This window comes from Mustela nivalis (assembly GCF_964662115.1).
Source record: "Mustela nivalis genome assembly, chromosome: 5".
Lineage (NCBI taxonomy): Eukaryota > Metazoa > Chordata > Mammalia > Carnivora > Mustelidae > Mustela > Mustela nivalis.
Genome location: NC_139024.1, coordinates 19,089,456 through 19,161,544, shown reverse-complemented (window position 1 = coordinate 19,161,544; position 72,089 = coordinate 19,089,456). Strand labels below are relative to the sequence as shown.

The 72,089-nt window shown below is 37.5% G+C and overlaps 1 long non-coding RNA gene across 2 annotated transcripts; it reads right to left on the bottom strand.

Annotated features, from left to right (window-relative positions):
* Positions 1–15,899: 15,899 nt before the first annotated feature.
* Positions 15,900–54,180, bottom strand: LOC309864072. 2 transcript variants are annotated; one of them, XR_014311370.1, is made up of 5 exons: positions 53,984–54,180; positions 52,042–52,089; positions 20,837–20,913; positions 18,660–18,812; positions 15,900–16,134 (listed from the first exon to the last, which is right to left on the bottom strand). It is a non-coding gene; the product is annotated as an uncharacterized lncRNA (long non-coding RNA). The 2 variants fall into 2 exon arrangements; XR_014311371.1 differs by lacking the exons at positions 20,837–20,913; positions 52,042–52,089 and having other exon boundaries at positions 53,984–54,166.
* Positions 54,181–72,089: the final 17,909 nt, after the last annotated feature.

The window sequence follows — 72,089 nt, the reverse complement described above, 5'->3', positions numbered from 1 at the left end:
TGTATAATTTTTCTTGGTTTATTTTCCTCCAGTGTTTAATTCTGTGAAGCTTTTATTGCCCCTCACTTAGGATGTCTCTTAACATATGATTATGAAAACAACAGGACAATATGGTTTACTTTGGACATTTGGATAACCTTATATGTAACTGATTTATGGAATAATGGAAGCACACTAGACTCTGATGGAAACATTACTCCTGAAAAATTCATTTGGTTTAAACCCAAAATCATAAATTTTCAGATGCGGAACAGAAGAGGAATTCGTACTTATGCTCTATTTATTACGAATCCAACCCTCTAGGACTTGGACTTTATTTGCCCTTTGTCTAAAATATGGGTTCTAAGCACATAATTAATAAATAAGAGATGTTTTTAAAACAGGTATTTTAAGCCATCTCATCAGAATTAGCTCTGTTCTTGTTAAGCTACGAGACTGTGCATTCCACCAGAAAGGATACTCAATTTAAACAATTAAAAGTTTTCCAAATGAGTGTTATTAATTGAGCCATAGCATTACAACAAAGTCCCTTTGCACTTCCTCTTGTCAAACGTATTGAGGATGCAATGCAGAGCTATTTGGCAGGTGGCCACACTGTAAAGCAGCAGGACATACTTGGCAGATTTATAAGTCGCCAGACTTTTGTCATTTGGCTTGCTATCGTGCTTTCTATTTTTTTTCCTCTTTCCTTTTTTTTGTCCTTCCCATAAAAATATGGTGTTTTTTTTTCTCAGCAGAATTATAGTTCATAGATATAATTAGCATCATGTTAATTATCAATAATTAAATCAAAACATGATTTTGCAAAGTTTTTGCAAAGCACACAATTCTTTCAGGAAAATTTTTCTCAAGATCCCATAGGTAAACTTCAACAGGAATATGTGTAGTATTGATCTACAAATATTAATTGTAGATGTCCGTGTTTAGGCACACACCCCATTTACCTCTAAAACATGTCCATTTTACTTTACATAAATGAAAATCATATAACAATATCTATGAAGGAAACCCAAATTCCTTTTTTTTTCCCTAAAGGAAATCTGAATTTCAGTGAGTTTGACCTTTTCCATCATTAATATATGTTTTGACTGAATGTGGCTGTATGTTGGCTTCCCAAACTGATTTCTTAAGCCTTCTGCATCATATTTGATAACAAACAAAAGAATAACAAAACTCTGGCCTGAAACCCTCAAGAAGGGTCCCTGCCTTGAGCCCTGTATTTTAAAGGACTCTGCATATTACAAACGGAAAACAAAAGTGCGTAAAGGAAACATTGTCTCTGTCAATCAGGGTGCAGAGCTCAGTTCCAGAACCTGAGCTACGCCTGAAGCCTAAACACCTTCTTTCCTAGCTAACACTATTCAAGCCCCAGGGAAACACTTCATCACATCTTTTGCTCCATATCCTCAAAAGTCTGAAGTGCGCCATGAGAGGTACGCACTGCTTCAAAGTACGGTTCAGGAGCAAACACACTAAGTAAAAAAAAAGATAAATGATTAATTTACCAACTCCTTCCTCTCAGCATAAATGCAATGAAGTTTTTCATAACAAAATATTATTTCCCAGGAGTGCTGACAGCATCCTTTTATGCTTCTTTTGTGTTCCAGTTTATGGTTTTAAGGTACTTACAGATTAGGTTACTATACACCAAAGTTGCATGTGGTAACTTTTGCGATAATTTAGCAATATTAAATAATTCCTATTATCCTTATATGTGTATAGATGTAGTCAGATAACATGTCTAAGGCATCATATTGACTCTACATTAGAAACCAGGTGGCTACTGAATGCTTGAGTATTTTAACAAAAAATATATGTATATAGATATTTAACAAGTTTCAACTAACTTTTTTAAATGAAATTTTTAAAATAAAATTTAAAATATTTAAATAATTTTATTAGTACATTCATATATGTAAATCTTTTAAATGTGTATTTGCCTTTAATTTTACATAAACAATATTTTAGACACAAAATAAACTTTCTTAAAATCATATATAAATACTACTTTTAATACTTTACAATTATTTTATTTTATAACCTGACTATAATGTATTCAATGTATATACTTCTAATTCTTTATATCATTATTACCAATACATAAAAATAACTTAAAATTTTTTATTGTAGTAATATAATTAGAACTGAAATGTTCTGAAATAAATAGTATATTTATATTATTACCCATGAAAAAATCTGATTCATAAGTAAAATTCTTAAATATGCGCAAAGCTAATTAAATTCAGCTGTCTTTCATATTTTCTTAACTTTCAATATGTAAAAACCAGAGCCTTGCACAAATTCTTCTTTGGCATTAAAGTATATTTGAAAAAGTAAGAGCATTGAACAAATTTAATCAAAAGTGTGATACCTCAGTTAACATCTTTTAAATATTTAGACAAACAGTGTATATCTAATATATAATTTTATTCTTGTTCTCCCTTCTCCAATATCAGGGAAGGTCTGTTTAACAATGTAAATGTTTACTGTCTATGGATATGGAGTCTCAAATTAAGACCATCTTGTATAAGTGGAATCCTTATCCATGCTTATTCTTTCATTCAAAATACGTGCATAAACCACATGGAGAAAAATCACAATATATAGTACTAGTCCAATTTATTCCTTTAGTACATGTTTTATGGCAAACACTCATAAATAGCAGACTCGCATTATTCCTAATAGACACAAATACTATTCAAAATCATGAAATTACCCAAAAGTTGGGGCTTAAATATTATTTTCACAATATTTTTATCTAAAAGCCTCTTCTCAGTTAACCTCAGTTCCATTTTAGAAATCTTGGTCTAGGAAAAGTCAGTTAATTGGCTAATGAAACGTTTATTGGCATGTTCAAACTTCATAAGAAACTTTTTCCTCTATGTTATTATGTGTCTTAATTATGCTTGGTCATCTTTTTTAGAGCAATCATAACCCCCAAGGCATTAGGTTAATAAAAATGGATACTTTAAAAGATTGAAAAAATAATAAAAATAAAACACTATCAAATTTTGTCACCTAGAACAGCATTCTTACAAAAATATCCCATCATTTAAAAAAAAAATGACTGCATTTTCAATGACTTAAGTATCCAATAGTGGATCTGAACAGATATAAATTAATATAGACACAACCACCTGAGTTGGAGAACTGTGAAACAAAGCAATTATTTTCATAAATTAAGAATAAATCCTGATAAACCACAAAGGACCTCAAGTAGCTAAAGCAATCTTAAAAGAGAAGAATAAAACTGGAGGTATCACAATCCCAGATTTCAAGATATACTACACAGGCATAGTAACCAAAACAGTATTGTACCTGCACAAAAATGGATACATAGATCAGTGAAACAGAATAGAAAGCCCGGAAATAAACCCACACTTATATGGTCAATTAATCTCCAACAAAGGTGGCAAGAATATGCAATGGGAAAAAGACACTCTCTTCAAGAAATGGTTCTGGGAAAACTGAACAGCGACATGTGAAAGAATGAAACTGGACCGCTTTCTTACACCAACACAAAAATAAACTCTAAACGGATTAAGGACTTAAATAAGTGAGACCTGAAACCATAAAAAATCCAAAGGAGAACATAGGCAGTAATTTCTCTGACATCAGCTGTAACAACATTTTTCTAAATGTCTCCTGAGGCAAAGGAAATAAAAGTAGAAATAAACTACTGGGACTTGATCAAAATAAAAATCTTCTGCACAATGAAAGAAAAGAATCAACAAAACTAAAAGGTCACCTACTGAATGGGAGAAGGTATTTGAAAATGACATATCTGATAAAGGGTTAGTTTAAAGAATATAAAGAACTTGTACAACTCGGTACCCAATAAACAAAAAATCCCATTATAAAAAGGAGCAGAAGACATAAACAGGCATTTCTGCAAAGAAGACATACAGATAGCCAATAGACATGTGAAAAGATGGTCAACATCATCCGTCATCGGGAAAATGCAAATCAAAACTACAACGAGATATCACCTCATACCTGTCGTTTGTCTAAAATCAAAAACAAAGAAACAAGTGTTAGTGAGAATGTGGAGCAAAAGGAACCCTGTGCACTGTTGATGGGAATGCAAACTGGTGCAGCCACTGTGGAAATTTTGAGATTCCTCAAAAATTAGAAACAGAATTACCATGTTATCTTGTATTTCCACTACAGGGTATTTACTTGAAGAATACAGAACCTCTAACTCAAAAAGATATATGTACCCCTATGTTTATTATAGCATTATTTACAATAACCAAGTTATGGAAACAGCCAAGTGTCCATTGATAAATGAGCAGGTAAAGAAGAAATGGGATGTATATGTACAATGGAATAGTACTCAGCCATAAACAAAGAGTGAACTCGCCATTTGCAACATGGCTGGATCTAGAGGCATAATGCTGAGTGAAATAAGTCAGTCAGAGAAAAACAAATACCATATGATTTCGCTCGTATGTAGAATCAAATCAAACAAAGAAAAAGAAAACAACCATAAAACAGACTCTTAAATGTAGAGAACAAACTGATAGTTATCAGAGGGAAGGTGTGTGGGAGGTCAGGTCAAATAGGTGATAGGGACTTAAGAGAGCATGTATCATGACGAGCTCTGAGTAATGTATAGAATTGTTGAATTACTATATTCTACACCTGAAATTAATATAACACTGTATATTAACTACACTAGAATTAAAAAATTAAAAGAATAAAACATGTGGAAAAAAATCCTAATAAAAATAGAGGTCTTTCAAACCATAAGAGACTATTAATGTCACAAAACAAACTGAGGGTGGCCGGGGGAAGGGAGGTAGGGAGAGAGGGGTGGGGTTATGGACATTGGGAAGGGTATGTGCTATGGTGAGTGCTGTGAAGTATATAAACCGATTCACAGACCTGTACCCCTGGGGCTAATAATACATTTTATGTTTATAAAAAAATAATTTAAAAATTTTAAAAAATAGAGGTCTCTGAAAGCCATATTTTAAAATGATATTGTGAAAATACCCATAGACTACCGAAAAACAAAGGATGTGATTATTCAACTATATGAAAGAACACACACACAATCACAAGATAGTGTACAGTTGGTTATTTGAAAATAACCTAAAATGATTATTCATTCAATCCAACAAATTATTCTCTTTTTTAAAGAGATGTAAAAATCTTAGACCAAGTTAGTGTAATATTCTTGGATTTTACTTTGCTTTGTATATCACTTCAGCTCATAAGAAAGTAAAAATTTTAGAAGATATTCTCCTCATCTGTTCACAAATGCAATTTTGTTCTGACCTCTCTATTTCAAAACACCCCATGAATATATCTGATGTAGGCAAGAGGTTGGTCACTTCATTTTCTTTATTTGCAAACTCTTTCTTTTCTCTAAATCCTAACATGACTCTGTGACAGTTAGTCACCAGAAAGTACTCTCATTTTGCAATAATCAGATTTACTGTCATTGGACAGAATAGGAAATGATATGAACTAAAAAGAGATTCTATCTTAAACATTTTGGAAAATGAAAGAAAATTTCAAATGACATCTTCAGAGAGCTGGAAAACTAATGTCATGTGTTCATCTTGAAAATTTTGATAAATGTTACATTGTTGAATGAGCATTCTTGATACACTTTATAGTCAACACATAAATAAATGTACTAGAACCTCTTTATCATTATTATTTTAAAAATCCTCTTAAATTGACAGCATATAATTTCTATCAATCAAGTAAGTTTTTCCAATACTTATGCATACTTAAATGAATTTTCATGCCATCATTTATTCTTTTTAAAAATTTTTATTTATTTTTTAAATTTCTTTTCAGTGTTCCAGAATTCATTGTTTATGCACCACACCCAGTGCTCCATGCAATATGTGCCCTCCATAATACCCACCACCAGGCTCACCCAACCTCCCAGCTCCCACCCCTTCCAATTTCCCTCAACTCCCTTCTCCTCTCCATCTCCCCTTGTCCTCCATGCTATTTGTTATGCTCCACAAATAAGTGAAACCATATGATAATTGACTCTCTCTGCTTGACTTATTTCACTCAGCATAATCTCTTCCAGTCCTGTCCATGTTGCTACAAAAGTTGGGTATTCATCCTTTCTGATGGAGGCATAATACTCCATAGTATATATGGACCACATCTTCCTTATCCATTCATCCATTGAAGGGTATCTGGGTTTTTTCCACAGTTTGGCGACCATGGCCATTGCTGCTATGAACATTGGGGTACAGATGGCCCTTCTTTTCACTACATCTGTATCTTTGGGGTAATGCAATTGCAGGGTCATAGGGAAGCTCTATTTTTTATTTCTTAAGGAATCTCCACACTGTTTTCCGAAGTGGCTACACCAACTTGCATTCCCACCAACTGTGTAAGAGGGTTCCCCTTTCTCCACATCCTCCCCATCATTTATTCTTATATTTGCTTTGAAAGTTGCTAATTACTGTAATGTACCGTAGTTCATTTATATGAGCAGTTAAGTTTAGTTTTATGATGTATACAGATGTGAAGAAAGCTCTTTGCGAAAGATAAGTAAAAAGAAAACTTTTACTTCAGAGTATTAATATTTTTTCTTCAAAAAATTTTAATGAGATTATAGTTTTTAAAATGATTACTGTTTTTCTATACCTATATAATATTTTCTTTCTAAAATAAACACTGGAAATCAGTATGAGGGTGGAATGATAATGACATGTTTTATAGAACAAGATAATGTACAGAAATTGGTGTAACACTGAGAAGTTATATTTTTTGACCGAATCAGAATAATGCTTTGTCAGGATACCTTTTATATTTGCATTTATTTATTTGGCTATATTCAAAGTCCTGATCTACCCACATAGCTCTGCCTATACTGTGTTTGCAATCAGTAAACACTATTCTTTAAACTATCAATTTGCAGATTTTGTAGACTTCTGCTTTCATCTCATTTCATTTCATCTCCAAGTTTCTTAGTTGTATTTTTATATTTAACTAAATATACATAATATTAACATTGAATGGTCTGCAAACTATCTGACCCTGAAAAGATATATTTATGTTACTTCAATATCCGAGTCTCACCTACACACTTATTAGATGAAATTATTGTTCATAAAGAACTAATTATGTTTCTGGGTTTTATCACACATTAACCTTAAAAAAGTGAATAACACACCAGAAAACAGGGCCTTAAATTTTCAGGGTTGTACTGATAATTATAATTTTAAAACCAATGGTTCTACAGAAGAACACTGACCCAGTTTACCTTCAGTGGAAATGCAGTATGGAGGAACTCATCCCATTAACCTGAACCACATAAAAAAATCAGGGAAAGTGTTCTATTGAGGAGCTGGATATCTTCACTTAAAAACAATATGGCTTAAGTCCCCAGGGAACTAGTAATAACCAACTGCAAAGTTACACTGGCCTCCTTTTCTGCAAAGCAATCTTTGAGAGTACTCACCACTCATACCAGTGTCCACTTCCTCCAGGCACAGAACTCAACTCATCAGAAGGCACCACTACCGGTTGTTGGAGCAGACCCTGCCCACCAGACCTAGTGGTCACTGCACAGAAATTACCTTGTCCCTGTCATCACAGTACATCCTATGTACAGTATATCCCATGTACATCCTATGTACTTCTATGTGTTCTTTGAATGATATATCAGTAATCAAAGAGTCTGGGTTTAACAGGGTCCTGAGATGATTCAGTATGCATACTACAGTAAGAAACACAGAACTAGAGCAGTTTCCTCAAATTATCTGTGGATTTTATTAGTGATTTCTTTACAATCCATATTTTTGTAAACTATAACAAAATTACTAGAATAAGGAAACAAAAGATCCAAAGGCATACAAACTGCTACAAATATGATTTTTTACTGTACACAGACAAAATAGCATTCCATCAAATTTGTAAGGTGTTTGGTGATAATTTTTCAAAAATGTGTGCTATCAAGATTGTCACCCACTTAACTGAAAATTATTTCATTATGCAATCTATCGTAATCTAGAGGAGTTCCAGTTTTTCAAGCTTCTAACTTTTATTTTTGCCTTTCAATTTTATCTGCCATTGGAAAATAGGTTGCCTATTTTCCTCACATACATGCAGGTATTGAGATCATTTAAAAGAGCAAAACAAATAAAAAGATGAGAAAGTCCAGCTAAACAATTCCCATCTTTAAACAGTTGAGAACAAAGTACTTCTGATTTTGCAGATGCCCAGAGAATGTATTTCATATTTTAAACCTTGACAGAAATTTTCATCCTCTTGCCTCAGCATGTAATAATAGTAGTCAATAATCAGTTTCCATATTATCTCATAATAAAGAGAATAATCTCTAATTTAATGCATCAAACTTACATAATTCATAATTTTTACAACATTGCTAGAGGCACTGCTTAGTGCTGCTGTCTTTTTATTTTAATAGCAAGGGCTATTTCTCTTGTTGGAGAAAGAAGAATATTGCTTGATTCTTAACCCAAGCTCCTCAACCTAGATAACTACTCCAGAACATTCTTCTGTCACAGCCAACATCAGAATACATCACACACCATCTGACCACGCTCCTGCACCAAAATTAAACCCCAAACCAAATTTGTTGATAATAATCCTCCATAGTCTTCTTCCTTTTATATAGTTCAGAGCTAGCATTCATTGTCAGCTAAGTCCAAAAAAATTATTCTTCTTATATGTCATCATATTCAAATTGCACATGTATGAAGAGAACTGCCATGTTAATGATATATGTGTATTTGTCAAGTGCCATAAGTGATATCATGCTTGCTAGTTTTGTTTATTCTTTGCATAAGTCTTCCGTAGAACTAAACAGTTCTTGAAAACATCAAACTATAATGTTGTTAGAAACTGATATACAATCTTACTTCTCTGCAGACTTTCCATTATCTCTAGCAAATCATCTTTGATCCATCCTTCCACTGGTGCGTCAGCATTTGGATGATTTCTTATTTTTAACAACCCAAAGTACTACTTTACAAAAAGGCTGATAATTACTAATATTTATATATGAAATATGAAACATCTTCCTTTAGCTTTTGAATTTAATAATCTTCTTGTTAGACTCTATTTTCTAAGCCTGTGGTCTATGATTTTTATGTAAATGACTCGAATTTTAATGGTATCTTTATTTACTTCTTTAGCCAGAACCTCTTAGCTAATAACCAACTGTGATTTTATTTTATTTTTTAAATTAATTTATTTATTTTCAGCATAACAGTATTCATTATTTTTTTCACCACACCCAGTGCTCCATGCAATCCATGCCCTCTATAATACCCACCACCTGGTACCCCAACCTCTTCAAAACCCTCAGATTGTTTTTCAGAGTCCATAGTCTCTCATGGTTCACCTCCCCTTCCAATTTACCCCAACTCCCTTCTCCTCTCCATTTCCCCATGTCCTCCATGCTATTTGGTATGCTCCACAAATAAGTGAAACCATATGACAATTGTGATTTTAATACCCCACCAACAATTATGGTTACAAAATAGATCTTGATGGATGAAGGATCATAATTCCAAGTATAAATGAGTCAAACTCCTTTGTTCTTTATTTTTTTTGAATCATTGTCACCATCATCAGCATTTTTTTTTACTTCTGTATCCATAGTTATTAACCAAAAATAATCCCGTGAAATTTATTTTGCCTATATTAATTAGAAATGCAAATAAATAATACATGTTATGTCCACTGTTTAGCTAATAATATTAAGTTATACATTTAATTTGATTAAAAGACAATGATTGGGGGGGCACCTGGGTGGCTCAGTTGGCTAAGTGTCAAACTCTACTTTGGTTCAGGTCATGATCTCAGGGTCACGAGGTGGAGCCCCATGTTGGGATCTGTGCTGGTCTTGGAGCCTGCTAGAAAGTTTCTCTTTCCCTCTCCTTCTGTCCCTTCCCTCTTTTTCCCTCCCTCTCCATAAATAAATAAATAAATAAATAAATAAATAAATAAAATAATGATTGGAAAGTTAGAAGTTATAAGAATAAACAAACGCTTATCTTTTTTATTAACATTTTTTTTAATTTTTTTAAATTTATTTGACCGACAGAGATCACAGGTAGGCAGAGAGACAGGCAGAGAGAGAAAGGAAAGCAGGCTCCCTGCTGAGCGAGAGCCTGATGTGGGGCTCGATCCCAGGACCCTGGGATCATGACCTGAGACGAAAGCAGAGGCTTTAACCCACTGAGTCACCCAGGTGCCCCTCTTATTAACATTTTTGAGTTACAGTTCACCAACCTGAAAATATCACATGTTGTAGCAGATTCTTACTGGGCACGATTATCATGCACCTCATGCCACATATGACACCATAGGTTTGACAGTGGTCTCACTGGCTTATCTCATTGAGACAAGTCAGGAGCTTACACAGCACAATGATATTCAGTTGCAGTAAAAGCTGCGAAAGGCTTACTCTCAATTTCTGTAACTATCTCATTGCAGAGCATCAGACAGACCATTTGCAAGCTGGTGCCATTCGGTAAACCATATTTGACTGGCACTGATCCAGTCTGGCTTTCAGTTTTGTTGGATTTATTTCACTATGGATCTATGGAGCACAGTGTCCTGCTATGAGGTGAAGGTGGTTAGAGCACATAACTCTACTGGAGATGCTAGAAGTCTATGTAGGGCGACAAAGAAATAGATGGTATTTTTGTGTATGTAATTGCACGGGATTTTCCTTAGAGTATCCAGAGATTCAACTAAGTTCAAATTAGAGATCAGGGAAGTTTTCCTAGAGAAGATAATGCCTGAACTACATCTATTAAAAGATGAACGAGTAACAGTGAAATACGGGAAATCTTTCCATGGAGAGAGAACATCTTAAGGAATATTATGGCCTAAGGGTGTGCTGGAGGAAAGGGTTGGAGGAGTGGGGACACAATGAACACTCTGGTGTTTCTGAAGGGTGAAGTAGAGGACAGGTCGTGACAAAAGAGGGAACTGCAAGGGCAGGAAGTTCACTTTATTAACCCAGGAACTGGATGCATCATGTCCCATAAGAGATAAAGCAATTTGTTTCCTTCTGTGTGATATGTTTCATTTATGAACATATGGGAGGCGGGCACAAAACCAACCCATTTCATTAATATCCAATCTACCATTCAACTCTCAGCCATTGTGCATCAGCTTTTTCTTAATGGTCTTCAAATGTTTCTGTTAGTCCTGTCACCCTAAAGTCTCCTTTGTCACTCTGACCGTGAGTCCTTAATTTCTCAAGCACTAATCATCTACTCAGGTGTTATTCCAGAACGTTGCTTCTGTCCTTCAAACTATGCCCTTCTCTGATCTATTGTCGTATTTATGAGCCAAAAGGATGAAAAGAACAGGTTACACTGACTTTGGATAATTTTATTATGTGTAGGCAGGTAGCATTTAAAAACGAATCCAGAGAACAAATTGAAGGATGCTGGAGGAGGAGTTGGGGAATGGGATGGGGATGGACAAAATGGGTGAAGAGGGGTGGGGGTTATGGGCTTCCAGTTATGGAATGAATAAGTCATGGAGATGGAAGTAGAGGGAATGTAGTCAGTGATACTGTAGTAGTGTTGTATGGTGACAGATGGTGGCACAGCAGAAGGTATGGAACTGTCAAACCACCATGCCGTACATCTAAAACTAATGTAATATTGTGTGTCAACTGTACCCAAATATTAAAAGAACGAACAAAACTTTAAAAATCACAGAACACTACACCAAAAACTAATGATGTCCTATATGGTTGTGACTAACATAACATTAAATAAAAAGATTCCTTTTTGCATCTGTAAAATATGGGAGATATAAGTTGAAAGTTACTAGAAATCAAAATATTGGCTTTATTTCTATATTTTTCATTCAAATATGCTCTTCGTCAATAATCAGAATCGCTATATTGTTAGGCTGAATTCCCATCCTAACTTCCTTTCTTAAGCCTGAGAACCTTAAATAGCAGCCTGACTCTTATTTTCTGACTCTCCCTTTATTTTTTTTCCCCTGAATCTCCTTTTAAAATTCACTTTGTCCATGAATCCATCCACTTACTGTGAAAATAATTTGATCACTCTGAAGTGCTATTGATTTGCTTTTACTTTATGTCCTTTTTCCATTTCATCAGTGTAGGAAACTGGATGTTACCCTTTCCAGTTAATTAATGTATTAATCCATGATGTTTCATTACTTAAAGGTGCAAGCATACCTTTTAACACAGTATGTTCCCAGAAGCTATATCAAAAAACAGGTTGTTAGAAAATAGAACCTACTTTTTTTATAGAAATAAATTAAAATCAGGAGATGTGCTTTTTGTTTTAATTTCTTTCATTTGCTTAGGTTTCTCTTTTTTTACTGGGTCTAGCTACTCAGAACAAGAGAAATCAAAAATAAATTTATCTTTAATCTTGTGAATATACTTTGGACAAGTAATACTTTAGAAGCAACCTCTACAATCATTTTTTTGAAGATTTTATTTATTTATTATTTGAGAGCAGAGGCAGGAGCAGAGGGAGAGGAGCAAGTAGACTCCACGCTCAAGACGGAGCCCAACACGGGGCTCAACATGGGACTCCATCTCACCACTGTGAGATCATGACCTAAGCTGAAATCAAGAGTCCAACGCTTAACTGACTGAGCCACCCAGATACCCCTACAATCATTTAACCTTCCAAGGCAGTTCTCTTCACTGAATAAAACCCATGTAAATGCCCGCTATAAAAAAGATATTGACACATAAAAATACAACTTTATGGACCCATACAGTAGGCTAACTATAACTTATACATTACTTAAATATTCTAAAATAATGTATTTGTTTTCTGATTCAGAATCTGGAATAGCTTCTGGACTGGATTTGGGTATCCTCACCATTTGAGATCATTGTCAGGGAAAGTTTGAATGATAGTCTTCCTTTTGCTCATATAAATATCCTTATCAAAAGAAGACAGTTTTACAGTTGTCCCATAGACCTTGGAACATTCTTAAGGTCCTGAAATAAGTAGTTAGTATTTTTACTGTTGATTTAGTGGACATTGCTTAAAATAAAAAGCCAGTTTTTAAAGTAAGGACAAAGTCAATACTTTCCCTGTTTTCTTCCACTCTCTTAGGTAAAGTTTTTCACCTGAAGTCTCTTGATATCTGCAGGGGTGTGCTATGTGCTTTAATAGCTTATTAATATTCTGATTAATAGCCATCAGAAAATTTTAAGTGCTGTTTCCCTATTCATTCTTTGTCACTCTAGCGCCATTTTGAGATTTGTTTGACTATCGTCACTGACCTTAATACTTCATTGGAAAAAAGAAAACTTTATAATTAAGTATTCAATAACCATGCTGTCTTTTCAAAAGAAGCCTTAAAATCACACCCGAAGAATTGTAAAAACAGCACTAAGTAGTGCTAATTTGTGAGTATTTACTTGGGGTTGGGAATGCCAAATAGCAAATAAAAGGCACTGTGAGCTGTGGTGTGAATGTTAATTGGTCAGTAAGAAATAAGAGATGTGGTGAAGTTCAAAGTTGTAGGAAATGACTAACCATAGGCAGCAATCCAGCAAAGTACTGAAAATCACGTGCTCCAAATTCACTCTCTGTGGCCTCCACTACTTCTGCAGAACTGCTTCAGACTTGCCAGCACAAGGGTAGGATAAATCATAAAGGGCAACAATTGCTTGTGCTGTTTCCAAATTGTTTCAATACCTATGCAATAGCTAACCTTTGCTCAGATTCATTAATTATAAAAGCAATTAAATATTTTGAAAAAGATATCAGTGGTTTTTATCAACATATATAATGAGTAATTTGACTTTGGATCCTCTGGAATTCTCCCATTTCTCTTAAATTAATTTTGTAATTTGGATTTTTCTAAATTCTCTCTTTACTCTGGGCTTCCCAAAGTGGAAATCATGGTATGTTGTATTGTCTATAGCCTCAGCATCCCCACCAGTGCCTATATAAATAAGGTGCTCAAAAACTGTGTGTGGAATTGCTTTGTTTTAAATACTGCTCCATTCCACAGATACAACTCTTTCTATTCCATAACAGCCCACTCCCTTCTTTATTTTATTTATTTAATTTTTTTGGTGTTATTTCACCCTCCACTGTAAAGATTGCATTGATGAAAGTTAAAAATAACAAAAACCTACACGCTTTGTGTTTGCAAATAAGCTCATGAATGGAGTTCACATCTTTGATCTATTTCTTTTCTTTGTTCACATCTGTTGTCCATTTTAATAAAAATTCTCTTTCAGAGCTTGAACTGCAACTTTGATCTACCACCATGCTTTTGTCTACTGGACCTCAGCATGAGGCATCAGGCTGCAGAGATTTTCACGGGAGGAAAAGATAGAACATAAATCCCCAGTGACCTTCTAAAGAATGGATTTAATATTTTGACCGTACCTTTCTTTAGAGTACGAGGATGTTTCTAGGGTAGGTCAGACACTTAGAACTGTGTTTTGAAGAATTACTTGCATTCTGTTCCTTCTCAAGAATAGGTAATGCTTAAACCAGATATTAAATGTCCATGTTTAAAAACAAACAAACAAACAAACAAACAAAAAACAAAACCTCTGGATTAAGAAATCAGTGTGATCAGATTACAGAATGATTGCCAAAATTAGTTACTCACACTCATTTGTGACTTCAATACCATACCAAGTTGTGTGGCCTCTATTTTTGTTTGTTTGCATGTGCGTATGAGAACATGAGTTATGAAAAGAGAGAAATTAGTCAATTAGGCATTTAAGCAAAACAATATACTTGTGGTTTTATAAAGGAAATAGCCACCTAACCAGCTAAAACTTTTACTCTCCAAATAATTGTTAAAGCATTGTATAAATATATCTTAGGAAGAGACTCTCATTGTGTGCTTTGGAAAGCTATTTAGACTTGGCCCTCCAGCCCCCAAGCTTGCTGTTCACTTAGAAGATTCTTTTTTGGTTGCATTTCCACCAGGTCCCTTGTGTTTTAATATAATGTAAGCTTATAATTCTCCTTGATAATGTGTCCTTATTAATTTATTTCTAAAACAAGAGAAAATGGCCCCCAAGGTCTTTATTAATTTCTAAGATCTTCTTTCTCATTTATCAAAGAATATTAATTCATTTCAATTCTATCCCAATCTCTTCCTTTAGTATCAAGGGGCAGTCCTAGCAATGTAGTGTTTGTGAGAAACGGAACAGGGGAGGGAAGAAGAGATTTGTAGGTAAATTGAAGAAGCTTTTTCACAGGGGATTACTTTCTTTTTTGAAGGTATTATGTTCAGGGTTTATGTTGAGAGAAATCTAGAGAAGAAAAACCATCAGATGCTGTGGTCTCACTACATTGCCCAGTATCTTTTAAAGGAACCCTAATGAGATAAGCAGCACTATTTCTCCAACACAAAGCAGGATAGGAAGATACCTCAGTACTGCTCAGTAGAGGAGAATAGAGAAATGAAGTCTCCTCACGACTATTTGCCCTCTTAGACAAGGAAGAATAGACCCCATTAGAGCACTCTTTGTTGGCTCAACTAGTTACTATTTCAAAGCAGAAAATTCTGTATATAAAGTTGACTTTTTTCTTGATTTTTTCAACTCGAAAGAGGATCATGAAAAACACACATAATTGTAATCATTCCGGTTCAGATTTATTCACATGCTTTGCCTATAACATGGTGCTGCTGTGAACTTTCTGTAGGTTCATTGTGATCTGATCATGTTATCTTTATATGAATAAACATTCTTCTCGCCTTGGCCAGCTGTCTTGCCAATGTGTGCTATTAACTCCTAGAACCATTATATGCAAGTATTGAGGAAAACTCACCTCCGTTGTCAGAAAATCAACTCAAAACATACATCCTATTTAAAAAATATACCTAGAAAGTCTTGTTCTTTTAGGGAATCAATTACAAAAAAAAAAAAAAAAAAAGAAAGAAAGCATCAGTTTAGATATATATATATTTTTTTACTTTCTATGATCCTAAAAATTGCCTAAATACACACAGTTAGCTCCAAGAAATTGTGAACCTTAATATATCCAATTTTCCAGTAATATCATGCAGTCCACGTGTTTAGGTTTAAGTGTAGCAGTGGTATGTTTCTCCCAGCTGGTATGTATGAATACTTCAAAGTACTTGGCTCTTGACTGATGACGATTCCATGTCTTATTGATTTGGTTTCTAGAAAAGTAGGGGATTTATTATTTTCTATGAGCTAGTGGCATTTGAGAAACACATGTGTAAAAGACTTGCAAAATTTATATACACAGGCATGTGGGAGCACTTTTATTGATCTCATATGAAGAAGTAGAATCTCCAGGTTCATTTTTTCTGTGGAATAAAGTCGTATTATATAACTCTTTCATTTGCTGCCTACAGAATACATGGTAGAAAACTAAAATAAAATATTTGTTTTTAAAGCCAGATGGAAAATTGTGCTGGCTACATAATACAAAGTCTTCTAGAGGCACAGAAAAAAAAGTATAGCAAAGATTTCTATTTTTTGGAAATCATTTTAGAAAGAAAGCAAGGATTTCAAATTTTTTTAAATATTTTCAGAAATAAAGGAAATTATTTTTTGAGAGATTAGGATTATTGAGTATTTTTTCTTTCTTCCTTTTTGCAAAGGAAAAAGAAAAAGCTTGCCCGAGACAAGATTCTGTGCTGCCAAATGCTAGCTGCTGAAGGCCCACAGTGAGGTCTAAGCAGAGTTCAAGGCTGAAATAAATGTCTAAACACAAGACAAGCATAGTTTCTTTCACCATTGCAATACTCCATGTATTAAACTAGAGTTCTTTTCTGCATTTTTGGTTTCTGTTTTTATAAAAATAAAAACCCTCAGTATAATGAGAGGAATAATTCCTGAAGCCACTAATGTGTTTCTCGGAGTCAGCACAGATTAGTCCCACTGGCACCGTTTCCTTCATTGTGTGTGTTTCCATACTCTCAACCTTAAATCTACAGACTTTAGAGGTGTTTTTTTTTTTTTTTTAATCTCTCAACATGCAGAATAGAAGTTTCATCATTAAGTATTTTGTTGCTTGTCTTTAGAAGGCAATCTTTTACAATGCAGTCTCCATTCTCAACTATTTTAGAAGGTAACTGTTGCCCAGCCACCAGAGTTTTTGGCATCTTTACCTTTTTGAGTTTATATTATGACTCATAGTCTTTTCATTCATGCTTTCATGGGAAAACTGATTAGTATCCACCGGATCTTTTATTGCAAATCATTTGTGTGTCTGTGGCATCCATGACAATAATGGCTAATATTCATGGAGAGCTTACTATGTACCAGGTGCTCTCCTGTGCTTTATACAAACTTATCTATCTACTGTTAGAGTTAGGTGATCTCATCAGATCAAGGACACTGAGGAACAAATACCTTAGTTAAATAACTTACTTAAGATCACTGAGTTGGTAAATGGTGGAGCCAGAATTCTAATCTAGGACGTCCGGCTTTAGAGCTCTAACATTTAACTAAGACCCTACGAACATGGATCAATCCACTGCTCTTATCATTATCTCCAGCACTAGGTGTTACTGGCCTTGACAAATGATGGAAAGACACACTGAAGCCACCCTAGAGTGGTTGATGGACCATGCTTTTGGGGAGGCCACTCTCTATACTGACTGACTGACCTAAATCATGTCATTTCTCACATAGGCTGAATATATGAAGACTTAGGAGCCAGGAAAAGAAGCATGGGTGGCACTTTTTACACCTGGAAAAGTGACTCACTCTTGGGAAAATTTCAGCTAACAATCCCAAGATAATAGGCTCTGATAGATTAGAGCTGTGTCATCCAAGATGGTAACTAAAATCATATGTGGTTATTTAAATCCATTTTAATTAAATATAAATAAGATTTAAAATTTAGTTCTTCAGACACACCTCATATGCTCAATAGCCACATGTAGCTAGGGGCTACTTGTTGAGTAATAAAGATCCGCTTAATTTGTTGTGGAAATTTCTACCATACAACAGTATGGTAGAAAGTTTCAGATCTAAAGGTAGTTTCAGATAGTTTCAGATCTAAAGGTAAAAGGAACGGAAAGTTTGGCAGTGATGGCTGACACAGGTATCCAGAGGTGGCTGTTCCAAGGACAACTTCTTACCCAGATCCGAGCTGCAGCTGGACTTCAGCTGTCCCTTTACCCCAGTCACTACAGGTCACGGTCTGTTTTCTAAGTCTAATTCTGGAAGCCACCTATATTCCCTCCGAAAAATTTCTTTTCCATTTTAGTTAACCACAGTTGTGTTCTATTTGTTCCTGCAAGGACTTTTCCCAATAGAAGTTCCTTTACTTAGCATTTCCTCAAACTGAAAAACCCACCCTTCAGGAAATTGTCGATACTGGGTCATACATAGTAACCGAATTGCTCTTGAATCTCAGAAGGTAATTGCCTAGAAAAAAATACTGGTTTGGGGATAGAATTATGTAAACCTGAGATTGGTGTGGGGTTAATATCTTTCTCTTCTTTGGCCTAGTGAGATTTGGGCCCCAGGTCACTTGGGCTGTGACTGAACTGAACTGTGGCTGCCGCAGGAAGAAAACCAGGGGCCATATGGGGTGTGCTTTGTAAGAGCTCCATGATTTGTAGCTTTCAAGGACAAACATATAGCAAAGAATCCCAAATCTTTGGTAAATCTTGATGAAAGTTATAGCCAGTGCTACAGAGAATTACACAAATATGTTGTTCTATACCTGGGATGGATGATCTGGTAGAACTGTAGCTCCAAAGTAGTAACCATCAATAACAGCTGGCTATATTTAGCAGAGTGGCCCCCTTATAAGAACCATCTAGGTTTAAGCCAGTAGGATGGCAGATAGGTAAGAGGACAAGAGTGAAGAGCTGGGCTGGAACAGAGGTCACACATGAAACAACATCCTGGATGAACGAAAAAAAATCAGAAAAGCGTACTACACAATAACAACAACAACCACCACCTAAAACCTCAATTTCTTACAAGGGCTCATATGGACTCAAAGTCCATATATGGACTCATATGGACTCAAAGTCCAAAGCATAATTTGAGTGATGTATTCAACAATAGAATGGGCTGACTTGTGTACTAATCAGGTACTTATTAAATCACTGGAAGGACTCAGCTAGAAATGGGATAAACAACTGTCAGCCAAGCTGTGGGAAAGATTTCTGTGCAGGTGGGATTTTAAAAGCTTCCTCTCACCTAAAGGTTTTGTGAACCTTTGACTCTAAACAGAATAGCCTGTAAAAACTAATGTGATTTCTGTTATAAAAGTGACAAAATTTTCCTTAAAACCCAAGGAAAACCAAGAACATCCATTAAAATACTTGGAATTCTGTGGCTAGGCTTTCCAGATTAACTCTCTTAATGCCTGGCATTTTCCATTTTCTTTCTGTTTCCTTTGTGTGTAAAACAAACTATAGTTTTGCATAAGATGGAAGCTATTAAATTGTTTTAGTAGAAAGGTAAATGATTCTTAATACTATTAGGATTTTAATCAGAATATAGTGAACAGATCTTGGGAAATCTTAACCCTGTTTGCTACAAAGATTAAAACATTTCTCTGTAGAAAAACAATCCTATAACTCGTTCTGATTTCTTCAGTGTTCTACATATTTATGTTTCCAAGAACATTTCAGTCAGGGCCTGAGCAACTTGGGGAAATAGAATTATGGCTGAGTTTTCCAGGATATTCACATGTGCAACCAACTCTGTGGATATGCTTGGAATCTGCTTCTGGCCCAGGATCAGATACATACATAAACTCCTCATAAACTCATACCACATTTTCATCCTATCTGCTTCCAAGAGTAATTCTTCACAAATGCTGGAAGCCTGTTTTATGTTTTACTCATTTATTAATGGCCCATATAATCTGTAATTTTTCATACCTTTGGAGACTTCAGGTCTACCTTAATCTTTGCTTATTCTGCTTTTGTATTTGTTTCTTTTTTAAGCTGCCTGTTCTCTCAGCATACACTATAAAGAAATATCAAAATAAAATATATACATCTACATATTTATTTTTTCTATATTTCCAGTATGGACATTGTTTATATATGGATGTGGTTTGCAAAATAGTAAGTTACCAACCATGTGATATTGCTTGCTTTGCGGTGTACTTTCCTATTTCTATCTGTATGTGTTCCTATGCCCTGTGAGTTTTGTACTTTGTTCAACAAGTAGGTTATAAGTAAGTTATAATTGCCCCTTTAGGGCAATTTTAATATATAGTCTGATAATGTCTTAAACATAGTAGATATGTGATAATATTTTTATTTTTAAATATAAATATTTTTATATTGAACATGGCAAAAGGAAAGCATCTGTGAGCAGTCATAATATTAGGTAATGTCCCTTGAGGACTATGGGACAGTCACTTTTAACTGCTTTGCATAAATTAACTTATTTAATCCTCAAAACAATCCTTTCACAAGGGTATTATTATTATTTCTCCTTTACCAACGAGAAAAATGAGGCACAAGTAGTTACGTTCGTTGGCACAGTGTCACACAATGCGTAAGTGGTGAAGTGAACATTTGAACTCAGATCCTGTGGCTCCAGAGCCCGGACCATGCTGTCTCCAAAGATGGAGAATAAGTTGAAAGACTTGGAAAATACAAGTTTTTCTTCCTTTTCATAAAATCTTCCATTGGGAGGATCAGTCATCAAGATGACAAGGAAATTGGATGTGTACCTTCCCCTCTAACATCAACACCAAACAGGCATCCTCTATTCCAGTACACAAGGAGACGGAATCAAATGGAGGACCACCACCTGCCCTAATTACAGTCTGAAAGGCAGGGAAAAGACATGGGCTGCTGAGCCTTATTTACTTCACTTGAGAGAATGTAGTTCTATATGCCACAAAAAAAAGCACAAATTCCCTCTAACCATTTTTTCCTGGTGATTTTCCAGTGATAAGCATCTTGCCTCAAAACTCCAGTGTTGCTTTATGTTTCCACCTTAACCTGTGATAAAATTATATTGAGACAAGATTATAGATCAGTCTGGTTTTCCTCCCATACACAGCTCTGTGTGTATCAGAGGCATGCTTACACAGTCATTTATTTATTTAAAAAAACTATTGACTACTGTTCTATGCCAGACACTCTACATGATTGGGGCTATAAAGACAAATAAGACAAAATTCCTGTCCTCATTGAACTCACATTTTCATCAAAGATAGATAATTGACATACAGTTGCATGGGGGCAGGGGGAAACCAGCCTCTCTTAAACAAGTGAAATATATTCTGTTCCTACAAATGTTCATGCATTCATTCAAATGTATATTCATTCAGCAAGCAGCTACAAAAAATATAATATGTAACAGGTGCTGTACAAATGGTAATTTGCTTCTGTAAAACATGTCCCAGAACTGAGCATAACTTCCCAGACATAAGACTATTGTAAAGTAGCACAGAGCTGTTAGTCTACCTGGCTCCAAACCCCAAGGTTAATTTATATTGACTGTACCTGATATTGTGCGGTCATCCCATACTGGGGGATACTATGATAAACACTTCTATAAAATCTGTCCCTAGATTTATGTACATATATTTGCATGAAAGCCTTTTTGGGAATGGCTGGGAGAAACCACTCTCTGGTTGCATATAAGGAAGAGTGGTGCTTCTTTTAGATACCCAGTTTGCTTTAATAACGTGAATGTTACAACTATTATAAGTGGTTCTCATCCTAGTTCACTGATAGAAAATCTAAATCATTATTTAGGGGTCTCTCCTCACCACACCTTATTCTACTGTCCCTGCTGGTCTGCCCAAGCATGAATACTGGACTTCATGTCAGACACATTCTGTGAACATTTCCTCTTATTTTTCTGTACTGACTTTCCCTTTGCTTCAATTTTTATTGATCTTGCACTTATTTTATCTTATAATAATGTATACTTCTTTGTGAATTACTTATATCTTATTGAAAGTGAGATTTGAAGGAGGAGAGATAATTAACTTGATATTTAGCAATATAGACAGCAGATGACAATGAGAGAGCAGATTCTTTAACATTCCTTAAATTCGATATTATGCTTCCATCACTGCTGACTAAAATGTCACCTGTTTATAGTCTTCTGTCATCAATGTCCTCTACATGCCTGTGTTCTTTAACATTAATTAAACTACCACACACCTAAACTGCATTAAGTTCCTTTGATTTCCCCTTGTGCATGCCCCTCATAGACTCCCTGTTTTTTCCCTCCCCCATTTCCTCTGTCCTTGTCCAGATCCTATGGCTGGATAAAGTCAGTCATTCTTCCAAATATCTCTACAGCAAATTCAGATTGGGGTATCTGTCCCATTTACAGCAATTCCCACAGCGACTGTTTCTATGATATACCTTGTCTCTCCTTTAGGGGACATGGGTTCTATCCTATTATACTTGTGTTCTGAACAGTAAATGCCAATGTTTTGCTTGATCTTACCTCCCTGGCCACAGTATTTGACTAGAAGTACTACATAACAGTCAGAAAGGCATCTAGTTGCAAGTAACTAAAACTGTTTAACAGTAGCCTAAGCAAACCAAGTTTGCTTTTTTCATGTAACAAGAATGATGGAGGTAGGTAGTGCACATTAACTACAGTGGCTCAAAAAATTAAGACCAATTCCCTTGGAATATCCACATAAATGGCAATTTATGGTCACTAGTTGGCCACTATGGTTCAAGGCATTATATCTGTTCTATCAAGTGGGTCCCTATCAAGTCCAATCCCTTTCATTAAGAGACCCAGTGGCCAGGGCAGGGGTGGGGGCAGAGGAGAGAATCAATGAGTTTTTAGAAACTCCTACGACATGGGAATCTTATCAGAATGAAGTAGGTTTTGAGGATAACTCCAGTGGTGAAAAAAAAAAAAAGTTTGAAAAACAGAGTAAGATTGTAATGTTTGGCTTAAACTAATCATGATCAATCACATGATGCTAGGCCCACTACATCCCTAACAAACTCAGGGTTCTGTTATCAATTAAGAAATTGAAGCTAGGTATTGATAGGTAGGTGACCCCCAAGTTTGTCAGCATTTCATCCCATAGCCTCAGTAATTTTTTCCATGAATGAACACATGACCCAAACCCAGCCAACAGAGCCCTCACACCAGATTTCTAAACTCTCTCGCAAGACAGCTGCCAGTAGTCACAGATTAAGCCTAATAAAGAAATTTGCATGAGAGAAGGAACCTGGCATAAAGAGAAGTAAAGACAAGAGACAGAGAAAATCCAAATGACATTCAGGGCACTGATCATTATGGAGTCATTGTCAAGGGCAGTTTACATCTACCTTGGCTATAGCAACCAGTCAATTCTCTATTATGTTCAAACTAGGTAATGTTAGATTTCTATCCCTTCTAAACAAAGACTTCCAACTCACCTTCTTTTTTTTTTTTTTTAAATTAACATAATGTATTATTTGCTTCAGGGGTACAGGTCTGTGAATCATCAGTCTTACTTAAGTCACAGGCCTCACCATAGCACATACCCTCTCCAATGTCCACAATCTAATCACTCTATCCCTATCCCCCCACCAACCTTCCAGCAACCCTCAGTTTACTTCCTGAGATTAAGAGTCTCTTACGGTTTGTTTGTCTCCCTCTCCAGTCTCATCTTGTTTCATTTTTTTCCCTCCCTTTCCCCCAGGATGCCCCACCCCATCTCTCAAATTCATCATATCAGAGACATCATATGATAATTGTCTTTCTCTGATTGACTTATTTCATATTTGTGCTGCCCAAGCAAGTACGCTGATTGACTTATTTCATTTAACATAATACCCTCTAGTTCTATCTACGTTATTGCAATTGGCAAGATTTTGTGGGTGTGATGGCTGCATAGTATTCCAGTGTGTGTGTGTGTGTGTGTGTGTGTATCTCACATCTTCTTTATCCATTCATTTGTTTATGGACATCTTAGTTCTTTTCCATAGTTTGGCTATTGTGGACATTGCTGCTATAAACATTCGTGTGCATTGCCCATTTGGATCATTACATTTGTATCTTTGGGGTAAATACCTGGTAGTGTGGTTGCTGGGTCATAGGGTAGCTGTATTTTCAACTTTTTGCGGACCCTCCATACTGTTTTCTAGAGTGACTGCACCCTATAGAAATACATATTTCTATGTATAGAAACGCAACTGATTTCTGCACATTGATTTTATATCCTAACACTTTACTGAATTCCTATATGAGTTCTAGCGGTTTTGGAGTGGAATGTTTGGGTTTTCCACATAAATTATCATATCATCTGCAAAGAGTGAGATTTTGACTTCTTTTTTGCCCATTCAAATGCCTTTTATTTCTTTTTGTTGTCAATTACTGAGGCTAGGACTTCTACCAACTCCCCTACTTCTTAAAATGTTTCCCTGCTTCAGTTAGTGTAATATTGAGCTCTTCGAATTGTTTTTCTCAACCATAAACCCAGTTATGACTCCTATTTAAGTAACCTGCCTTAAATACAACTCATCAGTCTATACTTTGGCCATGTCAAACTTTTAATACTCCTAAAACATGCCTTCATTGCCATGACATTGTCTCCTTTATCTGAGATGTCTTTCCCCACATTATCCAACTAGATGACTCCAATTAATTCCTCAGGGCCCAACTCTGCATAACCTGTCTTTATAGCTTCTACTGACCTGTATAGGTACGCTCACACCTAAACATGCATATACACACCTGCAAAAAGTCTCACTCCTTCTTTTCTCATCTCCAACAGTCCCTTTTACATGTCTTTATTACAATGTGGGTTCCATTATAGTATAATTCCTCTCAGCTAAGTGTGAGTCCTGCAAGGGCAGGAACTGAGAAAACTCAACAAGTGTTTAAGTGAAATAAGCAAAATATTTGCACAAGTGGAGGAAGAAAGGAACTCTGAAAATCTTCTAAATTTTTCACCCATTTGGCTTATATTCAATTACATTCCTCGGTGCTTTGAACTATTCTTGAACTATTATTATAGTCACCTCCCATCTTGGAATAATGTTACTGATACTTTATGATTTGAAGACTATGTCTATACATAATGATATGTTTATGTACAATAAACCTGGTATTGTGTCTTAGCTCAGTTTGTCTTAACTCCATTCTGATGATTGGATTCTATAATTAGAAGCTTTCCTCCCATACTTATGTATGGCTTTAAGAATTATCACTTCTAGATTTCTACATCTATTGATAATATGTGGAGCAGGATAGAATTTAGAGTTGTGTTGGACACCCACTAGGACCCTTCTATAAACTTGCCATTGCTCTATGACCAATGGTCGTTGTGCCTAATTATTATTATTTTTTAATTATTGAGGTATAATTCACATGAGCTTCATTTTTTTATCTTACTGTGACTCCATCTAAATAGATTTTCATCTAAGTCACAGTTCTTAATCCTGTTTTCAAGAAACCAGTAATTTTGGAATGAGATTAAAAATTCATGAATAAATATGCTTATTTTAGAGATGAAGAAACCCAGCTTCAGAAAAACTATGTGACTTGTGAAAGCTTATGGAACTGATAAATGGGAGAATAGGGTCATTTTTCTGATTCTAATCCAATGCTTGTTTTATTATACAACAACTACCTCAATAGAAACTCTATCAAATGTCCTACTGAAATAAAACACTGTACTTGTAGCATTTTTTTTAAATCTACCACTCAACAAAGCTCATTTAAATAGGAAATGGTGTTTCTTTGGTATGATTTGTTTTCAGTGGAATTTCTGAACAATCATGGTTTCTTTTTCTAGATGTTTACCATCTGTTAATAATCTAGTTTAATCTGCAATGTCTCTTCTGGTTATCCAAGACACCTCTGGTCAGAGTGTTTGCTCAGCTTCTTATAACCTCCAAAACTATTAAGACTTCTGTAGATTTTTCATGCTTGGAAACATTTCTATTCAGGAGTTACATAATCCAAGGAGGTTGAATACGACTAAGGAAAGATCAGTGAACAAGCTTAACAACCGTAATTCTTTTTTTCTTTTTTAATCTGGAAAATATTCTCTTCTCAGCTATTATCATGAGTAGTTTCAACATTACTATATAAAAAGAGGTTAAGGACAAAAAACCATTTTGGAAGAGAAGGACTACAGATTTGTCTTGAATTTGTACGCATAGCAAGTTCACTGTTTGTTTTGATTTAGATTTCTATGCATTTGGTATGTTTGGAGGTAATGTTATGGAGATTGGGGTGGGGAACTAAAGCACTGCCCCCAGCTACCTTTGGTGTTGTCACTGGATCCAGGCCAGTTACTTCACATGCCTGAATTCCTATCTCATCCAACTGACATGCTTGCTTTGCAGTTAATAGGACCAAGGACTGAACAGAAGCCTGCTAATTGTCCAGACCACTCATGTCTGGTTGCCAATTGGCAGTTTCCCCTGGAACAGTAGTACATTGCTCAGGGAGAGAAGTCATTCTAGACCAACCTGGGACATTTCCATCCCCCAAGGGGAGCACAGCGGAGGGACTCAAAGATTTTGCCAACCAGAAGTCTGAAGACTTAATTTCTCCAGGGAGGAACAGCCTGCTGTGCAAGCCAATAAAATCACAAACCAAGAAATCCAGACTATAAAAAACCTCTTCATAAAATTCACACTGTGTTGGAGGTAAGGACTAGATCTATCCTTAAATCTCCCCATTTTGACTGCCAATGAAAAGAAGAAGAAGAAGAAGAGGAGGAGGAGGAGGAAGGAGGAGAAAGAGGAAAGAAGAAGGGGGAGGGGAAGGAGAAGAAGAAAGAATAAGAGGAAGAGAAAGGACAGGAGGAAGAAAAGGAGGAGTACCAGTGTTTTACAAGGTAGACTAAATTAATGATCAGTTTTTAATGAGAAGTTCCTTGAGAGCAAATAAACGATATATCCAGCCATGTTATGTATTATACCTCTTGCTTAAGTTTGCCTGTAAGCTATATAATTATTATACATTTTATAGACACACACACACAGAGGCATCTATGACCTTGATTTAGTGAGGAACACAATGTAAACATAAGAACCCTGTTTCTCAGCTTTCAGGGCAATGGGGGCCAAAGATTACCACTCAGTCTAAGCCAATCTCCTAAACTTAAAAGCTTAAAGGCATTTCCTTCGTTTGTTATTGTCAGGGCCAACTCTGGGGGCAAGGCCCTTGGCAAGTATTGTTCTGTGTGTCCATTCATAATGCAATCAAGTTAACATAATATTTTGAATGTTAGAATTCCTTTCTCTTGAAAAGAAATAGAGATACACAAGTCACCCCTAAAATGGGGACAGTGAAGACCTGAGAAGGAGAGAGACTCAGTGCCATGGCTTTGTCTTATTTTGAGTATGTTAGGATGAAGTGAGTAGACTGTGGTTTCATTGTCTACATGTAGATCACAAGTTCTTTGTTGGTAAGCCAATTCCCTTTTGCCTTAGAAGCAGTCTCTCCAACACCAATGTAGGAATGTCCCTAAAATGGTAATTTCATAATCAAGGGGCACTCCCAGACATGACTTTTAAAACTTATTTAAAATAAACAGCTATTTCCATTCGTTCCCAGGACTTAGAAATGACGTTATTTGATTAAATTTATTGGTCGCTAAAAGGAACAGTACACTGCCATTGTTTACTTGTTTCTAATAAAATTTGTAAGTTAATCATTTTAACTTTTTCTTATTTTGTCTTTTATTTCTGAAATTGTTCCTATAGTAAAAGGCTGTCAAACTTATTTATAGAAATAGGTTAAAATATTTTATTTCCTGGATAATTATCTATAAGAATGCTATTAGCCTGTGTTGCAGGGAAGCTGTATAAGACAAGACTATTTTCAGAGGGCGGGGGATTTCCTTACTGTGGAAACTAAAGAGTTAGCATTTAAGACCTTAGAGAAGACTTCCAACTCTCAAAACATCCTTTTTTTGTCTATCCTATAGGTTTCCCCACAGAGTTAAATACTTGGAAAAACATTTTGCAAAGAAAAATGTGAAATGCTTGTTCATGGGAAATCTTTACTCCACCCAGGAAAAAATAAATGGTACTTAAGAACTACTCTTTAAGAATGAGATGTTTATCGAAATAAGGGAGGCTAATTGTCAAAAATGATGAGAAACAAATGTAGAAAGCTCTGTGTTTGGAACTCTGGCTACATGGAACACTTAAAGAAGTAAATACTGTGTTTCAGAAGAGGAGGCATAGTTTTAGAAGTTGCCAGTTTTTGGAAAAAGCGTTTAAGAGTTAAAAAAAGAACATGGCTGCCAAGAAACATGGAAAAAGAAACAAGGAATACAGGTCCTGAAGTTCACTTCTCTGAAGCATTGGAGCACTGCGCTGATACCAGTTTAGCTTTTTTATAATATTCAGTGATATCCCAGACTAGTCCTGCTGGAGATATGTACTAAAGGGGCTGATATGTGAAAGCTGCTGGAGATAGGAGAAAATTCTCTGAGGAGAGGAGATATAGAGCACTGCTTGTCCAAGTTCTTCATCTTTCCAAGGGTTTGCTATTAATTTCCACAGCATCTAGAATAGGGCTTCTCAAATTTGGCACTATTGACATTTGGGGAGAGAACTTCTTTACTTAGAGAAGACTGTCCTATAGATTGTAGGTTGTTCAGCAGCAAACTGCAACCTTGGCCTCTATGTACCGATATGCCAGTAGCAGCCCCCACCAAGGGGTGATGACCAAAAAGATCTCTCCCTGAAGAGGGAAAGAATTTAGGAAATTGCTACTGATTAAAATCTGCCATTCTAGAGGATAAAACATTGATTAGGATTCTCAGACAAACTCTGCATTGTGCATTTGCAAATCCATTCAGCAAAGATGCAAATTTCATGAGAACTAAATAACCCTCGTCCCCACCGGAAAAAGGTCAGTAAGTTGAGGATCCCTCTACTGTTGTCAGGTAATAAGGATTGCTTCTGGTGCTTCCACAGATTTTGTTCCTGGCTGCGTTGTTTGCCACTGGTGCGGCCAAGAACTTGTTTGACCTTTCTAAGCCTCGGTTTTCCTCATTGCAAGATGGAGTCAGTACCTACCTCAAAGGATTGTTGTAAGGAGCAAAGAAGAAACCTATCTTTATACTGCAGTTGGAAGTCACTTAGTAAATCAGAGTCTGTTATTAGATGGCATAATTCATATTCCGATTCAGCGAAGCAGGTCTGTATTTTTTTTTTAACCACTAACTCAATCACCATTGACAGATCTCATTAACTGGAACAAGTTTAAATAATCATACAGGAAGACCTACAAGCAATTAGAGTTCTTTCCAGCTTGTATTTCAACTTGTCTTTAGTCATCATCTTTTTGGATACCTCTTAGTCACTTGTTGCTGTGCCATCAGCCCACAGTTTTTGTTTTCAGTGGGAGTGGCCAGTAAAATAATCAACATCGACCTCACTGCAGTTTGACAAACCACAAAGTTGTTTCCATAAACACACCGTGTGCTGAGCTGTGTGCATTGAGGAACGGGTGAATGTTGACCAAGAATAGCCTACTTGGCTACCTGGCTACTGGGACTCCCCTACTTGGGGGTCCACCCAGTCATAAAGCAGTCACAGTATTCCCCTGCCATCATGGAGGGGCTCTGATGGCTCAAAGTTTTCCTTGAAAGAGAAATATACCACCCACAGGAGAGAGGATGAGAAGGACTCACGGCAGGTGGGAGCAGACAATGATTTAAGTGACAAAAAGAAACAGGCACAGCTGAGGATGGCTCTTACTCATTTTTGCTGAAATTTTTTCAAGGACCATATTGCTCGGGATAGTGCAAGGGGGCCACTGATGTTATAAAAAACAAAATATTATTCTTTACAAATGCTTTCCAAAGGGATTAGGATGTTTATGACACTTGAAGAAAAGGTAAGCCCGTGTAAATTCCAGCCCAGCATGGAGAAGCGATCAAGTTTACAACCTGTGGTCTCTACGTAGGGCAAGCATGCCAAATAGCACCCCCAAGAGTGTCATTATCTCATTATCTGGAGAGCTCTTTGGGGGATTCTACAAGGGAAAGACGATTCCTCTACAATCACCTCTATTTGGGAGGATCTCTGCTTTAACCACCTATGCAATCTCAGGAAGCCTCCCCAGGAAGATGTCTCGGGTCTTGACCTTGGTGTGACCAGGTAAACCCAGAAGCAACTGCTATTGTCACCCCCTTTCCGGCCTCATCTCCAGCTCCATAAGTTGGTGCCTACTCATTTCTATGGACAAGACTTCCATAGGAACAAGAAACAAAAGTACAACCCACACCACCTTAGGCCAAAGACAAATGTATTGACTCAATGAAAGAAAGGATTGACTCAAAAAAAAAAAAAAAAAAGACTCTCAATCAAATGAAAGAGTGCAAGCCCAAATTCCTACAGCACAGTGTGAGCGAAGGGTGAGCAGTTCTCAGAAGGAGACTGCTGTTCTGGCCACACATAACTGAAGAGGTCTACTCCTACATTCAGTCACTTCCCACAGGTCATCTTGACGTACAGCAGTATCAATGCTTTCAGGCCCACTTCCTGTTTTTATAATAATTAAAGTTTTATTGCATACAGCCAGGAGCATTCATTTCCGTATGATCTATGGCTATTTCTGCCCTGCAGCAGCAGAATGAAGGAATTGCTACAAAGACTCTGGTGCCGACATCTACTGCCCAACTCTTGGCAGAAAAAAAATGTGCTCATTCCTGCTTTACATAATTCTTTCAGAGATTATCTAGATTTAAAATCTGGCTTAAGTAAATCCAAAACAGTTACAGGTTTGACAAGACTTTCTTGTCTTGATATGTTTTCTTTGAAAGAAAATTGGTTATGTATTTATTCCTATACTTAGCCTGAGGCATTTATACCCCCTTTTTAAAGGTTAAAAACATGAGGCAGTATATTTATATTTTAAAACTTGTCTTGCGTTATGTAGGTTTGATAATTTATGAACCCCAAATAACTGGGTTTGCCATCATCCTAAATGTTTAAGAATCACGCGTATTGTTGTTATGATTCCCTACTTCAACTGTTTTGTCCTCTTTAATAAACCAACTGATTTTGAATGATAAACAGATAAAAATCCTTTCATATATTTAAATCTCTTTCAAAGTCCACAAAGTCTGAGTGAGATTGATGGAAACAAATGCTTTTATTCTTGCTGATTTAATTATTGCTGATTAAAATAATCTTACTTTTCCGAGGCTTGACTCAGACACCTTGGGACTTGTCTACAACTCAAGATATTAAAAAAGACTGGTGCTAAACATTCTGTAAGGGACTTCCTTTCAGCCTTCGTTTTCTCTCTGTAATTGCTAAAATTGCCTGGTAATCGAACTGGACTATTAGTTCATAAGAAAGCTCTTGTGGGTTTCCTAATGAACTACATAGGCCATGCCCTATTTCCTCTGACTTGTCCTCAGATTCTACTACTTAATGAGAAAACAGGGAAGTAAAACATACAAAATAAAATTATAAAATAAAATATATTAAATGACATAGGAAGAACATTCTACCCTTTTTTGCCTCTAAAAATTTTCTTGAAGGTGCCTGGCTGGTTCAGTCAGTAGGCCATGCTTTTCTTGATCACAGGATTGTAAGTTCAAGCCCCACATTGGGTGTAGAGATTACTTATAAAATAAAATCTTAAATATTTCCTAAACTCTAGTTTCGGTTATTAATGATTTTTATGCAATGGTAAAAATTTAAGATAAATAAAATGCATTTTATTGCAAAAACAACCAATCAATGAACAAAACATTTGTTGAGGGCTTGCATTATTCAAGCAAATCTCTGTCTGAGCAGTGATGATTATAAGAATGTCTAAGACAATATCATCCCTCAACAATCTTCCAATCTAGGAGGAAGATGAACAGACAGACACAGTCAACTCACACTTCGAAAAATTGGGGTTTTGATGGAGGAAAGGGAAAGTGCTATGGGAACATAATGTAGAGAACAATTAATACCAAATAGGAAGGAGGCAAGGTGTCTAGAAAATTTTTCCCAGAGAACATGCTCTGGAATTCACTCTTAAAACATCTAATATGTGTGAAAGGGTGCAGATGAGGGCTCAGGTTTACTGTATTTTGAGGAGAGATAATGCCATGAACAAAAGCAAAGAGATGTATGTACCTCTTTTAATCACTTCCCTTATTGCACTGAAATTACATGTTCATGGGTCTGCCTTTCTCATCAAATTTTACGCTCCTAAGAAGGTACCACATCTTCTTCGTCACCTGTGTTACCAGAGCATCACAGGGAGATGCCCCTTGAATTTAGCAATGAATGGGTCACATGATCCAATCTCTATCTTATATAACTTATTTCAGTTGTAATTCAAGTTTTCTAAAATCAAACTTCAAAAAACTCTGAATTTTAACCTCTGCCTAAGTCTTATCAGTTTATCAGGACTCTATATTTATCCTCTATATTTATCCTAATATAAAAAAATATATATTATATATATATATAATAATATAAATAATAATATAAAAATATATCCTATATTTTTCCTAATTTACCAGTTGGGAATGGGGTTGGGGTACGGGGCCAGGGAAGAAGAATAATATATCATAGAGATCAGGATAAACTAGACACATATCAAGACAACATATAACTTATCTCTATGTTGGACCCAAGAGATAATTAATTTGGCTTCATTTCTTTCCTCTAAAAAGAAAGAGAAATAATTGTGATTTCCATATGCTCAGTACTAACATAGAAATTTCTAAAACTGTATCCCAAGAACCTATTTCTCCTGTGAGCTCTTCTAAAAGTATTCTGTAGTTGAATGCATTTTGGGAATGTTGGTACTATCGTCCTCTCCTGGCCAGTTACAGGGCATATCAATATATTAAAGTCTAAACTAAGTCCTACAGTAAACAAGTCTGTTTAGTTATTTATTTCAACATCCTTCAAAATTATTTGACCACAGACATCTTCCCCATGATACTGGCATCTATCAAGATACTTTACAAACTCAGATCTAAAGAGGACATTCTTGGTTCCCCACAGTCATTCTACCACCCACCTCACAAATATTCTGGCCCTTATATATATCTTACTGCATAAGTAGACATTGTAGAAAAGTAATGTTCTTGATTGTTCATTTGTTTATTTTGTTTTGTTTTTTGGCTCTGGGTAGTTGTTGTACTAAGTCATATGTCCTGTTTTCTTAAGCATGACTTAAATAGCCTTCCTTCCATTAATATGGAGCATTTTTTTAACCAAAGCAAAGTAATTAAGGCCCATGTTATTTTAAGGCTTATAGTTTTCTCTCTCTTTTTAAAATCTGCACTATTTGGGTTTATGTATTTATTTTTAATGCAAAGATAAATAAAAGTTCCAGGAAAATCTCCTTAGCGACTCACCCCACCCATGGCTATCTGGGCTCCTCATTTCTACCCCCCGCCACTATCCCTGAAACTGACCCAACAGTGTTATCATTTGTCATTCAACACCAGCTAATGTGTCTGTGTGACGTTCAGTCCCTCTTTCATCAGTGTTGCACTTTTTACTTATTTTGCTTTCCTTATTATCCATTAGTCCCAGCCTGAGGATATTTTCATCTTGCAAAAAAATACATGTACTAATGATGCCTCTCATCTTGCGTTGTGAAACTAGAGAACATAGAAATATCTCTTTCATAAGCTCAAAACTCTAGTTTAAAAAGTATTAGAAAGCTTTTGTAAACAGTACTAAAAGACAAAAGTAGATTAGCAAAAAATACACAAATACATTTTTGAAAATTGGAAAATATTTTCACCTTCCCCTTCCCTGCTAGTGTCCCACACCAGATTCTAAGTTCTTCGACGCTGAAAGAATGTCCAACTTATCTTTTTACCCCCAAGGCTTAGTGTTGTGTCTTGCACATAGTAAACTCCCCAATATTATTTAACTGAACTGAATTTATGTCTACAAATAGTTAATTTTTCCAGCCTAAATTGTTTCCAACAACACCTGGCTTTTTGAAGAGTAATGAATTCTAGTTTCATATCAAATTTCTGAGTCTTTATAGAGCAGACTCTGAGTAAATCAGCAGGAAAAACAAACAAACAGACAAACAAAAAAGTGGCCCAATGTTCTGAAATTCAAACCATTCCTTATACTTAAATACCCAAGGGAAAACACAATGTATTTTACATTCACGTTAGAAATTCTCTCAGTTTGATGAATTACATTTTGATTATCCAGAATTTACAACTGGGTGTTATCTTCCTCTTCTCAGCTTTAGGATAAAGGGGAAGGAAGGGGAGGAGAAAGAGAAAAGAAATGGGGGGAGAGGGAAGAAAGGAGAAACAAAGGAAGGAGGGAGGAAATGACCAGACCAAGGAACCAAGGAACGAAGGAAGAAAAAGAGGATGCTGTTATTAAGGATGGTTGTCTATTTCAAACAACTTGGACAGTTTGTTCAGGAGGAAGTCTAAATTAAGTTGAATTCCTATCAGTCTTCCTCAAGCTTCATATTATACTGTCACCTTCAAAAGGGAAGATTTTGATGAGGAACTTACCTTTTGCCATCAATCCATTATCAATAGAATTCAATAGTGAATAAATTAAGTAAAAAAAGAATATCAGTGAATTTTTAAAACCTTTCACTTAGATTCCCTCTGCATTTAATTCTATTGAACTTTCTGCAAGCTTGTCTTATACAAGCAAGAAAGATCCACGCCGGACACTTGCTCACAGCCTGAATACTCTGAGTATGGGGCTAACTGCTTCTGCCTAGGCTCTTTTCCGTTGAACTTCTGTCCTATGTGCCAAGGGAAGGTACAAAACTCCCATTATTTCTCTCTAACCAATTATGATAAAACCATCCTTTGCATGGTACTCCATGATCTTATTTTGCTTCCACATAGCAAAAACATACCATTTATTTATGTAATAAGACCACTCCCATTATTTTCCTCACTACTATGTAACAGTGAGTACTCAGCACTTTTATGGTATCCAACCAAAATTTCAATGTCTTAAATAGTTTAAGAATGTTTCTGTCATTAAAACTGACAAAAGAAATTCATCTCAATGGCTATCTTGAGACAAGGGCTGTTTTGACATTAAAGTGGATAAGGGACATTAGAATTAAATATTACCTCAACATCGATACAATAAGAACACGAATAGAGATCCCAAGTCTATCTATACAGCAGTCTCCAGGAGATTTGGCCCACAATACATATACGTTGTTTGATTCAATAAACTGAAAATGCAAAATAAGAAATAGAAATTGCACACACTGAAGAAAACATCAGAATGTTTCAATTTTTTAAAAAAATGCTGTTATAGATTTGTTATCTCAAAAATTGAATTTACTTTTAAAATAACAATCCTTTTGGACATTTCAATTATCAAAGAAATTCTTGATTAAATTGGTTTTATTTTCTAAGGTAGAAATGGTAGAAACTTTTTTTGGCTTATTTTGAAAAGTTTGTATAAAATTAGTTTTTAATTAAAGGCGGTTTTCCCCTTAAAATATTGTTTAATTTGAAATTTTAGTTTACCAATACTCTCCAATTGCCAAGAATTTTGTTTTGCTTTTTCCCCTATTGGGATTCACTTGCCAAGGCTTGTAATTCAGTTTCTAAGTAGTAAAATCATCCATCTAAGACCTGATAACAAGGGAGTTCATTGTAACACTTGGAACATTTCTATAATTATTTTGTACTTCTCCCAACAGTTGTTTTTTTTTCTTTTCATAAGTTTGTAACTAATAGGATTCCTTTATTTATTTATTTATTTATTTACTTACTTACTTACTTACTTATTTCTCTCTCTCTCTTTCTTTCTCTCTCTCTTTTTGTGTGTGCATATGTGACTAGAACTTTTCCTCTAAGTCATGTTCCTTTATATTGCTGACCATTTGTGCTTTTTATCCACGTTGGGTTTTTCACTTGACAGTATAATCATTTTTTCAGGTTATATCACTTTATCTAAACATCCCATCATTCAAAATGTCTATGTCCATAAAGAATTGAAAGTAGAACAAAATATCGATGTGCAGTAAAAGAACTAGGCGAGTATTTGGAATCTGGTTTCTCTTTGCAGAAAAAGCAAGTTTACTTTCCAGAACACCACCCAGATAGTATCAAATCACATTAACTAACCATATGGACCTATTCCAGAAAACCAATTTCAGAAGCACTGGGTTTTCTGACTTTGAACAAGATAATGTCATTTCTTTTGACATGATTTACTGAAATTAAAATTTAACGCAGCCTGAACTATGGTTATTACTCATAACCACCCAGAGTTATCTCACATTATGAGATCTAGCGTAATTTCTGTTTTTCTCTGATATGACCAACTTTCCTTTTTGGCATGTTAATTTATGTGAAATGGTACATTTAGAAATAAATATGAAAGTATCCTTCAGGCATGAAAAATTTGCTCTTCTTGAAGAGTTTCTGGTTTAGTAGTGCTTAGTTGGTTTGTTTTCTTTTTATTCCCAGAGCTAACACAAATCAGCAGCTTGTAATGCCTTAATTGCAACCAAGACCAAAAAGTCAATGCCAATAATACCAATAAAACAACTTGAAGAAAATCGTTAAGTACTAGGCTAGCTGTTAATGGTGATGATAACCATAATAATGACATGTTATACCTCTACAATGTCTTTCCTCTGAGCATCTAAGAGGACTTTATTGATAAATACTTTGATTTTATCCAAATAAATCTGCTTTTTCATTTATATGCACTTCTGTAAATTTGCTTCAAACATCAGCATTAATCAAAAAACGCAGAATCCCTCATTTTTAACATTTCAACCATTTATACACTTAGCTTAAGGAATACCTGTGCACTTTTTGATGTTCTAGAAACAGCTTGCTTCCTGAGAATTGATTACAGGTATTATCAGAGTTAAACATCTATTAGTGTAAGAGGTACCAGAATAAATATAGATATTTACATCTCTTTTCTAGGTCAGGAATAGAAATTCTAATGACCTAGAAAAGCAAATAAATGCACACACACACACAAACTCCTTGTGTTTAATGGTGGTCTGACATATTGTAAGATATCCTGTATGTGAAAGTACTCTAGGAGTGATATTTCTTCCTTTATGCTGCGTGACCTTTCCAGGATTGCTGTTGTGGTGTTCCCCTGATAGAAAAGGGAAGCCTTGCTCAAGAGATACATTTGGCTCTGTGATGAAGACATTAAGTTTACTAATAGTCTTCTGATAAAATATATACTCCGGCTCCCAGGTTCACCCATGAGCAACCCAAAACATTTGGCTTGGTCATCGAGGCTATGTTACATAAACAACAATAAACCCTATTCCCCAGTAGAATATTGAAAGGACTAAAAGAGTTAAAGATTGAGGAAGTTCCTAACATGATGCCAGGCATTCATGACTGCTTCGGAGCCAAGGGAACAATCCCACTGAAAATTAAATTAAAACCAAGCAAAACAAAACAAAATAGAAAACATACTGAAATAGAAATATAAATAAATAGAAAATTCAATTACTGTCTTACATCCAGGTCTTTTAACCTGGGGTCCAGAAATGGCCACCTCTCCAGACAGGTTTCAGGTGATTTATAAGCACAGTTGGAGGCGAAGATGTACATGGAAATTCTTCTAGTATATGTCCCTCTCATCAGAGACTCCGAAGAGTCCCTGACCCAACAGAGTTTAGAAACCACTGCCTTACAGTGATAATAAGGGTTGTCAATAGCAGTGACAGCATGACAGAAAAATCCTTTGCCTCCTTCCCTACCCACCATGCCATCACAAATTCACTAAAGGAAAAAAAAAAAAAAAAAAACAGGTTTGCACATTACAATATTTGCGAATTTAGTGTCTGGTGCACATCATTTCCTGATGATTTTATTGGTAAAGGAATGTGTGCAGCCCATGGGCCCTGTACCACTATTCTTCTATTACCTGGACACACAGTTCTCTTTCTTCTTTTCCTCCTTCTTAGGCTTCATATCTGTAAATCCCCTGTCACTAATTTCCGGATAAAAAGAAGTTAAAATGTTGATGTGTAACTAGATGGAGAGGCACAGTGTTTGTCAATCCCAGTCACTAAGGTCTGTGGAGCAGCTCAGAGTTTTAAAGTACTTACTGTGAGTTAGGGTATAATTCATTCTTATTTTATAGATCAGAAAATGGGGCTCCAAGTTGTTAAATGACTTCTCCAGTTTAAGTCAGCTGCTGCAGGATTGAGCCAGGGCCCAAGCCTACAAAGACCTGACTCAAAACCCTATATTCCATCTACTGAGATTGCTGTTCCTAAAGACACACAGCCTGGCTCTCTTTTCCCACAATACTCCATTAAAAAAAAAAAAAAAAAGCAGCATTCCAAAATCAAATGCATCTCAATTAATATGGCTCTGCATTGGAAGATACAGGAAATCTGAAAGACAACAGCAAAAGCAAACAAACAAACAAACAAAAAAAAACCCAACTGTTTAACTTTCTTACCCCAGACACGACCAGAAGACCCAGGATAGAGCAAAAATACCCAATGATGCCAAACTACAACAAGCTGTGTCTTTGATAGTAACCCTCAGGATGGAGAATTGGGGCAGGAAGCAACTCTTTATTCCATTTTCCCTAACAACCTTCCCAAAACAGGTATTTTGAATAAAACAGCCATCAAAAGGTGGAGTTTTCTGTTATCTACCTGCTTTAGTTTATCAGTTTTCAGGCAACCCTGCCCCTTCCTTGGGGTCAATCCTCTCCCTACTGTTGGTCTTCCCAAGGCTGTTTTTCTACTACAACCACGCATGTAATATTTTTGCTAGATCAATCTTTCTAAAATACAAGCCAGGCGACATTAGTTCCCCACTCAAAAAGTCATTGCTGATGGTGACCCTACTACACAATACTCTCGAGAGCTTCTATCATCGGGACTCAAGTCACCTCTTCAATGTTGTCTTTCTATCCTGCTACATGGAAGATGACAAATATATGGCACATTCATCATCATGTACCCTCCAAGCACAAGTATTCATTCAACAACTACTTGTTGAATCCCTACCAGGCACGTGGACTCTGTTCAGCTGCAAGAAGATCAAAAGCATGTGGTTCCTGACCTCACAGAGCTCATAACTAAGTGGAGAAGACAGGCAATAAGCAAGAAACTAAAAGAACTGTGATAAGCAGTCTAAGGAAATAAAATTGCTGCTGAATATAGAAATGAGGATGGGGCTTGTGGAAGGCAGGAAATGATCTACTTAAATAAGGTAGTTGGGGAAGACATAGCTGAAGATGCAAGGTTCGAATTAAAGGAAGTCATCGCTGCAAAAGAGCATTCCAGATGGCGGGGCCAGCATGTGTGAAGAGCCTGAGGTGGGAAGAGCTTGTAGATCTGGAAAGAGGCTTTTTTGAATGGAGACCAAGGGACCAGGACCGTAACCTCCAAAAAGGCAAAGTCTACGTCATGGAGGTCCTTTGACCCATGAAGAGAATTAGTTGTTTTATCCAGTATAATGGAAAACCAACAAATTGTTTTAGGCAGAGAAGTGCCACAACCTGATTAATATATATATATATATATATATATATATATATATATATATATATATTTTTTTTAAATCAGGAAGACATCGATAATGAAGATAAGCCTCCTCCTTCAAAGGGAACTTGACAATAGTAATTATGCTAAAAAGCAAAAGTAGTAAATTATAGGGGAAGAAAAAGAGAGGCCGTTGTACAAATATGTGTTTACTTCAGATTTTTTGCTAACAAAAAATAAGACTAGAAAATTTCAGAAGATCCATTTTAGGGTTGGACGAACTTAAAGTCTATCCATCCTGGAAGTAGGATCTGGCATATTCTGTATGAAAACAAGGTGAAAGTCAGAGCTTTTAGTCACTTCAACTCTTTGGGCCCACAGCCATTGTAGGAGTCTGGGGGTAGGGGCAGAAATAGACCATAAATACATTATACAGAATACATTACCCACTAAGCTTAGCCTTTATTTCAGAGCATAAAAACACATGGTATTCCTAAGTATACTCCACATCTAAAATTAGCTAACATCTAAGGAAATCTAACATCTAAGAAAAGTCAGAACTCCTGAAATACCAAAAAGAGCAAGTCCACAGCATTCCCACTAATTTTGAGTAAGACCTGCCAGAGCTAGGATCCAGTCTTTTTTGTATGTTTACAGCCTGTCTCACATTAGATAATTTTTTTTCTTTTTCAATCCGATGTAATTTTTTTTTTTTTTTTAACAAAAATGTGGAGTAAACCCGAGGCCAAGATTGTGGAAATCGATTTTAAACAAATGTGTTACAGAAGCAAGCTAACCCCTAGGCAGGAGGCAGCAAGGCCACCTGAAGAGTCAGGCCCTGTTATCAGACCACAAAGACCTTTTGAGGTTGCAATCGACAGCTTCCAATTGGGCCTGAATGGTCCTATCACTGAAGACACAGCACGAGGTGCCTAAACCATTTGCAAGACTGCTGTGTGGGCCGATGTCAGCCTCCCTGGCCTTGCTGCCTGGATTCTACACGCTTTGTACTGTTTACCCTCTAGTTCCTGTGGCTCTAAATCAATATCTTCTTTTTTGTTACTGAAGCTTCCCTTTAAAACAGAGGAGCAAGATTCAAAAGAGAAAGTGTGCGAAAGCATGCTTTTTCTGCATCTCGACAGGCTCTCGCTCCCTCTTAGAACACCCACCCAGGAGGTGGCTGTGAATGATAGGAACTGTGGAAACTGAAAAGCCAGTCTGCTGACAGCACCTGACAGGAATGCCAAAACCCACGAATCCCAAGCCCCCAGCTTATCCTTTGTTGACTCTCCTCCGGCCAGTCCCAACTAGGCCCGGTGTCCCTGCAGGTTTCCAGACCTGTCCCTGAGGGACTCACATGCAATACAGGGACGAAGCTGTGTTTCTGGGGCTTTCTTCCTAATGCTAACAGAGGCTGTCACCCTGACTTAACTTTTTTAACCTCTCTTTTATCAAATTCTCAGGTAGCCATAGCAATTCCAAACTGCAGCCAACTGAGTCAGACGATATTACAAATTAGCTTGTGCAGGCATTCCAGTATTGAAAGAAATGATGTCCTGTCGGGTACAGTAGGCTGTTTGGAGCCGCCTCACAAAGCTTGATCAACAGTCTGGAGTCCGCATCACTGCGATGTAAAATACCACCCTGGTGTATGGTATTTGGGGTAAAAGATCACCGCCACCACCACCCCCAACACAGTTGGCTCGGAATCATGCTCAGTGCCTACTGGAGGCAGAAGTCATTCAAGTGACACTCTGAGGAAATCCATTTGAAACTTGATTCCACATTTTTATGATATGGCAAAGGATTTTCTCTAGCTTTTACATAGTTGTATTCCTTTCAATTCTGTCCTCTTTGCCTGAGACACCAAGTGGCTCCGCGTTGCCCAGGGAGCTTGAGGTGGCCACTGCCATACCCCCTGCTTCAGAGCAGGCAGTAGGAGGAGAAGCGTTCTTCCCAGAGCAATGCTGCTGCTGCTCCAAGGTATAAAAACCACAAAACACCCTCAGGGACTTAGGAAACCACAGAAAGATGGGATAAACAAAATCATGGAAATGCAATGTTATCAAGAGCTAATGGGATTAGAAAAACAGATACCTTAAGTAATCAAAATAAATTAATTTTAAAATGTCCTTTGTTGAAAACTGTTCAGCCTGTGTTTTAAGAATATAATAATTTAGGGGAGCCTGGGTGGTTCAGTCATTAAGCGTCTGCCTTTGGCGCCGGTCATGATCCCAGGGTCCTGGGCTCAAGCCCTGTCCAGGCAGGCCTCCCTCCTCAGGGGGAAGCCTGCTTCTTCCTCTCCCTCTGCCCCTGCTTGTGTTCCCTCTCTCACTCTTTCTCTGTCAAATAAAATTTTTAAAAAGAAAATCTTAAAAAAATTATTATAATAACATTTCTTTTGTAACAATACCTGGCAAAATATAAGCTTTATATTTCCAAAATTCTTTACCTGGAGCCAGGCTACTGAGGCTGAATCCATTTCAGTAGTCACTTTTAAGTTGTTAGTTAAGGCAACAAAATTCATTATATCTGAGTTTCTTCTATAAACTGGAGCCGGGGTGGGGGGGTAATTTTAAGAATCTCATAGTACTGATGGAAAGGTTAAATAAGTTAATGTACGTAGAAAGCTACTACATGGCCCACAATAGGAAGAGCCAATAATTTTCAGATGCTATTCTTATTACTCTTATTGTTATTTGTCACTGTCAACATCATCTTTGTCTTCATCATCTGCATCTTCTCAGTGAATTCCCACAATAGAATATAGTAAGGAGCTGTGGGCAATGTGTTCTACTATATAAATATAAGAAACTAGGTCCCTTAAAGAATGAATGAATGAATGTTTAAGAATTTACATTTTTTTTCAATTTTTTTCAGTGTTCCAAGATTCGTTGTTTATGCACCACACTTAGTGCTCCATGCCATACGTGCCCTCCTTGGTACCCCCCCACCAGACTCACCCAACCCCCCAGGCCCCTCCCTCCAAAGCCTTCCATTTGTTTCTCAGAGTCCATAGTCTCTCATGGTTTGTCTCCCCCTCTGATTCCCCCCAGCTCACTTCTCTCCATCTCCCCATGTCCTCCGTGTTACTCCTTATGCTCCACAAGTAAGTAAAACCATATGATAACTGACTCTCTCTGCTTGACTTATTTCACTCAGCAGAATCTCCTCCAGTACCATCCATGTTAATACAAAGGTTGGGTATTCATCCTTTCTGATGGAGGCATAATACTCCATAGTGTATATGGACCACATCTTCCTTATCCATTAGTCCGTTGAAGGGCATCTTGGTTCTTTCCACAGTTTGGCGATTGTGGCCATTGCTGCTATGAACACTGGGGTACAGATGGCCCTTCTTTTCATTCCATCTGTATCTTTGATGTAACTACCCAGCAGTGCAATTGTAGGGTCATAGGGTAGCTCTATTTTTAATTTCTTGAGGAAACTCCACACTGTTTTCCAAAGCGGCTGCGCCAACTTGCATTCCTACTAACAGTGTAAGAGGGTTCCCCTTTCTCCACATCCTCTCCAACACTTGTTGTTTACTATCTTGTAGACTTAGGTCATTCTAACTGGTGTAAGGTGTTATCTCAATGTGGTTTTGATTTGAATCTCCCTGATGGCTAATGATGATGAACATTTTTTCATGTGTCTGTTAGCCATTTGTATGTCTTCTTTGGAGAAGTGTTTGTTCATGTCTTCTGCCCATTTTTTGAATTTATGTATTTTTTAAAAATAAGATTTTCCAACAAATTATAGCAGAGTCATGACTGGAATTCTGAGCTCTTTCCACTGACAACATCAGAACTTGCTGCACAGAGTGATACCAATATCACTTCAGTGTTGGGTTCACTATACCCTTGTAGCATTTTCTTAAGTCATTGGTTACAAATTCCACATCCCCTGCTCAGTGTCTATTTTCTCCTCACATTCTCTTGAGGGCATTGGGTGTTAGGCATTAGGATAGCCTGTAATGTCTCCTGACCCCTAGATACTACTCCATAGTTCTTTTATTCATACTCACCTCTTTTAAATTACAATGCACTTGATACACAGATAAATTTCTCCCTATTTTCTGGGGACAACGTCTTCATCCTCCTCCTCTCTTCCTCTTCCTCCTTTTCCTTCTCCTCTTCCTCCTCCTTCTTCTTTCTCTTCCTCCCCATCTTCCTCTTTTTCCTCTCTTTTCCTTCTTCCCTCCAACTTTCTCTACATTTCTTTTCCATCAAGTATTCCTCTTTTCTAAAGTACTTTCAAATTATTTCTTTTTTTTTTTTTAACTTTAAACAAGAAAAGACCTTCCCTTTCATATCAAATCTTTACTTTCCATTGTGACTTTTCATTAGTGGTCCCCAATCTCTCTCCACTCACTCCCATATCCTATAATCTAGCACATATGTTTGCCAAGCTTATTGGGATTTCTTGCTTCAAAGTCACCAGGAAACAGCTTATTATTGTATTTGATACCATTTTTTCAGCCTTAAATCCCTTCATCTCTCAAGCAGTGACACCAGAGGCCCCATATCTAGCTGCACACTCTTCCTTAGCACTCACTGCATCTATGCCATCCTCACACTTCTCTGTCTCCACCAATAGTTGTCTTTATTTCCTCACCTGACTTTTTTTTTTCAATTAAAAAAAACATGTTAGAAAGATCTGTCTTCAAACCCTATTCACTCTGCCTCCTTTATTTACTTACCTGTATTATGGATCTGTAGTTAAACTCTGTCTTCTCACTAAAACCTGTTCACCTCCCAATGATTTCCTTATTTCTTATCCTGATCCTGGGTAACTCTCAAGAGATTGGAAGTAAAAATGACCTGGGGTTAAATCTGAGCTCTTCCATTTACTATGTCATTCAGGAGAAGATCTTAACTTCTCAGAACTTTGGCACACCATCCATAAAATGAGGCTTTGGATGAGGAAATTAAAAGTACATACAGTGCCATCCTGTAAAGGGGATCATGAGAAGTGACCTCCTGCCCACTCTTGACTCCCAGCCTACCACACACACGTCTCTTCTTCACTTGGGCATTCCAGCACTGAAATCAGCACTATACTGGAGTCCTTCTCCAGTCGGGTCTCCCGTACTTAGCCTATCAAGTCCACCTGTTTTAGTGCCTCCTTTCTTTGGGTTTTCTTTCCACCTCCAGAGCACATCCCTCATTGCTCACTGCTCGCTTATCACCACAGCCTTCTCCCCAGTTTCACTGCCTCCAATTTCTCCTAGCCTTCAATCCACCCTGGACAATGGCACTCGATTAATATTCCAACCCCATTGTTCAAAACAATTACTTTCCCAAGGCAACCTAGCTAATAAGTAAGACACAGATTTAAGTGCAATGTATCTATTCCTGAGTCCATACTCATAGCTAGAAGCCTCTACCATCTCCATGTCAGTGTTTGGTCCTAAAATTCAACATCCTTCATAATCTGACCCTCACTACCTTTCCATGCATCCCTTCCAACACACCTAAACACAAGTGTTTGATTTACTTTCACTTCCTAACATAAGTTTTCTTTATCCTTTAGGTTTGTTTCAACTATGAGCCACAAAATACTAACTCAAGTCTTTAAATAGTTATGGGATTTATTATCTCGTGTAACAAGCCTAGAGGTAGAATATTTCCTGAAGTATTTAATATCACACCTTAACATTAAATCTAAGACCAGATTCCCTCCATCTTCCTTCTACTTTGCTACATTCAATATGATCTCATATGAGCTCCCTTTGTGGTTGCAAGATGGTACCACAGCTCTAGGAAGTATGTACAGTTAGAACAATATCCAATGAAAGAAAGGAGAGTAGCTCCACTGGACGCCATAATTTGAGTGAAGAATCGTTTCCCAAACCCCACCTTTCCCACCACAACCTCCTTTGACATTTCATTGGTCAGAGCTTTAACACTATCACTGCACAATTTGTAAGCAAAGCATTATGAAGCCGGACAGATTCAGCAGCTTCCAACATTTTTGAGAGATGACCACAGCGAAAACTACATTGTACACACCAACTCACTACTTGCATAAACACATTTCATAATGCATATATAAAATGCAAATGGAAGTTTAATAAAATAAAATTCATCCTTATTGTGTGACACATTCAGATACTCTTTCTTCTATTTTATTCTCTATACTTCTCTATTCCATTAATTTAAAAAAAAAAAAACACTAAGTTGAACTCCCTAATAGACTACTACCTGCACTTTGAAGAACACTAGCTTATAATGAGAATTTACTCAAGTATTATTGGAGAGCGGTGAACTCAAGAATATTGTCAGGTCAATATAGTCAAATGGGAAATGACTACTTTAGAGACAGCTAATAATTTCTCATTTTTGTGTGTCTTAGATTATATATTCATCATCCACCCATATATATGACACCCGTCCCTCAACATTCATTTGCTAAAATAGGAATGTTTCAAACTTGGGATATTTCGACTTGCTGCCGGAAAGGCTGGAGTTTTTATTTACAATTAAAAAAAAAAAAAAAACTGACATTCCTCAGTAGTTTGTAAGTCACAGAAAATAAATCAAGTATTTTTTTTTTTTAATTTCAAGATCTTGTTTCTTTTGATGATACAAGTGGGGTAAAAGGTCATGGGAGTTCAATTAATTTACTTTAAAATGCTCCTTTTAAATGATGTCCAAAGAATAAATCACCAAAGATTAATCAAGAAAAACTAAGTCTCTCCCTCGTGTTTGGAATGTCTCAGGATCTGAGGACAGCTGGCCACATCTCTGTTCTTCCTTCTCCTGATTCATCTTGTTCATGATCCCAGGGAGAGGTCACCCTGGGGCCCTAAATAATATGAGCTTGCACACAGAGACTGCCACTTTCTTCCTGCAAGGACCATACCCTTAAGAACCTTGCTGTGCTCAGCAAGGGCTTTCAAGAAACCGGACTTTGTACCCAGTCCTGCCTTTCACCCACTGAGTCTGTCTCTTCACAGGCCTGTGATCATTTTTTTTTTTTTTTTTAATTTTTACAGTGACACATTGGTGTACCCAATGTGCCTGAGCATCCGATAGGTAGGGCGGATGGTGCAAGGCTACAGGGAACCCCACACAAATAAGCCATAGTGCCTGTTCTTAAGTGACTTGGATTCTAATGCAAGATATAGTCCTGCAAACAGTTATTTAAACAGAAATTTAATAGCGGAGGTTTCCAAAAAAGGACAATGACTAATACTTGGCGAGATCCCACTAAGTTCCAGATACTGAGTGCTAGACCATTTATGGGAATGACCCCCATCAAAAAGCCATCACTCTCTTGCAGTAGCATCATCTATTTTGCAGATGAGGAAACTGAGGCCAGAGGGCCCCAGTAACTTTTACAATGGGACATACTTAGTAAGCAGTAGAGCCCAAGAGCTGAAGGAAATCCTTTAGACTCCAAAGTTTATTGTTCTCTCTGTCGTTTTCTGCGCGTCTACAGGCAAAGGAAAATTTTACCCAGATGAACAGAAGACATATTTGAAATATGCCTTTGAAAAAGAAGGATGTGCTCCCCAATGGTAGGGGGGACGAGCAGGGTACTGGGTGTAGATGGCAGTCCTTTGATGAGTTGTGCAGGCTGACAAGGGTAGGCCGGGTTCAGGGGAAGCTAAACGGTACAGTTTTGTTGCCACATGAGGTGTGCTTAGAGGAACAAAAGAAGGCAAATCTAGAAAAGGGGCTAAATTCCAATTCCCTCAGTTTTTATAGTTCAGTAGAGATTTCCAAAGGAGGAAGTCCCTTCTGCAATTTGCCTATTGGATTGTAAGTCGCGGCAGGGGAGCTGGGGTCATTCTGGAAGGACATGAACAGAGGCCACCCTTTCAGAGCAGGAACCAGATAGATGTTCTGATCCTTCATGACCCTCCCAGTGAAGGTCAGTGCTTTGCAGCAAGGAGGTCTGCAGTTTACCCCAAATGAATGAATAACAGACAAACAATTAGGGTTTCCTGCTCTCTTGCCATGTTGCTTAAGAAATGGGTCAGGGTGAGTTGCTGGACAGTGAGTAGAGGGACCGGGACCGACAGAGCTGAGCTCAGGACAAGCTTAACTTTTCCCTCTGTACCTGCCTCCAGATGAGCGAACTAAACAGCATGGCTGTTTGTTGGTTCAAATATCATCTCTTCTCCAGTTATGCAGAAATAATGTGCCAGAGGGCAGAAAGCATCCAAGACGAAACACACAAAAGGTAGAAGAGGCAAATGTGCTAAAGGATTTGCAGTGGGATCTCCATAGGCAATAACCCCATGGTTCGTACTACCAGACCTCCAAGCCACATTTTTTTAGACACCATTCTGGTATTTTCCTTTAGATGAAGGAAGAAAGCAACCGAAAACTCTAACTGCAGGCTACTTACTGCCATGTGAGTTAGGTGACAGGGAGGTGACAATGGGGTGGCAACTTAGCTCTACATTCTCGGTGTAGCTTTGTGCAAAAGCTCAGCTTCAAAGGCTTCACAGTTTGTTAATATATAAATTCCTAGAAGGAAGAGAATGAAATATGTAGCAGAACTGTTTTGCAAGATTAGTTCGCTTGGCCTTACAGCCAGATAAAAATGGGCCCCTTTGAAGCCACAGCCACGGCCTGAGCAAGGGAAGCCAAAGCTGTGACAGTGGGGAGGTGAGATGGAGAGAAGGTCATACTTAGAGACGCATCCGCTTCTGATACAGTGAAGGCTTTGAGTTCTTAATAAATGGTCGGGAGTTACAGTCACACTAAACAGGAAGCTGTTGGTGCCAGTTGTTTTTAATGCTGGATGATACCTCCCATCAGCTTTTATAGGCTAATCACAGGGCAGTAGGAAGGTGTGCTGGCCACATTTAACGTAGCAGAGGTCAGCTGGGAAATCCGAGTGTTATCCAATAATTAGTAAACATGGTGTATTTGGACGTGTCACAAGGTCTGTGACTCTGGTATCATGAAGAGGACAACTCTTCAGATGCACCATATTGAGTATCTGGGGTTTCACCCTGCAGCCCTGTCCTTTTAAGGAAACGTGAAATCTGGAAGAGCAACGTAAGAGCCAGTAGGTGACCCTTCTGCTGAATTATCATGTGATCACCACTGTCTCACGCTTAGCTGCAGAGAAGTGAAATATCAGTTTCAACCTGCAGTGAGGAAAAGCATTCATTTTGTAAAAGCCAGAGTCTTTGTGGATTTTAAGGTGAATGTATATTAATTTATCAAAATACAATGTATATTAACTGCCACATATGTTCATAAAACATAATGAGATATTATCATTAACATCAAAAAAAAAAAAAGAAACAAATATTAAAAAGAGTTTTGAAACCAAAAAATCCAGTGTCAGAGTCTAAGTGCACCAATGTGGTCAATAAATAGTTATTCCTTCTCTAGCCTCTCATTTTCTCATATAATCTTAAACATGATTTTGATCTTTAAGCTGCAGACCTACACTAAGCTTTGGGAAACACAGCATAAGAGACAGCCTCTCCCCACCTCTGTCTGTCACTCTCTCTTTTTCTCTCCACTTCATAACTACATACACAAATGCATTCCCAGGTACAATTAAAATTAAACATAACAAGAAAGCCAATTCTTGAAAAACCTAAATTCCTTTTTTTAATTAATGTATAATGTATTATTTGCCCCAGGGGTTCTGATCTGTAAATCATCAGGTTTACACATTTCACATATTCACCATGGCACATCCCCTCCTCAATGTCCATAACCCCACCCCCCATCCCTCCCTCCTGACCCCCAGCAACCCTCATTTTATTGCATGAGATTAAGAGTCTCTTATGGTTGATCTCCCTCTCAATCCCATGTTGTTTCATTTTTTCCCTCCTACGCCCCATGATCCCCTGCCCTGCCTCTCAAAATCCTCATATCAGAGAGATCATATGATAATTGTCTTTCTCTGATTGATTTACTTCACTCAGCATAATACCCTCTAGTTCTATCCATGTCATTGCAAATAGCAAGATTTCATTTTTTGATGGCTGCATAATATTCCATTGTATATATACACCACATCTTCTTTATCCATTCATCTGTTGATAGACATCTCGGTTCTTTCCATAGTTTGGCTATTGTGGACATTCCTGCTCTAAACATTCGGGTGCACGTGTCCCTTCAGATCACTACATTTGTATCTTTAGGGTAAACACCCAGTAGTACGATTGCTGGGCCATAGGGTAGCTCTATTTGCAGCTTTTTGAGGAACCTCCATACTGTTTTCCAGATTGGCTGCACCAGCTTGCATACCCATCAACAGTGTAGGAGGGTTCTCCTTTCTCTGCATCCTCGCCAACATCTGTCATTTCCTGACTTGTTAATTTTAAACATTCTGACTGGTGTGAGGTGTTATCTCACTGTGGTTTTTAAAAAAATCTAAATTCTATAATGAAGAATTTGATAAAATGCTTCTAAATTATGCCCATACAAAAATGTTTGTTTGTTTTTTTTATTTTGTTTTGTTTCTAGATAGGAAAATAGCAGGATATTTATTGACTATTGGAAGAAATTCACTATTCTTCATTTGTAAATCCAGGAATGATAGACTGAGGCACTTAATGAGACTCTTTCTACCATCATTAACCTGATTTGCCAAATCTTCACTGGTCTGTCCTAGGCTGTGTCTAAGTGAAGAAATCCTGTAGCTATGATGGGATGATCTTTTGACTTTGGTAAAAATAAAATGAGATGAAATTTTTCTCTTGTAAGTTGAGTTCCCCTGATGCCTCATTGCAATGACTTGCTTCTGGACTGTGGTTTCCAGGTAATCACTCTTAACAGAAAGACGGTAAAAGTAGAAACAGAGGACACTGTTGAAGGCTTTGTAGTGTTTGAACTTCAAAAAGGAAACTATTCTAGATGAATTGGTGGATCTGCCTTTCTTCGAAGGTGAGGAAACTCCAGCCCCAGACACTTAAGAGGTTTTGCCCATAGACATGATCAGTAGCAAATCCAGCAAATGTAGTTAAGTGTGCATGTATGGTAATGAGTACTAGGTGTTATACTCAACTAGTGAATCATCAAATACTACATCAAAAACTAATGATGTACTACTACATGCTGGCTAATTGAACATAATAATAATAATATTAATAATAATAATAATAAAATTATTCAGTATCACATGAAAAAAAAAAAAAAAAGAACCCAACTTTTCTGCTTCACAATTCAAGGTTCTGTCACTTATGTCACTATGAGGCAGAAAAACAAAGTAAAATTTGTCATTGTAAAATAATGAAATGCTCACCCGAAAAAGGTAAAGAGCTTTTCAATAGGGCAGATATACATCACTGTGTCAGGAATCAGGCACCATGCTAGCAGGGAGCTTCTCTGACTGTCTTGAAGCTGTTGCCCACGCATCCCCACCTCTGCCCTCTGGTGCTGCTCTTCCTCCCCTCTGCAGTGCTGTTTCTCCATTCTTTACATACTCACACGTGGTTTTGTAGTCATATGTTTGTAAGCCTATTTTCTCCACTAGGTGTTAAATTCATCAAGGATATAATAGTTTAAAAAATAAGTTTGTTAAATGAATAATGAATAAGCTTAAGTGGGTAGGAGAAGAATAAATGAAACAAGATGGGATTGGGAGGGAGACAAACCATAAGTGACTCTTAATCTCACAAAACAAACTGAGGGTTGCTGGGGGGAGGGAGGTTGGGAGAAGGGGGGTGGGATTATGGACATTGGGGAGGGTATGTGCTTTGGTGAGTGCTGTGAAGTGTGTAAACCTGGTGATTCACAGACCTGTACCCCTGGGGATAAAAATATATGTTTATAAAAAATAAAAAATTATAAAAAAAATGAATAGTGAATAAAGAAAAAAAAATATATATATATATTTCTGTTTCAAAACAACAAGGAACATAATGAAGTCTAAATATTATGCTATAACGTATGTTAAATTCTTCATAGAGGGCATTTAACCTTGTCAAGTTACATATTAGTAGCTCAATGACATCTATTGAATATGTACTCACTCTTCTCCTGGAGCTGTCAAAAAGTGTTAGAATCCTTCCACGTGTTAATGGTTTCACTTTTAGCATTCATTGATTAAGAAGAGATAAATGGATGGATGGGTTTTCAGAGGTTCGACTTCACCACTCTACAATCTCCCAAGGGACCCTAGCCCACACATTGGAAATCTCATGAAGCTTAGATGGTTCTAATACCTAAAAAGAAACTTCGATCCATCATGAAAGTCATTACAAAGGAGCAAAGCACCCACAACATGAGCAAAGTGCAAAGGTCTGAGAGCAAGAGGGAAAGAGACAGGAGAGGGAAAAAAAAACGAAGGTCTCCATTGCTTCTTACTTCAAAATATCCCCACCAATTCATAGGTTATTGCCAGTATGTAGCTATTTCACTGCCTTCAACCCCTTTGTCACAAAAAGACTCCATGTTCCTAGGCTGCATGAGAGAGAACACATACACACTCACTTATGCACACACACACACACACACACACACACACACTCATACATATTCATATGCACGTGTTCACACACACCCACCCCAGAGCTCCAGAGGCTACATCAAAGAAAAATAGACAATCTCTGATTATGTTTCATATAAGCCTGTAGAATTCCAAGTAGATTTCTAGGACTCCTTTATTTTTTTTAACCTATTTTATTAGCCAAGACTGTTCTAGTTTCAAGTGATGGAAATCTAACCTGAATGGTTTAGACAAGAAAGTAAACAAAGGGAGATGTAAAGAATGTTTGGGCTTACTGAAAAGTTCAAGGGCAGAGTAGCTTCATGCAAGGCTGGATCCAGGAACTGAAAAAAAAAAGTCACCAAGACTCAGTTTTTGCCTACCGCTGGTTTTCTCCGAAGTGGGAATTACTGTCAACAAGGCTCGCTCCTCACGATGTAAAGAAGGTGAGCTAAAGCTCGAGATAATAACTACAGCAGAAAGTGACATTCTTTTTCCAGTGGTTCCCACAAAATCCCATGACTGGCAACAGGTTGATGTGTTCTACGTCTGATCCACTCCCTGTGGCCAAGAAGGTAAGAGGTGTTGATGGAACAGGTATGGTTTCCATGTGGGATGAACAGCCATTCTGTTTTGCTTGAGACTAAGTCCAGTGTCCAGAAAACCCTTGTGTAAATCAAGATGGTTGGTCTCCCAGTTTTCATGGAACACTAAGGATGGGATTATTTCCAAACTATGGGTGTTGAAAGTGTGCATAAGAGCAAGGGGGTGAGTGTTAGGCTGGGAAATGCTCCCTACACCTACATATGAACACTAGAGCCGTGCTGAGCAATACAGTGCCTGAAAGCGCCCGCTGGTCACTTGACATGTGGCAGTCTACATTCTAGTCAAAAGTAGGTCTGAACTGAGATGCCCATTAAGAGTAAAATGTACACTGGATTTTAAAAACTTAGTATAAGAGAAAGAATGCAAGGTATCTTATTAGTAATTTTTTAAATTAATACTATTAGTTTACTTGTTGAAAGGGCAATGCTCTAGAGATGCTGAGTTAAATAAAATACACTTTTTTAAAAAAAATTTAACATGGCTATTAGAAAATTTTAAATTATGCACGTGTCTCACATTGTATTTCTGTTGCTTGGCCGTGCTATAAGTTTCTTAACAAGGTAATAATATATTTATGTCACGGATACGTGGTGACATATTTTAAAAGATGCTTTGAGTGTATGGCATCCTTTTTTTAAAGATTGATTTATTTATCTGAGAGAGAGACAGCACGCAAGTGGGGGGAGGTACTGAGGGACAGGGAGAAAGAGAAGGTGAAATCAAGAGTCAGCCACCTAACTGACTGAGCCATCTGGGTGTCCCTGAACATATGGCATCTTTAATAACAAATGATAAATTAGAGAACATCAGGCCCACAAACAGTGAGAGAAGAAAAACACCAAATTCAAGACCAACTTATTCATTTACCCCTTCCTCTCCTCATCTGTACCAGGATCAGCCTTAAGTAGAGGGACTTCATACCCAAATGAAAAAGAGGCCTGTCCTTCAAAAGCCCAGAAACCAGAATGGAAGGGACTGGGGGAAAAAATTATAATTCAAAATAATGTTGTCAGTAATATGAAAAACTCTTGTGTCCGTGATTTAGCTGTTGATGTAATTCATTCTATCATCCAAGTAAGTTTTGTGTATTTAATCCACAGACTGCATTTTCTCCTTTTCTTACATGCCAGGTTCCTTGAGACTAGGAAGAATGCACTAATAAGCTGCATACAACAATTGTTTTGGTTTAGAGCTCCCTTTTTACTTGATGATCAAATTCTTCTTCCTCTCTTAGTTATTCTTACCAGAAGCAGGTTAGCTCCGTGAAAACTAATGGGCCTAGGTTCCAAATATTGCCAATGGTCCTCACCAACTCCTTTTATGACTGGAAGTGGTTAACTACTCTGTGCTTCATTTTCCGCCAACAGCATTGAGGAACCAGATCCTAAGTGACTCTTCAAGCCCCACTCTTTGAAAACACACACACACACACACACACACACACACACCCCTTTGCTTGCAATTTAGCTTATTATTGTTAATCATCTGAAAATACCAAACGCTTACAAACACTCCAACTTACTGCAATTGGACTCCCTCAATGTAACTATTTTCAGTCCCAGGGAGGGCTCTGCATACTAGCAATCGGGTTCCCTCTAAACATCCTTGAGAATGTTTATTTGAAAAGATTACCTTGTTTTCCTTCTGGATTAAGTCATGGTCACTGCAGAGAGAGGTGATCTGGAAAGATGACAAGCAGTTTTTGATAGTTCCTCAAACACTGCCCTTGTTAAATGAATATACCCACAGAAAAACAAAATGTCTTCTAGCCCACACACGTTAGAGACATTTTTCAAACACCTAGATTAGAGAAGATAGGTATTACAAATAACATATTTGCTGGAGAGAGTGAAGAAATCACAAACTTGCTTGGATAAACACTATTAAATGCATACTTAACCAGTGGATTGCGACAGTTCCCCTCTGGCCCTCACTGACAAGCTTGACTCCAGCTGTAAATTCGGTTGCAAAACTTCCTTGTCAGAGAACTCACCCTGTTAAGAGGACTCAACCCTGGCTTTGAATCTGCAAGGACAGAAAAATCAATGTGACAGCAAAGCAGTTGTTTGTGTCAGACCTAACCAAGGAGAGAAACGGTTTTAAATTAATCATGATTTAGGGATGCTAGTGAGCGGGTGCAAAGGCACATTCCTTTGGAGTCTCTGTGAAAAGGGAAAAAAAAGAGCCTGGAGCTCTCTGCTGAGGCTACCCACAGATCCTGCCCTTCTGTTATAAACAGAATTCAGTGTTTATGGTGGGAGTTGATCTTGTGTAAACAGATAAAATGCAACCAAATCTACTATGAGCTTTTAGTTGAATAATTATGCACAGTATCTCTCCATGTGTGGGGTAAATAAATGAAAGTTTCATCTTCTCTCCTAGAACCTGTGAGCTGAGTTCCATAAAGCTGGGAAGATTATAGATGGTATGCTAAATTTTGATTCCCCACAAAAGCAAAAGGCTGGTGTGAGCCTCTTATCTCGAGAGAGTTCAAGCATCACCTTCTAGAAGTGCCTTTGTCCATTCTTCACCTACCTTGGACAACCAGACCATCCAAATAAGAAAAAGCATTTTGTGCTTGGCTTAATACTCAGCGCTCTCAAAGCTGTTACAGAAGACCTGCTGAGGTTCTGTTCAACTGCTACCATCAGATGGCACCTGTGAGGCAGTAAAATTCCTAATGGTGGAGGTGAGCTCTACCTCAGCCATCAATCTCTGTTGGCTAAACAAAAGTTTCAATTAAGAGATGTCTGCCTCCATTGCTGATTTAAGTAGTTGGGTCTCCATTGGAGAGAAAGACATCCTGGTCAGCTGACTTCAGACTGACTTTGTTCCTGTACCAGGAACCACATCTCGTTAACTCAACAAGTATCAACCCATCCAGGCTGAATTAGGAAAAACGGATTCCCCTCTAATGAACTGCTGACCATGGCTACGGGCAAGCGTGGAGATTCAGTGATGGAGATAGGCAATGTCCGGGTTTGAGACATGTTCAGAGATAGAAAGCAACTTGGTCTTTTGTCCTTCGGGTAAACCTCAGTCTGGCATTAGAGGCCAAGTCAGTGAACCAGATTCATTTGTTTCCGTAGCGCTCTCCAACTAATGGGACCAGGATTTTGCAGGGCTTTAGAAAATCACTGGTCTCGGCTGTTTGCCCACAGTTTGTCATGATGATACAGCAGTTCTTCCTCAGTTCTTGACTCTGTAAATGGAGATACAAGCACTGAAGACCAAGAGCATCAGAGCCTATTTTAAAAATGTTCCTTTGGCCTCGTCTTATAGTGTCATCTCCATCATCATAAAACTATCATGGGGCACAAGAAGTTCCATCAAGCACTATAGCAGAAAATGGTGGCAAAGCTGGTCCTGCCCACGAGGGCTTATGACAGAAAGCAAAGAGCACTTCATCTATGTGAATGTAATCAGTACATATAAACAAAATACAAATGCCAAATCTGTAGAAAGGAGAAAATACCAGAATCTATCTAAAATAGAGTTGTAGGGAGGAATAATATAAATAAATATATTTATTGTTTTAATCAGTGAAATTTTGAAATTGAATCCAGGATATGGAAAAGAAAAGGTTTGCACAATTATGCTGTATCTTACCATCAGTAGTCCTGAAGCTGAACTAGAGACATGGCCAGCTGACAAAACACGGCTGCTTTTGTGATAAACTCTTCCAGGCCCCACTGGGTATCAAGCAGCTTTCAAAAATAAAACCATTCTATTTTTTTTTTATATATACAGAAGAATTAGAGCCATCAGGGAAGTCTTCTTTGAACATCAACAGCAATCTTCAACTGTACTACGAAAGTTTGTGGGCACTCCCTCTCTAGAGATCTCTACCAATGGGATAACTTTTCAACTGTTTTGTGTGGCTTTCTCTGAAAGCAGATAATAGGCAAAGAAATCCTTTCAAAACCCTCTTTAGTTTTCTCATTCATGGGTTATTTTCCAGTCATCCCATCCACTGGCCTTTTCTGCATCCTGCAGTCAACTTTTGAGAAAGGACAATCAGAGAGGATGAGGCAAATAGGGTCAGGGCGCCTGACAGGATAGTAACAAGAGAACAGTTAACAAATAGTCAACCCTTTATATAATCTAAGGGATACTCAGTACTGTACTTGAATTTTCAAAAGAAGCAAAAAAAAAAAAAAAAATGCTGCAATCTACCTATGTAGAACAAATCAGCAGCCAACTTTATAAAGAACTTTCCATGTGCCAAGTCCTATCCGGAACATTTTACATGAATGATCCTATTCAACCTAACAGCAACTCTGAAATAGACATTGTATTGCTCCCCTTTTACAGAGGACAACAGAGAGTTTAGAAAAGATTGTCCTACACAAACTAATAGGACTAGGATATGTTGGAACGACTGTGTGTGGATTCTAGAGATCAGAAATCTGAAATCAGTCTCAGTGAGCTAAAATCAAAGGGTCAGCTGAACTGGCCCCTTTTGGAGGCTCTAGGGGAGAATCTGTTTCTTTGTCTTTTCCAGGATGGATGCTATTCTCATTCCTTGGCTTATGGCCCTGCATCACATCATCTTTTCTCTCCTTGCCCAGCGTCACAATGACTTTTTTATCAGATTGCTTTCTCCTTCTCTCTTACAAGGACAATTGTGATTACATTTAGATTATGTTCTACCCAGATAATCCAGGATAACCTTTCCATGTCGGATCTTCAAGTGAATTACATCTACAAAATCACTTTTACCATACAGAGGTAAAATGTTACAGAGGTAACATGGGTAGATTCCAGGGATTAGGACCTGGCTATCCCTGGAGGCGGCTATCCAGCCCACCACAATGAGAATTCAAACTATCTTTCACTCTCTTAAACACTATATCATATGATGATGAGTAATTCTTAACAAATTGAGTGACGGATCTGCAGCAAGTGGGTAGATATCTCTTATAAACAAAAAAGGTTAAATTAAGTTATTTTTATGGATCATAGCACAATATAATGGCAAGAGACCTAGACTTACAGTCAGGAAATGGAGTTCTTAACATTTAATTACTCATGCAAGCTTGGACCAAGCCCTACGTCTCTTGGAATCGGGAACCATAAAGAAGTCTCAACGTGTGCCAACTCTGATCACATCTCTTCAAGCTTCAATAGGAAATGTTGAACACAGTTATTAGTGCCTGCCCTACTTAATCCTTGGAGTTCCTCTGAACCCTAAGCTTTATATGATCAATGATGTATGAATTATCAATTGCTGCCTAACAAATTGTCCTCAAGTGTAGTGGTTTTAAACAGCAAACATTTATTATCTAAAAGTTTTGATGGGTCTGGTATTTGGGGTGGCATAGCTGGTGACTCAGGGGGCTGGAGTCAGGATTCCTGCTAGGGCTGCAACCATCAGAAGGCTTGCCCAGGGCTAAAGAGTTTGCCTCCAAGATGGCTCACTCATATGACCGTTCCCAGGAGGCCTAAGTTTCTTGCCACATGAGGCAATCCACAGGCTACTTGAGTGTCCTTAAGACATAGTGATTGATTTTCTCTAGAGCAAATAAACCAAGAGAGAAGAAGAGAGATGCCCCAATATATTTTATGACCTTGTTTTAGAAATGGCATACCATTATTCCCTCTATGTTCTGTTGGTTACACAGATCTACACTAATTCAGTGAAAGTCAGGATTATACCAGGTCAGGGATACCAGGAAGTGGGGCTAAGGCCATGAAAGTTAATGACCTATGGTGGACTCTTGTTTCCACAATGGGACATTCATGTTCATGTCTATCTAGAGGCCCCAAGAGTATGTGGAAACCCATATTACATAATACTATGTGATGGTTGAGTGGCTTTGTGGCTTTGAGAAGGGTATTAACATCATAAAACATATTTTTAAGAAGATAGCTCTGATGGCAAAGCAGAGGGTGAACTAACGTGTGCCCCTACTGCCTGCCGGATGCTCCAGGCTATAATAAAAATGTTTAGCCTGGCCTTGCAAATTTCACGTGTCCCAAACCTCTTCTGTCCATGTGTTTTGTTTCTAGCCACTGTGACATTCTCATCATATCCTGAACGAGAAAGTCTCTCCAGACCATGCCTTAAATAGCCTTCCTAGCTCAAATGCTGTACTCTCCATGAATGCTTCCCCTCATCCTGAGACAGAGCAAGCATCTCTTTCTAGCATTTTCATAACACTTTATTCACCTCTCTGTTAACAGTATTTATCACACTTTCTTTTCAATAATCTGATTATGTTTCCCCAAATATTGGGTGTATTCCTTAAGGGCAAGGACCGAGACTTTATACTATGGTTAGGATAGCAGAGCAATCAAAAAATGTTTTTTGACTTAATGAATAGCCTCATCTCAATAAATCATATTTCTAATACACTCAATGAACACCAGCTAAGTGATAGGAATTGTTCTAGGTCCTAAGTCACACAATAATGGTCAGTATGGGCAATGGTCAGAGAGAGGATCCACCGAGGGTAGTGTTGGCGGTAAGTGTGCCCTTGTACCCTTTCTGCCCCATTGCCTTTTCAATTTTCCTACCTCATCTTGCCTTTTCCAGTTTTTCCTTCCCTTCGACTCTTTCCTAAGCCTGCCACTGCTCATACGGGCATTGTTTGGTCTCTCTGACAAATATCATGGCCAAAGAATTGGCTACTCCAGGGCACGTGGCCAGGGCCAGGTTATGATGTCTATATTGCTGGCAAAGCCCTGTATATATGAAAATCTGTTCCTCTTACTCAACTAATACTTAAGGGGGGAAAAAAAAGAAGAAGAAGAAGAAGAAGCATAAAGCAAGCTGCTTATGTCTGTATGGCTCAATATTTTTTTTTTATCTTTTCCTATCTTTACTACCTCAAGTTAGTTGAAGGCTAAAAATTCTTCTCTTTTAAAATGTTGGTTGGAGTAGTATCCATTGTATCCATGACCATATAGAATATAAGATCCATGACTGCAGAAAAAGTTGTCTGTTCTTTTCCTTCTAAATTCATAGTTCCTTGAATGTTGTCTGGCACATAGTGTGTGTTCACTGAACATGTGTTAAATGTGTTCCTCGAAGCCATGATTTCTTATCTTGCTATGTTTATAAATGTCCTGTACTCTTTCCCAGTACAAATGGCTAGGTGGCCTCAGTCAAAGCATTTAGTCTGAAGTTCCTTTCCTATAAAACAGGGACATCAAGCTACCTCTCTTACACAAAGATGTTTCGAGTATTACAGAAAATACTTGTAAAGCACATAATTCAGTGTCTTTCTAGAATCTAAACTGAGTGAATGGTTTGATGCTGAATCTGGAATCTTTCTTATTCCTCTGAACATAGAGGTTTGAGAAATGCTTATCTCTGATTATCTCTAATCCACTAAGTAGATTGGCCTTCTTATAGTCAGACTCTTGATTACTTTTGAAACACAGCATATATTAAATCAATATTTATTAAGTACTTATAATAATAACACTGTAGTTACGCTAGGCACTAGCAATACAAAGAAAAACTAAAATACAGCCCTTTTTCTAAAGAATTTTACTCTTGGATAAGGAGAATAGACAAAATAATTAAAAATGACAGAATAGGGGCGCCTGGGTGGCTCAGTGGGTTAAGCTGTTGCCTTCGGCTCAGGTCATGATCTCAGGGTCTTGGGATCGAGTCCCGCATCGGGCTCTCTGATCAGCAGGGAGCCTGCTTCTCCCTCTCTCTCTCTGCCTGCCTCTCAGTCTACTTGTGATTTCTCTCTGTCAAATAAATAAATAAAATCTTTAAAAAAAAAAAAAGACAGAATAACATGAGATGTGCTAAGACTCAAATAAGCATTTAGGAAGAGCACCCAATACAGCCTGGGCTAAAGGGAGGGTAGGAAATGTTTTCCAGAGGATCTTTGTTACCAAGAAGTTGGACAGAAGGAGAAGTACTTACCCAGAGAGGGAAAGGAAGGCAGGATGTTGTTCTGAATGGACAGAGCAAACTGAGCAAAAACACAGTAAGCAGAAATGTCATGATCAATTAAGAGAGTACAGGAGAGGGGTGCCTGGGTGGCTCGGTTGGTTAAGCCAACTCTCAGCACCAGAAGAGTGAGTCCACATAGGGCTCTGTGCTCAGTCTGAGTCTGCTGGAGATTCTCTCTTTCCCTCACCCTCTGACCCTCCCCTCACTTGTGTATGGTCTCTCACCCTGTCTCAAATAAATAAATAAATCTTTAAAAAAGAAAGAAAGAGAGAGAGAAAGAGAGAGAGAGAGAGCAGGACATAATGTTTTGATTAGGACATAGAATGAGAGACAAACTCAGGTCAAGGGTGAAAGCTGTAAGGTGATCACAGAAGTCAGATCTGACTTTATAATGTCTTTGTATGATTTCGTATGCCATACTGTGGGTTTTGGATTATGTTCTTATGGTGTATGGGGAGCCCATGGATAGTTTCAAGCTGATGAACCAATAAATTGGACTTCACCAAAATTTAGAATATTTTCACCTCCTCGAAGTTACAAATACGGGCACTTCATTTTTGAAAATAAAAAAGCAAGCCACAGACCGAAAGAAAATACTTGCAAATTATGTGTTTGGATAAGGACTTATACCCAGAATATGTAAAGAACACTTACAACTCAGTAATAAGAAGACAAATATCCCAATTTAAAAATGGGCAAAAGATTTTGAGCCATGTCACCAAAGAAGACATGCAAAGAGTTGATTAAACACATGAAAAGATGTTAAACATCATTTGTCAATATGAAAATGCAAGTTAAAACCATAATGACATGCTCTTTTACATATACAAGCATCATTATAATCAAAAAGGCAAACAATATCAAATACTGGCGATAATGTGGAGGAATGAGAACCTTCATATATTGCTGGTGGGAATGTAAAATGGCACAGATACTTTGGAAAACATTTGATAGTTTCTTAAAAATTTAAACATAAATTTATGTTTATGTTTACTATATAATAAAACAATTCAATTCTCAGGACCCTATGCAAGAAATATGAAAGCAAATGTCCATAGAAAGATGTATAAATGTGTGTTCATAGTAGCCTTATTCATAATGGCCAAAAACTGAAAGCAATTTAAATGTTTGGAGTACTTGGGTGGCTCAGTTGCTTAAGCATCTGCCTTTGGCTCAGGTCATGATCTCTGGGTCCTGAGGTTGAGCCCCACCTCGGGCTCCCTGCTCAGTGGTCAGTCCGCTTCTCCCTGCTCTTCCCCATGCTCTTTCCCATTCTCTCTCAAATAAATAAATAAAATCTTAGAAAAAAATAAATGTTCATCAACTGATAAGTGGAGTTTTAAATGTGACATACCATAAAAAATGTGAATATTATTTAGTAATCAAGAGCTAATACAACTGATACATTCTACAAATAGATGAATCCCAAAAAAGAAGACACATGGGGAATATTATTGTATAACTCACTTATATGAAATGTCCAGAAAAAGAAAATCCGTAGAGAGAAAATGCAAATCCATGTTTGCTTGGAGTTAAAGGTAGAAGCCAGATGACCTACATAAGTGCACAAGGGAAATTTTAAGGGTAATAGAAATGTTTTAAAACTGAAATATAGTAATGGTTACATTGTTATATAAATTAACAAAAATCTTTGAATTCTATACTTGCAATAGGTGAATGTTACCATATGAAAACTGTACTTCCACAAAGTGTTTTTTTAAAACAATCCATTACATTAGAAGGTATATGGTCATAATCTACTTCATAAGCAAGAGGTCTGCTTATTATAAAGATATCCTCAGCATTTAAAGACTCTGACCTATTTTTTAGTTACTTTTCATCTGGACCCAATCAAAGTAATAGAAAGTTGATTTAGTTAGATTCCCCTAAACATGAGCACATCTTAAACATGGAGGTTAAAAAAAAAAAAAGCGAGTCAGCTCTCACATGACCCAAATTTGTTGGCCCATCTCTATAAATGAATCACAGAGGCAGCTTCTTCCTTGCTTATGAAAATGTTTGAGGAACAACTATGTGCTTGCTGTAGCATAATTGACCACAGTAATTATAGTGCATGCAAATTTATGTTGCATTTATAAGACTGCTGGATTTGGTAGTGGGAGATGGGGGGAGTCAGTGCTTGAAATCTAAGTCTCTAATCCACAAAAAGACATGCCTTTTTTTTTTTTTTTTGGCCCAAACTGGCAATTATGGGTTGTAGAAGTATTTGTGCTTGTTCAGATGTTCCATAACCAAGAATTTGAAGATGTCCATTTTCTAAGTAAATCCAGTACTGAGGAGGGAAAGTATTAAATTGTCAGATCCTAGGGCTATATCTATTTTTACAATTCACCATATTACTTGCAGCAGAGTAAAGACAAGCTCATCTTTTAAGAGAGAACAATTCTGTCCAGAATTTATTTAAGAGAAAGGTATGATTTGGATTCTTAGAGGAAAAAAATATCGCACTTATAATTTGGACTGTATCACTAAATCATTAATGATGGTCTCAGAGCAGCTGTTAGTTTACATATGGGTCATCAATTTGATTTCAAACAATAATAGTAGCACAAAGATCTCATGAGTTCCCTCAGAGCAACAGAGTGATCACATCTCTTAAGCAATTGCTACTTAAACTGATAATTTTGTCATTTGGTCAAAATCAATAAGACACCAAAGCCATTATTTCAACCTAGATAAGGATCACAGGATCATAAAAAAGACATTTACTCTACTGGGCTTCATCTATACATTATGATATCAAGGCTAAGAAGACTAACTTTCAAGTCTGTTATCCTGCAATCATTTTGAGACAAAATCATTTCAAGTCAGCTTATTTGATAGATTATTACAGTGAAAGCCAAAAGTCCTTACATATGATAACTTCCTATATGCCAGATATTTAACTTTATTTCTGTTCTTCCTGCTTGGATGTTCTTTACCTACCAGGTAGATAGAGAACATAAAGAAAAGAGAAATGTTTAACCATTGGTCTAGATCACCTAGTAGCTTATGCCCATTATGCCTGGTAATGTTGGAAGAGGAGAATTTTGTTTTCTTAAATAGTGATGAAAAGAGCCATGAGAATATCAAAGTCCCTCATATCTGTCCTTTTTCCTCCAATCCAGCACAGCACTGAGCAACCAAAGGAGATTGGTTCACATTTTAAATGGCAAAACTCCAAACTCTTATAAAATCTGTCAGAACCAGAACCTGCGTTCAGCTACTATCTCATCCCATCTGTAATCACTGCCATTGCTCCTATTGGCACTGAAACATTCAGACCTACACATGACCCGGAACCAGTTACTGTTCAGGCAGGAAGTACATCAAAGGCACTTGGCTGAATTAAGCTTTGCTTTTCAAGGCTTAACCCATGGCACCATTACCTTCTCTTCTGTCAGACTCAGTACTGTACCTACATGGACTTCTGTGTGGAGTCTTTTCAATAATCTGAAGCTCATTGGCTTGAAACACTTTGAATCCTTGTCACAACATGGGTTTTTAATGCTTTCCTGATGTATTTAGACCTCTGACCTCTCACCTTTTCTAGTCTCTCAGAGCTCTACATCTCTGTACTATTTCCTCATACCTGGCATGTGCCCAGTGACCCCGTATCCTGTGGCTGTCGCCAGACATATCCTAGCCATGCCACCGAGGAACAGGAACCCCTGGCACTGTATTGAATTGTCGCATTGCACCATGGCCTGTTATGCAGCCAGTTGTAATGTGGTAACATGAGTCTTTAAACCTAAATTCCTAAGTCCCCCTTTCTCAATATAACAAACATTTTTTTTTTTAAACCTACTCTCTGTGAGGTATTCTGTGAAAATTACTACCTACCCATAGTTCCCCAAATTCACACCACTCTCCACTCATATTCTGAGATTTTTCTGGTTTTAAATTGGACCTAAGGAAGAGTTAGCTGTGAGGGAAACAGCTGACCCTGAATGCTTTATTCTCTGAAGCATGAACCCAAAGTTTTTCTCTGATTTACGAATCATAGTCATGATGACAATATCCTTTGAAGTTATTTTTCTTGAAATGTTAGTAAGAGACATTTTTCTATCCTCCTCACAGGGGTTTTGTGTAAATTAATGCTGCTTCTGGAGTACTTCAAGGGAAGTATAAATGCACAAAGTATACCAGAGTCTCTCTCCATGATGTTTATTTCCAAGACATCAAGACAGCATTGTCTAATAGAAATAGAATGTGAGCTACGTACGTAATTTTTAATTTTCTAGTGGCACCATTTAAGAAAGTAAAAAGAAACACATGGGAAGTAAATTTTGATAATATATTTTTATCTAGTCCTTTTTATCCAAAATATTATTTCCACTGTCTTTACAATTTCATGTGTATTTTACACTTACAGCACATCTTTGTTCTGAGGAACCACATTGCCAGTGCTCAGTAGTCACATGTGGCTAATGGCTGTCACATGAAACAGCACAGGTCCAGATGATCAGTTAGTGAAAGCCATCCAGAACAGAACTACAGACTTAGAAAAATTCTTTTGAATTTTCAGCTTTTGAAAATGACTGAAACTTGCCCAATGGCCCTGATATTGGATTTTGCTTAAAGGCAAGCTATAAATCAGAACTTGTGTTTTTGACTGGCCAAAGCTTACAAAATTACAAAATTGAAAAATGTGGTCCAATGACTTGCTTAGATCTTGTCTAAATGTAAAAGGCTTCCCATTACAAGTCGAGCTGGGAGAATTGAAGGTGTCACAGTTAATCAGGTAAGGATGTTGATGTTAAACAATTCCACCTTTTGAACTGAGCTCTCTCAAAGGCAGCAAGCGAGTTATGATGAGAATCTCTGTATCAGCATCAGAAACAAGGCTATTCAAGTTAGACTCCATCCTTTGCCTATCTTGTGATATGTCTAGTGGCACTGTGCCATTGGAAGGTCAGAGACACAGACATGGAGCCTGAAGGACTGGTCTACAATCCCATGATAATTAAATTTGAAGACATGAAGTTACTGACCCTGAAAAGAGAAGTCTCCCTCCATTGAGAAAGAGTATCTAGTCTCTTTGTGTGTGAGAATGTTTTGCTTCAATGTAAACAAACTAAGGGTTGAAAAATGAGGTGCAAAAATACCCTGTTTGGGATAAACAACAAATCAGTTAGAATTACGATTTTCCTGGAATGTGTTGTGAATTCCAAAGGCAGGCTCACACTTGTCAAAGAACAGGCAATTCTTCTGATGGACATAATAACCTCAAGACTTACTTGGATACATTCATACATTAAGTTCCACAAATCCAAATCTGTGTTTACATTTTTCATTTTTTTTAATATATCCAGATATTTTCTGGACTTTAATTAAGGAAAATAGCAGGCGTAGCAATTATTTGTTGCAAAGAACAACTCAGTTCTGAAGACCATTAGAACCAACCTTCTTTGTCAGCTTCACTTTCTAGGACCCCTGACACCCATTTTGTTTTTCTTTTTACAACACCAGAAATTCAACACATTAACTAAAGAAATAAACATTTCCCAGACTATTTGAGTAACTTAGCACATTTACTGGGGGGTATGATTGATTAAGCTACTAAATATCCAGCCAGGTAGAAATGTATCCCCTGTTCCTGATATTTCTATCTGGAAAAGGTTTCATTCATGTTATCCTTTGAGTTTCTTGCAGGGCTGAGACTAGGGCAAGCCTAGACAGTCACTCATCTCGGCAAGTGCCAAAAAACTCAATAATTAAAAAATAACATTTTTAATGAAAAAATTTTAAAAACCAAAATGAATGCCAAAAAAGGCACCTATAATAAACAAAATACCAAAATTTTACACCAAGACAGACTATGACCCTGCCCCCACCCCAGTTCTAGCCCTGTTCAGTTCTCTGCTTGGGAGGAAGAGTGAGTGCTCTGTCTGTGAATTTGAGAGAAGGAAATGTGCAGGCTCTTCCTTCAAAATCTACCAGGCTGCTCTGCTTCCCTAGGATGGGCAGTGTTAGCCTGTGGGCCCCCGTGAGTGAGGGCCTGCTGCTGGCCAGAGCTGTCAGGGACTCTGAAGTATTGGCAGGATTCACATCCTTGATGCTGTACCAGTGAGGCCCCAGATCCTAAAGATGCCCACTGTGCCCAATCATGTGGTCCTCTCAAATCTGTTCACATGGTAGCAGCGGACTCCTTCAAGTCCGTATCCACCTTTGCTGTATTCTATTGGTTAGACACCAGCCATGTTCAAGAGGAAGAGATCGTATAGGGCATAGATCACTGAGGGTCACCGTCAGACGTCTCTGCTATGTTCTAGAGAAACCAAAAAGAGGTTCAGTGAAGTTTAAAAGCCCACTTAGGTCATATGACAAGTAAACAGACAGTTCTAGGATTAAGGTCTCCTCTGCCTGAAGTTCCACAGATGTCCCACTAAGCCGGTATTTTCTAAAATATCTTCTATAGAACCCCAATTCTATAAGATGATGTTTGAGGTATTTCCAGAAGGAGAGGTTGGTATTCAAATAGGTTTAGAGAATGCTGGAATCACTGAAGTTAAGCAGAGTTTTTAAAACAAAGAATTCTAGGACTTTTATTGCAAATCTCAGGAAAGACAGGAAGGTTGCAGCCTTCCTAAATTAGAGCTGGAAAATTTTTGTGCATAAAACAACCACAGTAATAATAGCTAACAACCACTGAGCACATTCCATGTTGCAGGTACTGTAAACACAGTAGTGAGACAGTCATGCTGGAGGGGTTGCCAGAGCTGTGTGTGTGTGTGTGTCTGTCTGTCTGTGTGTGCCACACACTCACACTCAAATGTGTAGTTCAAAGGTAAAACTTGGGTGATGCAGCTTCTCCCTCTCCCCCTACTTCCAAACTTCTCATTTCCCATCAATGTCTGCAACAAAGGAGTCTAGAAGACACAGTGCAAGTTTTAAAAAGGATGAAAAGAGTGAGCTTAAAGTCAAGAGAACAGACTACCCCACACATCTTCCGACAGATGTTCTGTCATTTAAACAACTACTAAATTCAGATCCAAATTTCTTGATTCCAAGTCCAGTGTTTTGCTGTGATGTGGCATTGTAGGCTCAAAAAAAGAAAAGGCTGGTGTGTGCCAATCACACATTTTCTAGCAATATTAATATCTAAAAATTTATCTAGTACTCAATGGCATAGACCAGAACCTGCAGCTTGATGGTATTTCCCCCAAGTTACCAAAACCACTTTATTTTTTCATTGTGTTATAGTCTCTGCCTTTCTTCCTGACTTCCTTCCCCGGGTTATCCATTCCTTGAGATCTGCTTTCTTGAAGGAAGGATCAAGGATGTTGCTCACAGGCAGCCAGGAAGTGGCTGTCACCCTCCATCAAAGGTCAGCATAGAACGACAGCCAGCGTCATGGGAAGGGGCCCCTTAGCAATGAAGCAAGACCATGCATTTCTCCAAGGCCGTGTGACAACCCCAAATCTTCCAGAGCCAAACAAGAGTAAATATTCCAGGAATGGCTTTGTGGTTGATTGTACTGTTCCCACAAGGTCTGAAGGGAATTTCAAGGAACCTGCCCACTTCTTTCTGCCAGTCTACATAAAAACAATGAATCTAATCCTTTGTTTCTTCATTTCTGCATTAAGACCAATGTCAAAAGGAGAACAGAATTGAGCAGTTAGGAGAATTGCCAATGGAATACACTGATATTTAACCAATTATTGAATAAAACTTAGTATTTAATACTACACATATGCAAAATTACTTTTAGCTTTTCTGAAAACAAACAAGGAAGTTCTCAGAAAACTCCAAGAAATAATCTTTCACAGACCTGAAGGGTGTCTGATAGCTGTTTATAACATTAATGTGATCCTTTTTTTATAATTGTTTTTATTTGTCTCAAAATCTCCTTGCCCTAGATCTTATTTTCTTTAGTGACCGATTTGCTCTGCACTAGGTTGTTTGTCGCCGTTCAATTAATGGAAGGAATTCTGTGCCTGAAATGGCACAAACGAAGGTCAGATATCTGGGGCCAGCATGTCAGCAGGAGCCCATGTTCTAGACTGCAAGGGGTAAATCACCACTGGTCACAAAAAAGAGAGAGCAATTGAGAATTGGTTTTCTGTTTTCCTGCAGGAAGAGAACGGTGTATTTCACATGTACATTTCTACTTAAGAAAAAAGCAATACAAGTAGCAGTTTGCAATTCCCCAAAACACTGGATTGTCCTTCTTTATCTCCATTTTAAAAGCAAAAGCACTCTTTAACTAGTTAACGCCTGAACTTCTGTCCTCTTACTCACTATGAAAGAGGATTTCTTTGCAACGTGCATTTATTTAGTTTGAAGGCCAGTTAGTATTTCAATTCAGTCTTCTTGTTTTCCTTTACCACCTACTGATGAGCATTATTCTTGAATAATTATGGCCAGAAAACAAGATTCTACTCAAGATCAGGGAAGGTTAATTCTAGATAGCATAGAGGTCAGAGAATGAATTTAAGATGTTACCTTACTGAGCCATGAAACAATCAGGAAAAGCCACATTTTTTCTACAGGAACTGAACTATCATGTTTGTTAACTGAACCATCCTCCATGAAGAGGTTGAACCATCAAACAGCAGTGAATCCTGGAAAGGATGAGTACAGCATTAGTAGGAATTAAAAGACAATATATCATGTAATCCTCCAGACCTGGGGTCAGCAAACTTTTGTAAAAAGCCAGATAACGAATACTTTGGGCTTTGTAAACCACATACAGTCTCTGTAGAGTACTGTCCTTTGTTTTTCTTACAACACTTTAAAATATAAAACCAGTTTTAACTCTTACTCTATACACAAACAAGCTGTATATAAGATTTGGCCCAAAGGCTGTAAATTTGCCAATCCCTGCTTTAGTCAATTTATACCCATTAAAATCAATTCTTTTTTTTTTTTAAATATAGATTTAGAAATCAAGACTCCTGTTTGTTTCAGAATAACTCCATAAGGTGATGGTTCAAATGTGATAAAAATTTTATGTTGTAAAAATATAAGCCAAGGGGTCAAGTGAAAGGGATGACTTGTCAGTTTTTCTTTTCTTTTTCTATCTCAAAAAAGAGAAAGTAAACTTGAGAAAATTATTATAGCATCTAATTAAAGTTATGTAGCTTCGAAAATAGAAAAATGTTCTTTGGGGGCACCTGGGTGGCTCAATGGGTTAAGCTTCTGCCTTCGGCTCAGGTCATGATCCCAGTCTCCTGGGATCAAGCTCCATATTGGGCTCTCTGCTCAGTGGGGAGCCTGCTTCCCCCCCTCTCTCTTCCTGCCTCTCTGCCTACTCGTGATTTTTCTCTGTCTGTCAAATAAGTAAATAAAATCTTTTTTAAAAATGTTCTTGATTTGTCTAAAATTCAAGAACTACATTGAAAGACAGCAGTTGCCTCAGATAGCTTTAGATGGCTAATTATACATTTTCCATGAACACCAGAATAATGTTAATTCTTGGCTTGGAGAAGTGTACAAAATACTTGTAACCACTAAATTAACAAGTATAAATACCAGTAATTGATAATGATTCCGCTGACTGAATTAGTTTCAAAAGCACAACTGAAGGCAAAAACTTACTTCTTTTTCACTAGAAAAAGTAGTCAAACAAAAACTATTTCCTTCCTTAAGATGAGTCTAATAAGAATCCAATGAAGCTAAGAGTAGTCCTCTATTGTGGAGTGGGGTGGAAGCTGATGTTAGGAATGCAGAGCTAACCGTCTTTCTCTATAATTGCCTCACAGTACCTTATTGTCAGGGAGGAATACTGCTACATTTCACATTATTCCCACCTCCAAGGTTAAATTACTTGAAAGGCTTTACATGAATTTTGAGTTCTAGCTTATTTGAGTTCTAGCTTATAATATATGCATATCATTTTTTAAAACAGATTTTTTTTTTAAAGATTTTATTTGTTCATTTGAGAGAAAGAGAGCAGGCGCAGAGCAAGAGTCAGAGGGAGAGGCAGACTCCTCGCTGAGCAGGGAGCCCAACACGCCACTGGATTCCAGGATGGTGAGATCATGACCTGAGCTGAAGGCAGATGCTTAACCAACTTTTAGCCATTATTTTCATATCAGAGAATGGGAGATTGGTTTAAAATTTCTACAAGCACAACTCCAGTTCCCAATGTCTACCTTATAGTTTTCATTCCTGACACACACCCTTAGAGTAACACCTTTCTTTTGTTGACTTGCGGGGAACCAACAAGAAGGAACTGAAGAATTTCCCCTACCCAAGTTCACCTTTCTGCCACAGTGACTGAGTCTCCCTTTAAGGACTTCCCGTTCTGAGCTAAGGCTTCTGGGAAGGAAAAATCCAGACCATGGGGACAGGGAAGATACTTTGTATGATTACGGGAGGCTTTCTGGAATGTGTCTAAGTCAAGATCTGCATAAATCAGAGAATATTTTCAGTGTACCAGAACATTGCTCTTTGAAAGAAACTAAAAGTCTTTCAGTAAAAAATTATTTTTTCAATACAGACTTTTAGGTATCCATTTTGCTTACACTACTAAATTACCTATGTCAGATTATACTATAACAATGATAGGAATACTGTATTGCCCTCACCTTACGGAAAACTGAGCCTCAGAAGGGCAAGCAAGTCCCAGGGCTAGCATATAGTAGAGACCAACTTGAGGCCAGGCGCTTTGACTCCAGAGCCTACTATAATCCTATGTTCTTGATGACACCATTCTGACACAGAACTACGTTAAAATCAAAATACTTGTTAGTATTTCAGTGACTTCTTACTGTTCTGCTTTCTGCTGAAATTAACACTACTTCTATGTAATAACCTCATCTCTGATTACTATTATAATGCTAGCTGAAATATTACACTATAAAGAGGAGAGCAAATGAGTCCTCCTAGCTCTTAGCTTCCTATGGATCATTTGTGCCTGGTAAAATCTAAACCATCGCTCCATTAGCTTGTACTTAATAGCAAGTCGTTTGGGGCCTGCACAGCCCCTAGCGATTTCCCAGCCACCCTCTGTGCTCCCTTTGGTAATGTTCACCTGCTCCCCCTCGTTAATATGCCAACATCCAGTGACTTCAGCTTATTCCCAAAGCCTTGTCCTGACACCAAGTCCTCTTTCCTACCCGTGTGCTGCTGTGAGTGACCATTATCTGAATTCTGAAATGTCCTGTAGCAACATAGATATTTCTGAGAAATAGAACTATCTCACAACCCTGACAACAGAAACAAAAGAAGTAATTGCCCGAGACAGTGCAGTGTGACCTTGAATCCCCATAATCAGCTAGTTAAACCCCCATCTCACCAGGAGGCCCTGCTCTGACAAAGCCTGTCATAAAAGTATATGATTTTCCTGGACTCTGGCCATAGAAAATGTCTGGTTAATCTGGTCCACGCTATCCTAATTGTTTTCCTTATATTTAACTCAGGCCGATTTTGTGAGAGGTGCCCTCCACCAGACCAGCGGTCATTTTTTCTTGCTACATAAGCGTGATCAAGTTAACGTGCCACCCCATTGTGACCTTGCCGCTCTGCTAACAAAACTTCACTCCGCAAACTGCCAGGATGTGGCCAAAAGACAATCTGAGCTTCCTGCTTCTCCATGCTTTGCATATGTGACCTTTCCCATCCAAAGTTCGGGGGGGGTGGTCAGGGATAAAGCTCTGATTCCGGCATGCATCGTTTCTGGTGTGTAGGTATCAGGCACGTAACTAAGCTTTGAACAAGAGGGTGGGTGACTTTTAAACTTTGAAGAAAATATTTTTATTGACCTTTTTAAAAGGTGTGTGAAAAATTCTCTGCCCTCAGGTGCACTCCGTCAATCTTTAATGAGCATCTCATCTCCTCGGTATGGTTACAAGAAAACATTAAAGTGTCAGA